General features: G+C 44.8%; 3 long non-coding RNA genes across 3 annotated transcripts; 1 reads left to right on the top strand and 2 right to left on the bottom strand.

Annotated features, from left to right (window-relative positions):
* Positions 1 to 32,775: 32,775 nt before the first annotated feature.
* Positions 32,776 to 33,762, bottom strand: LOC115409622 (uncharacterized). Its single transcript, XR_003934003.1, has 3 exons — positions 33,714 to 33,762; positions 33,297 to 33,382; positions 32,776 to 32,888 (listed from the first exon to the last, which is right to left on the bottom strand). It is a non-coding gene; the product is annotated as an uncharacterized LOC115409622 (long non-coding RNA).
* Positions 33,763 to 34,019: 257 nt separating this feature from the next.
* On the bottom strand, positions 34,020 to 35,895 carry LOC115409568 (uncharacterized). Its single transcript, XR_003933988.1, has 3 exons — positions 34,810 to 35,895; positions 34,144 to 34,383; positions 34,020 to 34,078 (listed from the first exon to the last, which is right to left on the bottom strand). It is a non-coding gene; the product is annotated as an uncharacterized LOC115409568 (long non-coding RNA).
* A 6,524-nt stretch (positions 35,896 to 42,419) lies between these two features.
* Positions 42,420 to 43,590, top strand: LOC115409627 (uncharacterized). The gene is made up of 3 exons (XR_003934004.1): positions 42,420 to 42,601; positions 42,680 to 42,718; positions 43,471 to 43,590. It is a non-coding gene; the product is annotated as an uncharacterized LOC115409627 (long non-coding RNA).
* The last annotated feature ends 23,890 nt before the right edge of the window (positions 43,591 to 67,480 follow it).

Genomic DNA, 67,480 nt, shown 5'->3' with positions numbered 1-67,480 from the left:
CGCTGCACAGGCCCTCAGGGTGTTGTGGGCCCCTCGTGGTTCACACCAACTGTTGCTTTGTGTTTCTCTCTGGGGACTCGGACCACTGATGTGGTTGATCTGGTCTCCATGGCAACATCAGCTCGCTTCTGCTCTGGTGGAGCAGAGTGACGAGGATCCAGGTGACTGAGGAGACTCTCTCATGTTGGTCTGGGGGGACGAGACGGTCACTGCTCTGAAGCCTGAAGTCCAGGAGGGAAACTCAGACCGAACTTTGTTCTTGGACTGAAGGGGTTAAACCTGGAAACGGTCTTGGAAGTGGTCCAGGTGCCGGACCGGATCATGTTAGACCTCCTTGGTCCAGTCTCCAGACTGTGACTGAAGGAACAGGATGCTCATTCTGAAAGCGACTTCCTGTCCCAGCCAGGCCTCCACCTCCGGTGGAGACCAAGGAAGCCAACGCTGAAGTGCAGAAAAGCTGTAATTATGGGACAATTCCAGCAGGGGGCGATGATGATGGTTTAAAAAAGAGCTCGAGTTGCATTAGAACCCATTAGAATCCATTGAAAAATGCTGAATTTCACAGTGAAATCATTGATTTCAGGAGTTAAAGTTCAGCATAAATCAGCCAATCACAGCTCCTCCTCTGTCCACGTGATGCAGTCATGTGACAGGCTGGACCAATCACATTACATCTGGTTTACAGTGTTCAATATGGAGATTTCCTGCTGGAGGCTTCAGAAGCTTCACGACCACAGAGGCCCTTATAAATAAAGATTGATTTGGTTATTTTTTTCCACATTTTTCAATCTTTTGATCTTTATTTAATTCTGAATAATTCTTAAACTTTTAATCTCTTAAAGGTAACTTTACGTGTGTAATAGACTTACTTTCTGTCCAGACTTGAGCAGCGTTCAGCAGTTACGAGCCGTGACATGTTTAGAATCCATGGAGGAGAAAAGTAATCCATCAGGGAAACACTGTGATGTTTGAACACTTCAGGAACATTACAAAGTGATAGTTGTACGTTTTATCCATTTATTTCTCAATCTAAATACCTATTAACTGTTTTGGAAGTGGCGCTTGTCAGACGGCGGCAGACCGTTTGATGCTCTCGTCCAATCACAAATTGTGTTATTAGATGGTGAAACGTGTTTAATCAGCTGAGCCAATGACTGTCACAAAATAGCGGAAGCGATCCTCAGAGAGTAAACAGTGACCAAGTAGGGCTGGACGATATGGCCAAAAATGTTATCACGATATAGTTCATAATTTCGGTCGATACGATATAATTCCAATAGATATGAATAATACAAAAGCATCAGAAAAACTGTTAAGAATCATGCACATAATGTAAAACTAGAAATTATTTATCCAGGAAGCTCCTCCAGTATAACATTTTAGAAATAAAAACTACAATAAATTAAATGTTTACCTTTTATTTAATAAATATGAAATCACTGTCAAATAAACGTAAATTTCACCTTTTTCAACATAAATAGCTTTAACTTTACACTTAAATACAGTTATGTTATTTTTATAGATTCAACCAGGAAGAAAAATACAAGTGCTCAGAATTACTGCAATAAACAGAAAAAAGAGTGAGCAACTACAAACATAAATATTACTGGGACAGGGGATTGAAATAACTGCCATACACTCACCTTTTCAATATTAATAGCTTTAACTTTTAAACTACAACACAGTTTTTATTATAGATTTAATGAAAGGTGCTTCAACCAGGAAGAAAAATAAAAGTGCTCAGAATTACTAAGGTTAACTACAGAATTACTTAAGGTTGTAGTGATTATGGTGACACTGCAGCGAATCCCTGTACCTTTTTTCTTTTTTTTTTGTGGCATTTGTCTTCACTGTTGCAGCGTCTTGTAAATTGCAGACGGTCCCTGAACCCCGCAGCTCCACCGGCTGCTAATCGAAATCAATATTGCTTCTGACACTTGATAGTCAGATACTTTTAATAAAAATGAGCTTGTAGCATGTCGTCCAGCTCACAGCGATGGGATGGAGGCGCCCTTTGTGTGTTACTCACATTTTGTTAAAGAGTCATTGAGACCTAAATCCGTATCTGTCAACATGCTGCTAACTTTAACAGACTGTTCAGTGAATGATATTCCGAACTCGTGGCCACGAATTGTATTTAGTGCGCACGATTTATTATTTCGCGGCCACAAATTAGCTTGTGGAAGCTTGTTCAGTGGCGTTTACATCACCAGTTCTCATTTTGGAGCTCAAAGTCACCGCGGTGGAGCTCAGCTTGTAGCTTGTAGCTTGTAGCTTGTAGCTTGTAGCTTGTAGCCTGAGCTGAGGACGGCCCGCTGTGGCTGCAGAGCTCTGATCACTCTCTCGTCTCGCGGCGCTTTCTGCTCGGCTTGAATCAGCGGCGCCGCGAACAGCAGTTAGTGACTGTGAAACGCAGACTGTAAAGCACTACATCGAAAATGTGTTTAAAATTCATATCACCGTTATTGGATAAAAATATACTGCGGTATATATTGCTATCGAAATTTTGTCCAGCCCTATAACCAAGATAGTTTTCTGTGGTTTGCTCAACTAACTGAAAAGCCCGGAAATGGATGCAGAAGAGCCGGACTGAGGTCAAGCCAGCACACAACTACAAACACTTGGTCAAGCCAGCCCACAAGTTGTTTTGCGGTGCGCGCATTGACAGTACATTACGGTAATGTCGACAAACGCCTCATTTCACAGGAAGAGCAACCTTCCACAAAACCCAAGGACTTCAGAAATGCGCATGTCAATATCACGTAGTCTTTCAAATTAAAAGCATTTTACACGGTCGTATTTCAGTTACATTAGGCCAAAAGTGAACATTAAAAAAAAAACACAAAAAACTGCCAGTTATAACTGGACCGTTCCACCTCACACTGAGAGTACTCCACCCCAGGATGACACCCTGAAAGTAACAGCTCCATCTGATGTTGAATTTCAGAATAAAAGCCTCTCAACTTTGACACTAAGTGTAATTTATGTACGCAAGGATTAGTAGTTAACGGAAAAACCAGCAGTTATAACTGGACCGTTCCACCTCAAACTGATAGTACTCCACCCCAGGAAGACACTCAGAAAAGATCAACTCCATCTGATGTGGAATTTCAGAATAAAATCCCTCTCAACTTTGACACTAACTCTACACTATGTACACAAAGATTTATGCTTTATGGGAAAAATACCTGTTATAACTGGACCGTTCCACCTCAAACTGATAGTACTCCACCCCAGGCTGACACTCAGAAAAGATCAACTCCATCTGATGTGGAATTTCAGAATAAAAGCCCTCTCAACTGTGACACTAACTTTACACTATGTACACAAAGATTTATGCTTTATGGAAAAAATACCAGTTATAACTGGACCGTTCTACCTCAAGCTGATAGTACTCCACCCCAGGATGACACTCAGAAAAGATGAACTCCATCTGATGTGGAATTTCAGAATAAAAGCCTTCTCAACTTTGACACTTACTATACTGTATGTACACAAGGATTAGTAGTTTACGGAAAAACTTTCAGTTATAACTGGACTGTTCCACCTCACACTGAGTGTACTCCACCCCAGGATGACACTCAGAAAAGATCAACTCCATCTGATGTGGAATTTCAGAATAAAAGCCCTCTCAACTTTGACACTAACTGTACTTTATGTACACAATGATTAGTAGTTTATGGAAAAACTAGCAGTTATAACTGGACCGTTCCACCTCACACTGAGTGTATTCCACCCCAGGAAGACACTCACAAAAGATCAACTCCATCTGATGTGGAATTTCAGAATAAAAGCCCTCTCAACTTTGACACTAACTCTACACTATATACACAAAGATTTATGCTTTATGGGAAAAATACCTGTTATAACTGGACCGTTCCACCTCAAACTGATAGTACTCCACCCCAGGATGACACTCAGAAAAGATCAACTCCATCTGATGTGGAATTTCAGAATAAAAGCCCTCTCAACTTTGACACTAACTTTACACTATGTACACAAAGATTTATGCTTTATGGAAAAAATACCAGTTATAACTGGACCGTTCCACCTCAAGCTGATAGTACTCCGCCCCAGGATGACACTCAGAAAAGATGAACTCCATCTGATGTGGAATTTCAGAATAAAAGCCTTCTCAACTTTGACACTTACTATACTGTATGTACACAAGGATTAGTAGTTTACGGAAAAACTTTCAGTTATAACTGGACTGGTCCACCTCACACTGAGTGTACTCCATCCCAGGATGACACTCAGAAAAGATCAACTCCATCTGATGTGGAATTTCAGAATAAAAGCCCTCTCAACTTTGACACTAACTGTACTTTATGTACACAAAGATTTATGCTTCATGGAAAAAGTACCTGTTATAACTGGACCGTTCCACCTCAAACTGATAGTACTCCACCCCAGGAAGACACTCAGAAAAGATCAACTCCATCTGATGTGGAATTTCAGAATAAAAGCCCTCTCAACTTTGACACTAACTTTACACTATGTACACAAAGATTTATGCTTTTTGGAAAAAATACCAGTTATAATTGGACCGTTCCACCTCAAGCTGATAGTACTCCGCCCCAGGATGACACTCAGAAAAGATCAACTCCATCTGATGTGGAATTTCAGAATAAAAGCCCACTCAACTTTGACACTAACTTTACACTATGTACACAAAGATATATGCTTTATGGAAAAAATACCAGTTATAAGTGGACCGTTCCACCTCAAGCTGAGTGTCCTCCACCCCAGGATGACAATCAGAAAAGATCAACTCCATCTGATGTGGAATTTCAGAATAAAAGCCTCTCAACTTTGACACTAACTCTACACTATGTACACAAAGATTTATGCTTTATGGGAAAAATACCTGTTATAACTGGACCGTTCCACCTCAAACTGATAGTACTCCACCCCAGGATGACACTCAGAAAAGATCAACTCCATCTGATGTGGAATTTCAGAATAAAAGCCCTCTTAACTTTTACACTAACTCTACACTATGCACACAAGGATTAGTAGTTTACGGAAAAACTAGCAGTTATAACTGGACTGTTCCACCTCACACTGAGTGTACTCCACCCCAGGATGACACGCAGAAAAGATCAACTCCATCTGATGTGGAATTTCAGAATAAAAGCCCTCTCAACTTTGACACTTACGGTACATTATGTACACAAGGATTAGTAGTTTACGGAAAAAATAGCAGTTATAACTGGACTGTTCCACCTCACACTGATAGTACTCCACCCCAGGATGACACTCAGAAAAGATCAACTCCATCTGATGTGGAATTTCAGAGTAACAGCCCTCCCAACTTTGACACTGACTGTACTTTATGTCCACAAGGATTAGTAGTTTACGGAAAAACAAAATTCTTTTGTGCATAATGGCCCAAATTTGGGTGAGTGCTGATTTATTTGGTCTCTTCTTGGCTGACATTTGGCGCTGCTGGTTTGGTTGTGGCTCACTTTTGGCAAACAACTGTGGACCACCTTTGTGCCATCATTCCATATCGTATATGGGCCAGAATAAAAGTGTACAGTGGCCCATATTTGGTTGAGTTCTGGTACATTTGGACTGTTTTTGGTTGACATCTGGCATTGTGAAGGCTTGGTTGTGGCCCACTTTTGGCACACGGGAGCGGACCTCCCAAGTGCCATCAGTCCATGCAGTATGTGGGCCATATGAACATGTCAGGTATGGGCTAGATATGGACCATAAGAATTTTGCTATCTGGGTTGTGCCCGGTCTCCTGTGCTATTGGTGAAGTTTTGGAGTTTCTCCAGGCCCTGCTGGACCGCAGTCGCACTGCATCCACTCTAGCGGTGTTTGCATCAGCCATTATGGCGGGTCAAGGCGACTTTGGCCATTTCTCTGCACGCAGTCACCCGCTGGTGAAGTGGTTTCTGCGAGGGGCGTGTCAGCTACGGCCACTCCCCAGGCATGTGGTCTCTCCATGGGACCTCCAAACGGTGTTGGAGAGTCTTAAGGGACCCCCTTTGAGCCTTTGGAGCAGGCGGAGGACCGCTTTCTCTCCTTTAAGGCCGCCATCTTGTTAGCGCTAGCATCCGTCAAGAGAGTTGGGGATCTCCGCGCTCTGTCGGTCCACCCCTCCTGTATGGTGTTCAGCCAGGATGGGGGACTCGTGCACCTCTGGCCTAACCCGGCCTTTCATCCCAAGGTGGTCACTTCTGACTTCCGGTCGTGAGTGATCCGGATCAGAACGCTTAGCTCCCTGCCTGGCTTGTCTGGGGATGATCCACGGCTGCGGTTGCTGTGCCCGGTCAGGTCCCTGCGTGACTATGTCCAGCGCACAGCTAGCTTTCGCACTACGGACCAGCTGTTTGTGAGGTTTGGAGCCAGTGGACGTGAAGCCCCGCCTACCTCTCAGCGTCTCGCCCACTGGGTAGGGGGCACTATTGCAGCTGCCTACGAGGCACAGAATCTCTCGCCGCCGGCAGTGATTCGTGCTCATTCCACACGGAGTGTGGCTGCCTCTGTGGCCCTGTGCAGAGGGGTCACGGTGGGTGACATCTGCCAGGCTGCCTCCTGGGCCTCTGCGTCCACTTTTGTGCATTCATATCTGTGCGGATATGTGCACAGACTCTGTGGCCATATCGGTTTTCAGCACGAACACGAGTTCTATCGCTTAACCGTGTTGGTCCCTGTGGCCCGGCAGCTGCGTCCCGAGTGGGGTCGCGGCCCAGGGATTTCTCCACCTGCCGTTCGAGCTTTGCCTTGGCTGGCGGATGTTGTGACCCTGTCGGTGTTCAGCGGAACAGGTGTTCTGCCGCTTGACCGTGTTGGTCTCTGTGGCCCAGCAGCTGCGTCCCGAGTGGGGTCACTGACCAGGGTTTTTCCCTGCCTGCCGTTTTGGCTCTGCCGTGGCTTGCGGATGTTGTGACCGTGGCGGTGCTCAGCGGGAACAGGAGTTCTGCCGCTTACCGTATTGGTTCTTCTAGCCAGGCTGCCGCGAGGGGTTTTCCTGGCCTGCCGCTGTGGCTTTGCCCCGGCCGGCGTGTGTGTGTTGCTGTGGCGATGCTTGTGCACATCGCGGGCGGCGCTTCGATGTCCGCCTCATTCCTCCGGAGTTCTGCAGCCGTTCTGGACGTATGGTTTGTTTACTTCCGCCGTCCACACCAATCCTGTCAGCATGCCAGCTGGGAGTACATTCATCCCTACGGCCTCCGCCTTGGTGAGTACCAATAGCGAAGCCTGTAGGTGGGCTAAGCACTTACGAAATAGCATTAGAAGTTACTGGACGTAACTCCAGTTCTATGAGTAAGTGCGTGCCCACCTACCTGCTGGCCCAGCTGTCTGCTTCCCTGACTTGACTGAATTCAGAAGAAGGGAGAGTAGACAGCTGCTGGCTCGTGATATACCCTTGGCGAGGGGGGTGGTAATGCGCCATCACGCAGCGGGAATTGGTGCGTCATGTTTTCTGTTGTCTCAGTGGATTGAGGGAGTACCCAATCGAGTACCCTATAGAAGTACCAATAGCGAAGCCCGTAGGTGGGCACGCACTTACCCATAGAACTGGAGTTACGTCCTGTAACTTCTAATTGTGACTGGTAGTTTTTCCATAAAGCATAAATCTTTGTGTACATACAGTACAGTCAGTGTCAAAGTTGAGAGGGCTTTTATTCTGAAATTCCACATCAGATGGAGTTGATCTTTTCTGAGTGTCATCCTGGAGTGGAGTACTATCAGTGTGAGGTGGAACAGTCCAGTTATAACAGGTACTTTTCCCATAACGCATAAATCTTTGTGTACATAGTGTAGAGTTTGTGTCAAAGTTGAGAGGGCTTTTATTCTGAAATTCCACATCAGATGGAGTTGATCTTTTCTGAGTGTCATCCTGGGGTGGAGTACTATCAGTTTGAGGTGGAACGGTCCAGTTATAACAGGTACTTTTTCCATAAAGCATAAATCATTGTGTACATAAAGTACAGTTAGTGTCAAAGTTGAGAGGGCTTTTATTCTGAAATTCCACTTCAGATGGAGTTGATCTTTTCTGAGTGTTATCCTGGGGTGGAGTACTATCAGTGTGAGGTGGAACGGTCCAGTTATAACTGCTAGTTTTTCCGTAAACTACTAATCCTTGTGTACATAGTGTAGAGTTAGCGTCAAAGTTCAGAGAACTTTTATTCTGAAATTCCACATCAGATGGAGTTGATCTTTTGTGAGTGTCATCCTGGGGCGGAGTACTATCAGTTTGAGGTGGAACGGTCCAGTTATAACTGGTACTTTTCCCATAAAGCATACATCTTTGTGTACATAGTGTAGAGTTAGTGTCAAAGTTGAGAGGGCTTTTATTCTGAAATTCCACATCAGATGGAGTTGATCTTTTCTGCGTGTCATCCTGGGGCGGAGTACTGTTAGTGTGAGGTGAAACGGTTCAGTTATAACAGGTACATTTTCCATAAAGCATACATCTTTGTGTACATAGTGTAGAGTTAGTGTCAAAGTTGAGAGGGCTTTTATTCTGAAATTCCACATCAGATGGAGTTGATCTTTTCTGCGTGTCATCCTGGGGTGGAGTACTATCAGTTTGAGGTGGAACCGTCCAGTTATAACAGGTACTTTTTCCATAAAGCATAAATCATTGTGTACATACAGTACAGTTAGTGTCAAAGTTGAGAGGGCTTTTATTCCAAAATTCCACTTCAGATTGAGTTGATCTTTTGTGAGTGTCATCCTGGGGCCGAGTACTATTAGTTTGAGGTGGAACGGTCCAGTTATAACAGGTACTTTTTCCATAAAGCATAAATCTTTGTGTACATAGTGTAGAGTTAGTGTCAAAGTTGAGAGGGCTTTTATTCTGAAATTCCACATCAGATGGAGTTGATCTTTTGTGAGTGTCATCCTGGGGTGGAGTCCACTCAGTTTGAGGTGGAACGGTCCAGTTATAACTGCTAGTTTTTCCGTTAACTACTAATCCTTGCGTACATAAAGTACAGTTAGTGTCAAAGTTGAGAGGCTTTTATTCTGAAATTCAACATCAGATGGAACTGTTACTTTCTGGGTGTCATCCTGGGGTGGAGTACTCTCAGTGTGAGGTGGAACGGTCCAGTTATAACTGGTAGGTTTTTTTTTTTTTAATATTCACTTTTGGCCTCATGTAACTGAAATACGACCGTGTAAAATGCTTTTACTTTGAAAGACTACGTGATATTGACTTGCGCATTTCTGAAGTCCTTTGGTTTTGTGGAAGGTTGCTCTTTCTGTGAAATGAGGCGTTTGTCGCCATTACCGTAATGTACTATCAATGCGCGCACCGCAAAACATCTTGTGGGCTGGCTTGACCAAGTGTTTGTAGTTGTGTGCTGGCTTGACCTCAGTAGAGCCGGTGCAGCTGCAGACAGTCGCAGCAGATGGATCACGTCACAACGTTTTTATATTATTATTTTATATTGTTTCTCATGAGTCAATCTACAACCCGCAAGCTATTTTTCCCACCCAGATCCGAACCCGAGCAAAAAAAAGCTTTTAAAAACCACCAGCAAATCAGCTGTTTTTGCGGGTACCAGTCCCAGTGCAGGACTCTGGTCAAGGAACCATGTCAGAAGCTTTTCATTGTATCAGTCATCACATGATCAACAGTCTGATCAGCTGTCAGAATGAGTCAAGAACAAACTGAAACTCCAGGAATACCCAGTGTTAGCAGCTCCCTGGTGAGGACGGCAGCGATTGGCTGTCCTCAAAGTCTCTACAAGTCGCTCAGAGACGTTATTGCCTAATTTGAATAATCAGTAGTTTGTGTGAGATTGTAATGGACACAGCAGGAGAGAAGAACAAGGTTGGTGGAGAGACAGAAAGTTTGTGAAAGAACATCCTGAATATGTTCAGAACTGCAAATGAGCTTTTAGTTCAACTGTTTTTTTTTTAATTTGGCCTTGCAATAAGCCATCATTTCTCAAAAAGACTTCAAGACTTAGGGCCATTCCAATTCTCCCCTTCCCCTCCCCCTCAGCCCTTGGCCCTACCCCTATCACTCTCCTACCCCTTTTAGAATAGGGCTGAGGGCGAGGGCTGTCTTTGCAGCACCACAAATTGGGAAACCCCTTTCAAAATAAGGCCATTTTGCAGCAGTGGTTTCCCCCTCCTCTGTGCCAGAGCCAGATTTTACAAGTTTCAGGTCCTATAGCAACACAAAATTATGGATATTAGAAATGATAGAAATTACATTGGAAATTACTTTTTTTTTTTTGTAATAACGGTATTATTATTGACCTTGTATTTCTTTTTGAGTTTTCCCCACTTTTTTGAAGCTTGCTGGGCTGTAACTTCCCCTTCCAAGCCATTGTCTTTTATGAATTTCCTAAAGTAATACATATATGTTTATATAAACACGTTTTATTACTGACATATTGTAGCTTAGATGAATAATATAATTTACTCCCAATGTGTTTTGGCGCTATATTTTCATTTCAAAATCTTTTCTTCATTTTCACCTCTAAACTGAATCAGCAGTCGGGTTTCATCGGGGTCCCTGTGTCAAACATATGACGTTTAAAACATGATAAAAGATGACATTAATACAGTGATTAGTGCTCTTCAGAAGTTACATATTAACGATTGGAAACGGTGCTACGCGGCGCTAAAACGTTAATCCATGACTGGGACACTGTCACATTAGTATATCTATAAATTTCAGTGAAGCAAATACACTTTTATAGCTTTGTAAATAGTATACAGAAAGCAAGCTTACATTTGTGCGACTCCGTGGTGGGCGCCATGTTGTTTTTTTCTGGCCAATGCAAAACTCCACCTACCCCTATAGAGAACAGGGAGCATCGATGCAGACTTCGCTGATAAGGGTGAAATAGCCCTCCCCATTACCCCTACCCCTATTCAAAAAGTAGAATTGGCATAGCCCTGAAGCCTCGTGAACGCGCATATCATAGGGGCAGGGCTGAGGGGTAGGGGTAAGGGGTAGAATTAAGTAGTTTGTCGAGAGCCAAATTAGACAAAACAATCTTGTTATGTTGATATCAGATGTTAGAAAATCAAATTCAATCAAAAGAATTAACTGTACCTGCAACCCTCCATCTGATCTGGGCTTAGAACCAGCAAAGTGACCCAAAGCAGACACTTTGGAAGATTTGCTTATTTATTCAATTGTTTAAATTCCAAAAGTTTGATTTAGTTTCTAAACTCTTCTGTCTCCACTATGGAGCCTTCAACAAATGCGGCGCTACAGTCCCACTTTTAAGTGTCCAGAGGGAGGGTCTCAGGTTTGGGAGGGGAATGTATTGATTGATAAGTGAGCTGTTCATGAGTTGCTGGGGCAGAAACAGAGGAGCAGCTGCAGCATAAGCGTCCGACCAGCCCGACCAGAGCAGAGCAGGTTCTACGCCTGGGTCAGCTTCCCAGGCACATCTTCATGCTGTTGTGCCTGGACGAGGCCTTCAGGCTCGCCGTTAACCTGGCCTGCATTAAAACAGATCCAGCAGGCGTCTTGTGTGCACACAGTGTCAATATTCAAACTCCAGCTAAATAACATGCTTTTCTGTGATCAGAGCAGAGTCTTTCCAGATGTTCCTGTCAGAGTGAATCAGCAGTAGAGTCCAGTAGAAGCAGCTCCTGTGCTTTAGTGTGTATCAGCTGCTCTCAGAGTGTTTTCACAGATGGAGCCGCCTCCTGCTGCTTCTTCCTGTTTCACAGGAAACATTCTGGTTTGAATCAAGTCTGGATTCTGGTTCTACTTTTTCTCTTCAGGATCAAACTTTGAATCAAATGTCTCAATGTTTCACTTGGTTTATTTCCTGTTGGTGTTTTCAGAGATTCCTCCAGAGCCTGACGTGGTCTACTCCTCCCTGAGGTGACCCCCCAGTCCAGACCCATCCGGATCCAGACCTCCACACTGCTGAGTTCTACTGAGTTCTACTGAGTTCTACTTAGTTCAGACTGGATTCTGTTGGGTTTTTAGTGATTTACAACAGATTTTTATTGAGATTCACTGAATTAAGATGGCACTGTGATTTTTTTTTCTTGGACTGTTGATATTGAGTTTTATTGAGTTTGAACAGGTGTTTATTTTGGTTTATTTAGTTTCATCAAGTCTTCATTGAATTTTATTCACTTTTCTTCTCTATCTGTCGTCTCTCTGATAAAACAGTCGCTGCTCATCTTCAACAACTAAAAGTAGCTTTTGGTTCAGATTAATCTTCTGTTTTCTGTTTTCTGTAGGTTTTTCACTCTTGCTGCCTCAAACTGCTGTGCTTTTAATTTCTAATGTTTTCTGACTTTATTTTCAACGAGTTTCTGTGTTCCACTGGTTTTAGGCTGATTACCTATTTTCTTCACTGGTTTTGTAGGAAATCCAGATAAAAGCTGAGAAACATGTTCAGAGATCAGGAGGATTTGAACTGAAGCTTCTGTTGCTGAAGAATAAACGTTGGTCTCAGAGTCTCTGTGTGGTTTCAGACAAACAGCAGATGGAAAGTTTGGCTCATTTCGGTTCGGATGTGGTTAACACACACACACACACACACACACACACACACACACACACGCCCACACACACTGCCACAACCACACGCTATGAACAGAGCTCAAAGTTCGATTTGAAGGTGCAATAAGCAGTAGAGTGTGAAAATACTTGGTGGGGCAAAGTGCAGTCAAGTGTGTGTGCATGCAGTGCTAAGACTTACAACAGCAAAATAATCATCTAAACAATCATCATTAATCTCTGACTGCTGAGACTCTGAGCAGTTCTGGAGCTTTGAGCAGAAAGAAAAGAGTGAAAGGACTGAGTCTGGAAGACTTTGTGGCTTTTCGCTCCCTGTCACTGTAACAGGCTGACGGCCTGCTGTAAGTCACTGATCACAATATTCAGTGAAGCAGAGTGCAGTACTTTAGTAGACGTACATTTTAAAAACATATATTACATAACTATATGTTCAAGTGCTGCCAGTTCCAGATAATCCTGAACTCTGTGTCTTCCTACCACATGAGACACTTGTTCAAAGCTGATGTTCAGTTTTGCATCGTTTATATTCAAACCACCAAGAGCAGGCAGACATCCTGTGCTTACTGTTCTGTCTTTTATCTATTTTTAACGACACAAAAGACCAGGAGTCTGCAGATAACGTTCAGTCACTTTTACTTGAGTTTTTCACAAGAAGCGCGACTCATACAACACACGGCGCATGAGAGTGACGTCACCAACCGTGCCCAACATCACAATGAAATTATATATTCTCTTCAATACACTACACTTTCAATCTACAAACTCAGAATTTATTTTATACTTCTGTCCTTTATCTTTCACTCATGTGTGAAAACCCGAGGAGGAACCGAGTGGTCACCCCTGAACCCGGGATGTGGTCAGACCTGGAAGGCTGGGAAGGAAAAATCAAGGTGGAGATTCAGAGTTTCTCACATCCTGGTGGATTGACTCTACGAAGTCCTTTCTGCTGCCCCTAGGGGGCGCCGCAACGTCCAGTTCAGACAATCAATTCAGCAGCATCATCTGGTCAAATCTGCTCCAAATAAGTTGAGACTTCTTGAGGGATGTGTTCACACCTCTGACTCAAACTCACACTGAACTTGGAAGCCCCGCCTCCTTCCTGAAGCTACTTCCTGGTTGGGAGGAGCTTATGGAATAATTCCGCCAGATTCTGATTCTATAGTTTCCAGAGGCCTCACAGTTCAAGGTTCAGGTCAGTGTCTGCTGTAGAGGTCAAATGAGAGCAACAGAGCTGCAGAGGTCAGAGGTCACAGCAGGCTTCGTGTCTCAGAGAGGCATGAAGCCTCTGATCAGGACTTCTGATGAGAAACAGGTTTCTCAGTCTGTGGACTCTTCCGCCCCCTGCTGGTGATTCAGGAGAACTGCTGCACATAAAGCTTGTTTTTTACTTCTGTTTTACTTCCTTTTTGTTCCTGGAAACACCGATTTTAAATTGATGAGAAAATATTTCAAATGTAACAGTTGTTTCTTTGATTTTCATATTTTTTCTTTTCATGGAAGCTAAAAAGTTGTTTTGAAAGACAGATAGTGGTGAGAGTAAAGTTACCTCTACTCGTTTCGGTCACATCCGGATGTGCCTCCTCGGAGCCTCCTGAGGAAGGTCACCGGATGTGACCGAAACCAGTGGAGGTAACTTTACTCTCACCACGATCTGTCTTTCAAAACAACTTTTTAGCTTCCAAGTTGAATCGAAGACAGTATGAACCTTTAACAAACGTTGTTTCTTTTCATTACACATTTTTACATTTTCTAAATAAAGAATAAGTGGACCAGTGCGTGCCCGTGCACATTCACAGCCTGCAGCTTCTTGTAGATCACGTGACTCAGCAGCCTGGTGTCGTTCAGGGTGTCTTCAGTGAGAATCTAGTGTTTGAATATTCAAGGAGAGACAGAAGGCAGTGCTGTAAGAGGCTCAGAAAGGTGCCGTACTCTCTGCTGCATGAGTCAATCTTTAAAAGACAAACTAAAACGTCATGTTCCAAGAGCACGTAGAGCTGATGGAAGATGATTTAAAGTTAAAGGTTGAAACACACACAGTCAGTTCCAGTTGAAGCAGACTGCTTTGGATGTGAGATCTCGCTGATCAGAGCTGATGAGGAAATGAAGGTTGTTATCTCAGGGTCTGTTGTTGAGATCTGTCTCTGATGTTACTGTGAAGAGGACCATGTGGAAACAACCACCTGGAGGGCAGAGGAGCCCGGGACACGACTGATGAGGAGAGGACTGACTGATCTGAGGACAGCGGCCTCTTGAAGGGGACCTGAGAGAAGCTGGACCTGGAACCAAGAAAGACTGAGGACAGACTGGCTGAAGGACGGACTGCAGGAGGCTGAGGTGGAGTGTGTGTGTGTGTGTGTGTGTGTGTGTGTGTGTGTGTGTTAACCACATCCTCACCAGAGCATTTCAAACTTTCCATCTGATGTTTGTCTGAAACCACACAGAGACTCTGAGACCAACGTTTATTCTTCACCAACAGAAGCTTCAGTTCAAATCCTCCTGATCTCTGAACATGTTTCTCAGCTTTTATCTGGATTTCCTACAAAACCAGTGAAGAAACAGGTAATCAGCCAAAAAACCAGTCAAACAGAGAAACAGGTTGAAAATAAAGTCAGAAAACATTAGAAATAAAAAGCACAGCAGTTGAGCAGCAAGAGTGAAAAACTTCAGAAAACAGAAGAAAGCAAATTATACTGAATAAAATAAAATTTTTGGTTATTTAATATGAGGAGTGACTGTTTAACCACCAGAGAGACGACAGAGAAGAAAACTGAATAAAACTCAATGAAAACCTGTTAAAACTGAATAAAATGAATAAAAAAACATGATCAAAGTGAAATAAAACTTTATAAAAACCAGTTCAAACTCAATTAAAACTCAAGAGAATCCAGTCTGAACTCAGTAGAACTCAGTAGAACTCAGTAGAACTCAGCAGTGTGGAGGTCTGGATCCGGATGGGTCTGGACTGGGGGGTCACCTCAGGGAGGAGTAGACCACGTCAGGCTCTGGAGGAATCTCTGAAAACACCAACAGGAAATAAACCAAGTGAAACATTGAGACATTTGAATCAGAGTTTGATCCTGAAGAGAAAAAGTAGAACCAGAATCCAGACTTGATTCAAACCAGAATGTTTCCTGTGAAACAGGAAGAAGCAGCAGGAGGCGGCTCCATCTGTGAAAACACTCTGAGAGCAGCTGATACACACTAAAGCACAGGAGCTGCTTCTACTGGACTCTACTGCTGATTCACTCTGACAGGAACATCTGGAAAGACTCTGCTCTGATCCACTGGTCCACACTTTATCTGAGCTCTGGAGCAACAGAACCACAAGCAGGAGAACCAGGGTCAGACTGACAGGAGAACCAGGGTCAGACTGACAGGAGAACCAGGGTCAGACTGACAGCAGAACCAGGGTCAGACTGACAGGAGAAACCAGGGTCAGACTGACAGGAGAACCAGGGTCAGACTGACAGGAGAACCAGGGTCAGACTGACAGGAGAACCAGGGTCAGACTGACAGGAGAACAAGGGTCAGACTGACAGGAGAACCAGGGTCAGACTGACAGGAGAACCAGGGTCAGACTGACAGGAGAACTAGGGTCAGTTCTTACCTGACTTCTCCGCTCAGCTTCGTTTCTCTTTGATGATTTTCTTGAGAAACGTCTGAAAGTGACTTCTGAAAACACTGGATCCACATCTGGAACACAGAACACACAGTCTAATACACACACAGTGTGTTTGTGTTGTGTGTGGTGTGTGTGTGTGTGTGTGTGTGTGTGTGTGTGTGTGTGTGTGTGTGTGTGTGTGTGTTCTCGTATTTCTATCCTTGTCGGGGCCAAATGTCTCCACAAGGATAGCAAAACCGTGGAACGACGTGCCTTGTGGGACCTTTTTCCGGTCCTAAGTAGGAGAAACAGTGTTTTCTTGACCATGTTGTGTTACTGAAAAAGTAAAAGTGCAAAAACATTTCTTTAGGGTCAGGTTTTGTTGTGGTGTGGGTTAGGGTTAGGGTAAGGGTCATGGTTAGGGGCTAGACATGAATGGGAGTCAATGGACGGTCCCCACAAGGATAGAAATACAAGACTGAGCGTGTGTGTGTGTGTGTGTGTGAGAGAGAGTGTGTGTTGAAGATAAGCCACCACATCCTGAAACACCTCTTGAACTAAAAAACCTTGTTGCCATGGAAACATGCTCAAAACATGGTCGAGGCAGAGAGTGGTCACTGTGATGGCTTTAGTGAGGAACAGGAAGTCAGGCTAACATGGGCCTTTTTAACCACACACACACACACACACACACACACACACACACCCACACACACACACACACACACACACACACACCACACATACACACACAAACCACATGGAAGATTGAAGAGGGTCTGGGTGGGGGTCTGGGTGGAGGTCTGGGTGGAGGTCTGGGTGGAGGTCTGGGTGGGGGTCTGGGTGGGGTCTGGGTGGGGGTCTGGGTGGGGGTCTGGAGCTCCTACCTCTGCTCCGTCTGACCGGCTGCTGCTGACGCTGCAGGATGTTGACGTCGCTGTAGGTGACTTCAGGTTCTGCTGCCGAGCCTGAACACAGAACGTCCAGAACGTCAACCAGTCGTCCGTCTGAAGAGACAAACCTTCAGGAGTCTGCTGCTCACCTTCAGGGTTCCTGCTGCAGAACCGGACCAGCAGGAGAACCAGCAGGAGAACCACAACGAGAGAGGAGAGGGAGATCCACCCAGGGAGGAGACGGGATGAGGAACCAGGAGGAGGATCAGAGGAGGAACCAGGAGGAGGATCAGAGGAGGAACCAGGAGGAGGATCTGTCTTGTGGTTCCCTGAAATCAGTCTCAGTTGAAGGAGGTTCTCAGCAGCAGAACCTGCAGCAGGTTCGTCCTCCTCACCTGAGACAGAGATCCAGCTGGGTGGAGACTCTCCAACACCTCTGAAGCTACACCTGTAGAGGCCTTCAGCAGAGCGGGAAACATGGCGGAGGGTCATGTGACCTGTGGACTCGGTCCCGATGGAGACGCCGTCTTTAAAGAACTCAGCTGAGAGGGTGGAGGGAGCGCTGGTTCTACAACCCAGAGTGACGTCCTGTCCCTCCATCACAGGGAGGACTGGACTCTGGAGGACCACTGTATCTGGACACAGAGAGCAGAGTCCAGCATCTGAGAGAGACAGAGAGACAGACAGAGACAGAGACAGACTCTCTTCCCAGCTACAGTGATGTTGATGCTGCTTCCAGCTGCTCCCTCTCTGGACTCACACCAGTAAACTAAACTGTCTCTGGTCAACATGTAGCTCATGTTACAGGAAGAACCAGCAGGTTCTCCCCACCCGTCTCCACATGAACTCCTCTGTTCTCTGCTGGTCTTCCTCCAGACTGTCCATCCGTCCTCCTCACAGCTCAGAGACACTGAGTCTCCTTGAAGGAACTGAGATCTGCTGGGACTCACAGTCAGTCCTGCTGAGAACGCTGAACAGGGACCAGAGCTGCTGAGAGAGGAACATCTTCATCTGTCTGGAACGTCTGTGAACCTTCATATCATCAATAACGTCACTGTGTTCTGTTCACTTCATGCAGTCAATACATTTCAAGGCTTTCCCCCCAAAGCGCTTTAATCATTGATCACATTCACAATGTTAATTATTAACATCAGTATCACACGTCTCTTGAGCAAGGCCGGAAGTTTTTTGACACCTGGACCTTATTTCTAGGTGTGTCATGCTCATATACTCACTCAGACAAACATGGTGCAGCTCGGAGTCCTTCAGAAGTTATTTAGATCCAACCGATTCAGCGGGGGCCATGGCAGGGGAGCTTCAGCGCGGGACATAAAATCTGCAAAATCGCTCATTTCGGCTACATTTTTTCATCCATCACCAGTGTGATCATAAAGTCAGCTTGTCTACTGTCTTCAGGTGGGGTCAGCTGACAGTTTTCGCTAAACTAGCCCACAATTAGCTCGGATGGAAACGTTGCGGAGCTGCTCTCCCCAGCAGAGAGGCACTTCTGGAGGACTCCGAGCTGCACGATTGTTTGTCTGAGTGAGTATATGAGCATGCACACCTATAAATAAGGTCCAGGTGTCAAAAAAAAACGGAGTTGCCCTTTAAGTCCTGGAGACTCAGTGTGTCCATCCTGTCACAGGAAAAGTTTCCTCAAGAATTAAAGGAGAATTTAAGGAAAACTTTCAAATAAATGACAATGGAAGGTCTCACCATCAACTCTGTGGGAGGGAGGAAAAACACTCATAAGAGGGAAAATAATCAAAATAACATCCAGATTGAAAAAAAGATGGACTGAAACAGCAAGGGAAGCTGGAAAACAAACTCAGAGAGTTGGAGTTAGAACATAGATGGACATCCACTACATCTGCTTTCTCCTCGAATTCAACATTTGGGCCACTGCAGACATTTCAACTGTGAAAAGCTCAAACAGAGAATAACAACAAAAATCAGACATCCAGGTCCAATTCAGTCACGGCTAAGCCAACAGAGAAAGCAGAGGCCTCTGCAGAAATATTCTAAAAATGTATACTGTGACTCATTTCTGCTCAAATTATTATTTTTGGGGGTGAAATGGCTCTTTCAAAATAAGGCCTCCGAATCAGCCGGGGAATCGTCTCCCATTGGATTCCATGATAAATTGAGGGTATTTGAACCTCCTGTTCTCACCGCGCAGTGCCAAGGGTGAAGATTTTACAAAGCATTTTAGTATATTTAACTCAGAGAAGAGACTTGGCATAGTGCCAGAGCATTCGTTACCCACAAAACATAGATCTGGACAATCGGACACTTGTGGCTCAAACATACAAAGAAAAGTACGTTTGGCATTCATCTTGGATCCGACAGTCAAAGTCAACAAGTGTCCATCAGAACACGGCAGAGCCTCACTTCAGCTGATATGCAAAGATTTCTCTCCAACTTGATCCTTGGGGGTAATTTTCAGTTGTGTCACTGTTTGATATGTTAGTAATTAAAGATTAAAATAAAAAGGTGTAACGACCACGGGAGGTCCCTACATGTTTCACCCAGCAGGGGTGATAAAATGTGTGTCCTGTGCTGTATGATCCTAATATGCTAGACTTGGGTCACCTGTGGCTATTTAATCTGGGGCACGGTTTGTGTTTGGAAACTGTGACGAAGGACGTAATTACCTGGACCATGGTATGGGGGGCGGGGTTGTTTATTTAAGGAAGGTAGCGCAGCTGCTGCAGGAGGGGAGTGACGTCACACGCCGTCCTGGAGCTCACCTGCCGGAGGAGCGAGGCCGTGGGACGTTTGCCAGGGTGGATCTGCTCCGGGATGAACTTGGTGTTTCTTGGTGGGATCACTGGATTAAACCGTCATTTTTCACACGGAGCTACCGGGCTGGAGAAGAGGAGCCTGGGCGACCTGCGGACTTAGAAGTGTACCGGGTGTGAGTAACCCACAACACCGCTCTCAGTCGGTCGCCTACAGGGACTGCGCCTCGAACTTTGGGGGGGATCGTAGGGCTATAAAGACAGGAACTTTCTTGAGCCTTTCTGTTTATTCTGGACTTCCCGCGCTGTGCGGCGTTTTCTGTTTGACTTATTAGGAGGAGCGCCCGAGCGGCGGGTTGCTGGTGTTCTGTTGGCAGGGGTTTTTGCCAGAATAAATGCTGCTTTACGTTACCAATCTTAAGTTTGTCATCTCCCTGTTAATCACCCTGCTGGTTGGTGTCTTCCGCCCGTGACCTCTTTATGCGTGTGGCAAGATCGCTCTGGAATCGACGGGCGAATTGTTACAAAGGTGCAAGTTACCGTATTTTAAACTTTGCAGATCACTCATGATAAAAAAATAGTAATAAAACTCGTCACATGGAGCTATTATATGATCAGTCAGTGAGGAACTGGAGTCAAATTATGGCAAAAAAAACCCACATTTGGTGACCATTTTGGACGCCATCTTGAATGTACTGACTACCATACAGAGGTTATGAAGTAGGATTATGAAACCTCTAATCAATGACTTATCTGTTCTGGAATAAAATTTGTTCTTCATCAGGTTTCACATTCAAATACATCCCAGAATATCCATCTCCGTCAGCAGAAGTTTATCCCCACCACAAACCCGGGTCGCGAAATATTTCATATATGCAGATATATGTTCGGTAAGAATTGCACGCGTGTCTGGATATCTATGTCTAGGTAAGCCGGAGCGACGGAAGCTGCATTGTTGTTGTGTGTGTTTGACTGCCGATGCTCACAGCTATGTCTGATACCGCTCTCGGAAATAAATATCCTCACGCTGCCAAACGCCTCTGGACTTCATTCCAACATGTTACAAGATGCATGTTGTGGTTTTGCTGACCTGAACTGAAAGCTTTGTTTACGGCTGCCATACGCATGCGCAGTACCGAGGATACACAACAACTTTCTTCTTCCAGTTTAGTGCAAAATGGGACGAATATCTGTCATGGAGGAGTGGCGTAGAGCGGACCATGATGAAATATTGGTGAAACTAATGAGTTTTTGGACGATTAAAGCTGTTTTAGGAGCAGCGTTACCGATGCCCCGTCTGCTAGACCTATACGGATGTATACGGATGCCGCTGGATTTGGACTAAATTTCTCCCGAAGCACTGTTCGGATCAGAAAAGCATTCGGGTGAGTATATGTTGTACTTCTTTCGATAAACAACGTGGAAAGCTGTTCAAACCCGAACTTCTCCTTTAAGATCGTGCTAAACATGGCATTACATTCCAGTCGTAAGAAACAAATAGAGGGAAGTGTTGTCACCGACAGCATCTTAATTTAGAAAGTTGACGAGTCATTACAAGAATGCTTTGTGAAATCTTCACCCTTGATGCTGTGCTGTAAGAAAGTTCAAAAAACCTGTTTAACATGGAATCCAAGAGAGACGTTTCTCAGCCCTTATTTTGAAAGAGCCATTTCACTCCCAAAAATAATTTCTTTACCAAATATGGCTTTACCCCCATTCCTTCAGTGTATTTAAAGAGTCATAAACCCAGTATCATGAAAGTCTGAGACCGGCGGTGTTTCACCCCCGCCTCATTTCCTCAGACGGCTCATTAAGAAGCACAAAGAATTCAGCAGTAAAGGAATGAAACTGTTCATCTCCTGGAGACCAGCGGCTCACAACATCAGCAGAACATGAAATCTACGCACCTAAAATAACCGTCAGCCTACCAGGCTGCTTCGCCTCGATGCTCAAAAGCATGAAGTGGAACTTCTTCTAACACGGAGGGTTTTTGGGTTTCCCATGCCCATGCAGGAAAATCATGTTTTCCTCAACACATAATTTTTCTGTCTCAACAGAGAGGAAATTATGGTCTATCATGGACTCAGGATTACCAGATGGACAAAGGACTAATATATGTTAGTCACACCTTCAAAGAGAATGTAACTCCCAGCACATGACGTATATACATTCTTACACTAAGACAGTTTCTACAGAGACCCAGGAGAGGGACAACATTATGAAAACACCATCTAAATTAGAGAAGAACTCTGGTCATTTCAGAGAACAAGTCAGCAAACAGGTTTTAAACCAAAAACCTTGAAAGGATCGGTCCCAGGGTTTTAACCACGTCTTTGGGACCTCAGGACTGAATGGTTCTCTGGTGAGGACTCTAATGGACTGGAGGTTCTCACCATGGAACACTCAGAACATGAGAACTGAAATTTTAGTGATTCAACAGGAAGCCAGTGACGACCAGAGAGAGAACGAGGTAATGAGGGACGGTCTCGGTGAACCTGTCAGACTTCTGGCTCCAGAGTTTTTGTGTCATTTGAAGGTTGTTAAGAAGCAGCCACTATGAGAAAGTGAAAAAGCAGAATCACAGTAATCAGTTCATGATGAAATCAAAGCCTGAACGATCCGTTCCAGGTCGGACTGGACGAGAGTTTTCTGACCTGAGAGACGCTGAGAGCTGCAGAGTGAGGAGGAGGAAGCAGACTGACCTGGAAGCGTTGCTGTGTAGATGATCAGAGAGGTCAGAGCTGAGGAGGAACAGGCAGGTTAGTCAGACCTCCACCGGCCTGACGGAGCAGACGTGGAGCAGAGAGGAGGGTGTCTCACCCAGCAGACGTCTGTCCTCATGGTGTCCGCTCTCACAGTCAGCCTGCTGGCCTGCTGTTCAACCACGTCATTGAAGCCCGCCCTCTTCCTCTGCTCTGTGGTTCTCTCCTGAGCTGCTGAGTCCGTCTCGCAGTCTCTGTCTTCATGTGAGGACAGAGGACAGACGGGCCGTGCTGCAGGGTCCCCGGTTTGATCCCCACAGCCTCTGCGTGGTTTTCAACCTGTTTTTCACACCCAGAATAGAGAATCAGAAAAGCACCAGGGTCCAGGACCCCACCGAGGCCGGCGTGAGGGGGGAGGGCGGCGCTTCACGCTGCACAGGCCCCTCAGGGTGTTGTGGGCCCCCTCGTGGTTCACACCAACTGTTGCTTTGTGTTTCTCTCTGGGGACTTCGGACCACTGATGTGGTTGATCTGGTCTCCATGGCAACATAAGCTCGCTTCTGCTCTGGTGGAGCAGAGTGACGAGGATCCAGGTGGCTGAAGGCGACTCTCTCATGTTGGTCTGGGGGGACGAGACGGGTCACTGCTCTGAAGCCTGAAGTCCAGGAGGGAAACTCAGACCGAACTTTGTTTCTTGGACTGAAGGGGGTTCAACCCGGAAACGGTCTTGGAAGTGGTCCAGGTGCCAGAACCGGATCATGTTAGACCTCCTTGGTCCAGTCTCCAGACTGTGACTGAAGGACAGGATGCTCATTCTGAAAGCGACTTCCTGTCCCAGTCAGGCCTCCACCTCCGGTGGAGACAAAGGAAGCCAACGCTGAAGTGCAGAAAAGCTGTAATTATGGGACAATTCCAGCAGGGGCGATGGTGATGGTGTTTAAAAAAGAGCTCGAGATGCATTAGAACCCTTTAGAATCCATTGAAAATTGCTGAATTTCACAGTGAAATCATTGCTTTCAGGAGTTAAAGTTCAGCCTGAATCAGCCAATCACAGCTCCTCCTCTGTCCACGTGATGCAGTCAGTGTGACAGCTGGACCAATCACATTACATCAGGTTCCAGTGCTCAGTATGGAGATTTCCTGCTGGAGGCTTCAGAAGCTTCAGGACCACAGAGGCCCTTATAAATAAAGATTGAATTTGTTTTGTTTTTCCACATTTTTCAATCTTTTGATCTTTATTTAATTCTGAAATAAAAAGATGCAATACAAGCAGGATAAAAAACAAACAAATATCAAAATAATTAAACAACAGTTACATCGAAACATTTTATGATCAATTTAAAATCTGCATTCCCAGGAATAAAGAAGTAAAACAGGAAAACAGAAGTAAAAACAAACAAACCCGCAACCGAACCGCAAACCCGCGCATCAGCCCGATGAGTACCGCGACCCGATCCGACCTGTTGAAGCACGACCCGCAGCCCGACCCGTAACCCGTATTAAAGTCAACATTTTGGGTCATATTGTCTGCATGCATACAGCACATCACCACAGTTCAGCTGCCAGTGACTAAATAACACCTGAATGAAGCACGCTTCCAATAACAGCCTGACTTCAGTCCTGAATCCATCAGCCCTGCTGTTCTTCTCCCATACAACTGAAAAACACTTGTTTTGTTATGTTTAATGCTTTTAAACTTTTCTCTTAAAGGTAACTTAGTGTGTAATAGACTTATTTTCTGTCCAGACATTCAGCAGCTATGAGCCGTGACATGTTTAGAATCCATGGAGGAGAAAAGTAATCCATCAGGGCAACACTGTAATGTTTGAACACTTCAGGAACATTACGAAGTGATAGTTGTACGTTTTATCCATTTATTTCTCAAATATCTAAATAGCTATTAACTGTTTTGGAAGTGGCGCTTGTCTAGACGGCGGCAGACCGTTTGATGCTCTCGTCCAATCACAAATTGTGTTATTCGATGGTGAAACGTGTTTAATCAGCTGAGCCAATGACTGTCACAAAATAGCGGAAGCGATCCTCAGAGAGTAAATAATGACCAAGTAGGGCTGGACGATATGGCCAAAATGTTGTCACTATATAGTTCATAATTTCGGTCGATACGATATAATTCCAATAGATATGAATAATACAAAAGCATCAGAAAAACTGTTAAGAATCATGTACATAATGTACTTCCTGTAAAACTAGAAATTATTTATCCAGGATGCTCCTCCAGTATACATTTTAGAATAAAAACTACAATAAATTAAATGTTTACCTTTTATTTAATAAATATGAAATCACTGTCAAATAAACGTAAGTTTCACCTTTTCAACATAAATAGCTTGAAGCTTTACACTTAAATACAGTTATGTTATTGTTTATAGATTCAAACAAAGCTGCTTCAACCAGGAAGAAAAAATAAAAGTGCTCAGAATTACTGCAATAAACAGAAAAAAGAGTGAGCAACTACAAACATAAATATTACTGGGACAGGGAATTGAAATAACTGCCATACACTCACCTTTTCAATATTAATAGCTTTAACTTTAAACTACAACACAGTTTTATTATAGATTTATGAAAGGTGCTATCAACCAGGGAAGAAAAATAAAAGTGCTCAGAATTACTAAGGTTAACTACAGAATTACTTAAGGTTGTAGTGATTATGGTGACACTGCAGCGAATCCCTGTACCTTTTTTTCTTTTTTTTTTTTTTGTGTGGTTATTTGTCTTCACTGTCGCAGCGTCTTGTAAATTGCCAGACGGTCCCTGAACCCCGCAGCTCCACCGGCTGCTAATCGAAAATCGTATTGCTTCTGACGCTTGATAGACAGATACTTTTAATAAAAATGAGCTGTAGCATGTCGTCCAGCTCACAGCGTGGGATGGAGGCGCCCTGTGTGTGTTACTCACATTTTGTTAAAGAGTCATTGAGACCTAAATCCGCATCTGTCAACATGCTGCTAACTTTAACAGACTGTTCAGTGAATGATATTCCGAATCGTGGCCACGAATTATATTTAGTGCGGCACGATTTATTATTTCGCGGCCCACAATTAGCTTGTGGAAGCTTGTTCAGTGGCGTTTACCATCACCAGTTCTCATTTTGAGCTCAAAGTCACCGCGGTGGAGCTCAGCTTGTAGCTTGTAGCTTGTAGCCTGAGCTGAGGACAGCAGCTGTGGCTGCAGAGCTCTGATCACTCTCTCGTCTCGTGGCGCTTTCTGCTCGGCTTGAATCAGCGGCGCCGCGAACATCAGAGTGACTGTGAAAACGCAGACTGTAAAGCACTACATCCAAAATGTGTTTAAAATTCATATCACCGTTATTGGATAAAATATACCGCGGTATATATTGCTATCGAAATTTTGGTCCCAGCCTTTGACCCAAGATAGGTTTCTGTGGTTGCTCACTACTGAAAAGCCCGGAAATGGATGCAGAAGAGCCGGTGCAGCTGCAGACAGTCGCAGCAAGAAATGGATCAGTCACAACGTTTTTATATTATTATGTTATATTGTTTCTCATGAGTCAATCGACAACCCGCAAGCGATTTTTCCCACCCAGTCCGAACCCGAGAAAAAAAAGCTTTTAAAAACCACCAGCAACAATCAGCTGTTTTTGCGGGTACCTGTCCCGTGCAGGACTCTGGTCAAGGACCATGTCAGAAAGCAGTTTCATTGTATCAGTCATCACATGATCAACAGTCTGATCAGCTGTCAGAATGAGTCAAGAACAAACTGAAATCCAGGAATACCCATGTTAGCATCTCCCTGGTGAGGACGGCAGCGATTGGCTGTCCTCAAAGTCTACAAGTCGCTCAGAGACGTTATTGCCTAATTGTGAAAAATCGGTAGTTTGCGTGAGATTGTAATGGACACAGCAGGAGAGAAGAACAAGGTTGTTGGAGAGACAAAGTTTGTGGAAAGAACATCCTGAATATGTTCAGAACTGGCCAAATGAGCTTTTTAGTTCAACTGTTTTTTTTTAATTTGGCCCTTGCAATAAGCCATCATTTCTCAAAAAAGACTTCAAGACTTAGGGCCATTCCCAATTCTCCCCCTTCCCCTCCCCCTCAGCCCTTGGCCCTACCCCTATCACTCTCCTACCCCTTTTAGAATAGGGCTGAGGGGCTCAGGCTGTCTTTGCAGCACACGAATTGTGGAAACCCCTTTCAAAATAAGGCGATTTTGCAGCAGTGGGTTTCCCCCTCCTCTGTGCCAGAGCCAGATTTCACAAGTTTCAGGTCCTATAGCAACACAAAATTATGGATATTAGAAATGATAGAAATTACATTGGAAATTACTTTTATTTTTGTTATAACGGTATTATTATTGACCTTGTATTTCTTTTTGAGTTTTCCCCCACTTTTTGAAGCTTGCTGGGCTGTAGCTTCCCCTTCCAAGCCATTGTCTTTTATGAATTTCCTAAAGTAATACATAGATATTTATATAAACACGTTTATTACTGACATATTGTAGCTTAGATGATAATATAATTTACTCCAATGTGTTTTGGCGCTATATTTTCATTTCAAAATCTTTTCTTCTTTTCACCTCTAAACTGAATCAGCAGTCGGGTTTCCATCGGGTCCCTGTGTCAACACATATGACGTTAAAACATGATAAAAGATGACATTAATACAGTGATTAGTGCTCTTCAGAAGTTACATATTAACGATTGGAATGGCGCTACGCAGCGCTAAAACGTAATCCATGACTGGGACACTGTCACATTAGTATATCTATAAATTTCAGTGAAGCAAATACACTTTATAGCTTTGTAAATAGTATACAGAAAGCAAGCTTACTTTGTGCGACTCCGTGGTGGCGCCATGTTGTTTTTTTCTGGCCAATGCAAAACTCCACCTACCCCTATAGAGAACAGGGAGCATCGATGCAGACTTCGCTGATAAGGGTGAAATAGCCCTCCCCCTTACCCTACCCCTATTCAAAAAAGTAGAATTGGCATAGCCCTGAAGCCTCGTGAACGCGCATATCATAGGGGGCAGGGCTGAGGGGTAGGGGTAAGGGGTAGAATTAAGTAGTTTGTCGAGAGCCAATAGACAAAACAATCTTGTTATGTTGATATCAGATGTTATAAAATCAAATTCAATCAAAAGAATTAACTGTACCTGCAAACCTCCATCTGATCTGGCTTAGAACCAGCAAGTGACCCAAGGCAGACACTTTGGAAGATTTGCTTATTTATGCAATTGTTTAAATTCCAAAGTTGATTTTAGTTTCTAAACTCTTCTGGCGCTACTATGGAGCCTTCAACAATGCGGCGCTACGTCCCACTTTTAGTGTCCAGAGGGAGGGTCTCAGGTTTGGGAGGGGAATGTATTGATTGATAAGTGAGCTGTTCATGAGTTTGCTGGGGCAGAAAATCAGAGGAGCAGCTGCAGCATAAGCGTCCTACCAGCCCGACCAGAGCAGAGCAGGTTCTACGCCTGGGTCAGCTTCCCAGGCACATCTTCAGGCTGTTGTGCCTGGACGAGGCCTTCAGGCTCGCCGTTAACCTGGCCTGCATTAAAACAGATCCAGCAGGCGTCTTGTGTGCCACAGTGTCAATATTCAAACTCCAGCTAATAACATGCTTTTCTGTGATCAGAGCAGAGTCTTTCCAGATGTTCCTGGCAGGTGAAATCAGCAGTAGAGTCCAGTAGAAGCAGCTCCTGTGCTTTAGTGTGGTATCAGCTGCTCTCAGAGTGTTTTCACAGATGGAGCCGCCTCCTGCTGCTTCTTCCTGTTTCACAGGAAACATTCTGGTTTGAATCAAGTCTGGATTCTGGTTCTACTTTTTCTCTTCAGGATCAAACTCTCAATCAAATGTCTCAATGTTTCACTTGGTTTATTTCCTGTTGGTGTTTTCAGAGATTCCTCCAGAGCCTGACGTGGTCTACTCCTCCCTGAGGTGACCCCCCAGTCCAGACCCATCCAGACCCAGACCTCCACACTGCTGAGTTCTACTGAGTTCTACTGAGTTCTCCTGAGTTCAGACTGGATTCTGTTGGGTTTTTAGTGATTTTCAACAGATTTTATTGAGATTCACTGAATTAAGATGGTACTGTGATTTTTTTCTTGGACTGTTGATATTGAGTTTATTGAGTTTGAACAGGTGTTTTTTGGTTTATTTAGTTTCATCAAGTCTTCATTGAATTTTATTCACTTTTCTTCTCTATCTGTCGTCTCTCTGATAAAACAGTCGCTGCTCATCTTCAACAACTAAAAAGTATTTTTGGTTCAGATTAGTCTTTTTTCTTCTGTTTTCTGGAGGTTTTTCACTCTTGCTGCTCAAACTGCTGTGCTTTTAATTTCTAATGTTTTCTGACTTTATTTTCAACCTGTTTCTCTGTTTGACTGGTTTTTGACTGATTTTCTGTTGTTTCACTGGTTTTGTAGGAAATCCAGATAAAAGCTGAGAAACATGTTCAGAGATCAGGAGGATTTGAACTGAAGCTTCTGTTGGTGAAGAATAAACGTTGGTCTCAGAGTCTCTGTGTGGTTTCAGACAAACAGCAGATGGAAAGTTTGGCTCATTTCGGTTCGGATGTGGTAGACACACACACAACGCCACACACACACACACACACACTGCCACAACCACACGCTATGAACAGAGCTCAAAGTTCGATTTGAAGGTGCAATAAGCAGTGGGGTGTGAAAATACTTGGTGGGGCAAAGTGCAGTGAAGTGTGTGTGTGTGTGTGTGTGTGTGTGTGTGTGTGCGTTCTCATATTTCTATCCTTGTCGGGGCCAAATGTCCCCACAAGGATAGCAAAACGTGGAGCGCCGTGCCTTGTGGGACCTTTTTCCGGTCCTAAGTAGGAGAAACAGTGTTTTCTTGACCATGTTGTTGTTACTGAAAAAAGTAAAAGTGCAAAAACATTTCTTTAGGGTTAGGCTTTGTTGTGGTGTGGGTTAGGGGTAGGGTAAGGGTCAGGGTTAGGGGCTAGACATGAATGGGAGTCAATGGACGGTCCCCACAAGGATAGAAATACAAGACTGAGCGTGTGTGTGTGTGTGTGTGTGTGTATGCAGTGCTAAGACTTACAACAGCAAACAATCATCATTAAACTCTGACTGCTGAGACTCTGAGCAGTTCTGGAGCTTTGAGCAGAAAGAAAAGAGTGAAAGGACTGAGTCTGGAAGACTTTGTGACTTTTCGCTCCCTGTCACTGTAACAGGCTGACGGCCTGCTGTAAGTCACTGATCACAATATTCAGTGAAGCAGAGTGCAGTACTTTAGTAGACGTACATTTTAAAAACATATATTACATAACTATATGTTCAAGTGCTGCCAGTTCCAGATAATCCTGAACTCTGTGTCTTCCTACCACATGAGACACTTGTTCAAAGCTAATGTTCAGTTTTGCAGTTTATATTCAAACCACCAAGAGCAGGCAGACATCCTGTGCTTACAATCTACAAACTCAGAATTTATTTATACTTCTGTCCTTTATCTTTCACTCATGTGTGAAAACCCGAGGAGGAACCGAGTGGTCACCCCTGAACCCAGGATGTGGTCAGACCTGGAAGGCTGGGAAGGAAAAATCAAGGTGGAGATTCAGAGTTTCTCACATCCTGGTGGATTGACTCTACGAAGTCCTTTCTGCTGCCCCTAGGGGGCGCCGCAACGTCCAGTTCAGACAATCAATTCAGCAGTCATCTGGTCAAATCTGCTCCAAATAAGTTGAGACTTCTTGAGGGATGTGTTCACACCTCTGGTTCAGAGTCACACAGAACTTGGAAGCCCCGCCTCCTTCCTGAAGCTACTTCCTGGTTGGGAGGAGCTTATGGAATAATTCCACCAGATTCTGATTCTATAGTTTCCAGAGGCCTCACAGTTCAAGGTTCAGGTCAGTGTCTGCTGTAGAGGTCAAATGAGAGCAACAGAGCTCCAGAGGTCAGAGGTCACAGCAGGCTTCGTGTCTCAGAGAGGCATGAAGCCTCTGATCAGGACTTCTGATGAGAAACAGGTTTCTCAGTCTGTGGACTCTTCCGCCCCCTGCTGTGATTCAGGAGAACTGCTGCACATAAAGCTTGTGTTTTTACTTCTGTTTTACTTCCTTTTTGTTCCTGGAAACACAGATTTTAAATTGATGAGAAAATATTTCAAATGTAACAGTTGTTTCTTTGATTTTCATATTTTTTCTTTTCATGGAAGCTAAAAAGTTCTTTTGAAAGACAGATAGTGGTGAGAGTAAAGTTACCTCTACTAGTTTCGGTCACATCCGGATGTGCCTCCTCGGAGCCTCCTGAGGAAGGTCACCGGATGTGACCGAAACTAGTGGAGGTAACTTTACTCTCACCACGATCTGTCTTTCAAAACAACTTTTTAGCTTCCAAGTTGACTCGAAGACAGTATGAACCTTTAACAAACGTTTTTTTCTTTTCATTATACATTTTTACATTTTCTAAATAAAGATCTAAAAATTGAAAAAAATGTTAAAAATAAGTGGACCAGTGCGTGCCCGTGCACATTCACAGCCTGCAGCTTCTTGTAGATCACGTGACTCAGCAGCCTGGTGTCGTTCAGGGTGTCTTCAGTGAGAATCTAGTGTTTGAATATTCAAGGAGAGACAGAAGGCAGTGCTGCCCGCAGTGTGTGGGGTGCACCCTCTGTTCTTTTGTTTTTTTTTTTTTTTTTTCTGTTTTTTTGTTTTTTTTTTTTGTTTTTTCTGTTTTTTTGGGGGGGTTTTTTGTTTTGTTTTGGGGGGGGGGGGGGCAGGATTTTATCTGGGCGTGTCCCTGGTCCCCGGCGCTGGAGAGACCCCGACTGGGTCCTGGTGGCGTTCCCTCCTGGCCCTCTTGGGGGCGCTGGGCCCCAGAGACATGTCCAGCATTAGGGTGGTTTTCCCCCGGGCTGGTGTCGCTGCTGCTCATTGGGTGTCGCCTGTGCCCCCGGCTGCCCCAGTGGGTCCTGGTTGGCCTCTGGCGCCCCGGGGGCGGGACGGGTGGGGGGGTTTTGGGGGGGTGCGCGGCAGGCTCGCCCTGTGTCCTTGCCTCCCTCGGGGGCGGCCCCGCGGCCTTTCCCGGTTCCCCCCTGAGTCGCGAGGCGTGGCATTACGGGGGCTCCGGTGGCGTGGATTGGTGTCGACTGGGTAACATCACATGCACGTCTATATGATCATTCCAGCCTCTGCTTAGACTCACTGTGCAGTATAGAACTTACCTGAACACACCGGTTGTTCCCCTTCAGCGCCCAGACACTGGTTGGTGTCCTCTATCATCGGTACCCTCAGCTCTATCATCTCCATCTAGTCAGTCCCCCCTCACCCTTTTCCCTCACCCTCACAACGTTTCACAACCCCCACGTGGTGTTACACTGCCCTCTATCATAGGTATGAGGGCTGGTGATGGTCACTAAATTGCAAAAAGAATAAAATTGCAAAGTGATCTTAGAAGTTGACAGCAGGTGTTGTTTGACTTCGAGATGAATGCAGACAAAAAAACATTAGAAAAAAAAAAAGAAAAAAAAAAGGTTGAAACACACAGTCAGTTCCAGTTGAAGCAGACTGCTTTGGATGTGAGATCTCGCTGATCAGAGCTGATGAGGAAATGAAGGTTGTTTTCTCAGGGTCTGTTGTTGAGATCTGTCTCTGATGTTACTGTGAAGAGGACCATGTGGAAACAACCACCTGGAGGGCAGAGGAGCCCGGGACACGACTGATGAGGAGAGGACTGACTGATGAGGACAGCGGCCTCTTGAAGGGGACCTGAGAGAAGCTGGACCTGGAACCAAGAAAGACTGAGGACAGACTGGCTGAAGGACGGACTGCAGGAGGCTGAGGTGGAGAGTGTGTGTGTGTGTGTGTGTGTGTGTGTGTGTGTGTGTGTGTGTGTGTAACCACATCCTCACCAGAGCATTTCAAAGTTTCCATCTGCTGTTTGTCTGAAACCACACAGAGACTCTGAGACCAACGTTTATTCTTCAGCAACAGAAGCTTCAGTTCAAATCCTCCTGATCTCTGAACATGTTTCTCAGCTTTTATCTGGATTTCCTACAAAACCAGTGAAGAAACAGAAAATCAGCCTAAAACCAGTGGAACACAGAAACTGGTTGAAAATAAAATCAGAAAACATTAGAAATAAAAAGCACAGCAGTTTGAGCAGCAAGAGTGAAAAACTTCCAGAAAACAGAAGAAAGCAAATTATACTGAATAAAAAAGCCATTTTTGGTTATTTAATATGAGGAGTGACTGTTTAACCACCAGAGAGACGACAGAGAAGAAAACTGAATAAAACTCAATGAAAACCTGTTAAAACTGAATAAAATGAATAAAAAAACATGATCAAAGTCAAATAAAACTTAATAAAAACCAGTTCAAACTCAATTAAAACTCAAGAGAATCCAGTATGAACTCAGTAGAACTCAGTAGAACTCAGCAGTGTGGAGGTCTGGATCCGGATGGGTCTGGACTGGGGGGTCACCTCAGGGAGAGTAGACCACGTCAGGCTCTGGAGGAATCTCTGAAAACACCAACAGGAAATAAATCAAGTGAAACATTGAGACATTTGATTCAGAGTTTGATCCTGAAGAGAAAAAGTAGAACCAGAATCCAGACTTGATTCAAACCAGAATGTTTCCTGTGAAACAGGAAGAAGCAGCAGGAGGCGGCTCCATCTGTGAAAACACTCTGAGAGCAGCTGATACACACTAAAGCACAGGAGCTGCTTCTACTGGACTCTACTGCTGATTCACTCTGACAGGAACATCTGGAAAGACTCTGCTCTGATCCACTGGTCCACACTTTATCTGAGCTCTGGAGCAACAGAACCACAAGCAGGAGAACCAGGGTCAGACTGACAGGAGAACCAGGGTCAGACTGACAGGAGAACCAGGGTCAGACTGACAGGAGAACCAGGGTCAGTTCTTACCTGACTTCTCCGCTCGGCTTCGTTTCTCTTTGACGATTTTCTTGAGAAACGTCTGAAAGTGACTTCTGAAAACACTGAATCCACATCTGGAACACAGAACACACAGTCTGATACACACAGTCTGTGTGTGTGTGTGTGGTGTGTGTGGTGTGTGGTGTTGTTGAACATAAGCCACCACATCCTGAAACACCTCTTGTACTAAAAAACCTTGTTGCCATGGAAACATGCTCGAGGCAGAGAGTGGTCACTGTGATGGTTTTAGTGAGAAACAGGAAGTCAGACTGACATGGGCCTTTTTAACCACACACACACACACACACACACACACACATACACACACACTGTGTGTGTATTAGACTGTGTGTTCTGTGGGTGGAGGTCTGGGTGGAGGTCTGGGTGGGGGTCTGGAGCTCCTACCTCTGCTCCGTCTGACCGGCTGCTGACGCTGCAGGATGTTGACGTCGCTGTAGGTGATTCAGGTTCTGCTGCGAGCCTGAACACAGAACGTCCAGAACGTCAACAGTCGTCCGTCTGAAGAGACAAACCTTCAGGAGTCTGCTGCTCACCTTCAGGGTTCCTGCTGCAGAACCGGACCAGCAGGAGAACCAGCGGGAGAACCAGCAGGAGAACCACAACGAAAGAGGAGAGGGAGATCCACACAGGGAGGAGACGGGAGGAGGAACCAGGAGGAGGATCAGAGGAGGAACCAGGAGGAGGATCAGAGGAGGAACCAGGAGGAGGATCAGAGGAGGAACCAGGAGGAGGATCTGTCTTGTGGTTCCCTGAAATCAGTCTCAGTTGAAGGAGGTTCTCAGCAGCAGACCTGCAGCAGGTTCGTCCTCCTCACCTGAGACAGAGATCCAGCTGGGTGGAGACTCTCCAACACCTCTGAAGCTACACCTGTAGAGGCCTTCAGCAGAGCGGGAAACATGGCGGAGGGTCATGTGACCTGTGGACTCGGTCCCGATGGAGACGCCGTCTTTAAAGAACTCAGCTGAGAGGGTGGAGGGAGCGCTGGTTCTACAACCCAGAGTGACGTCCTGTCCCTCCATCACAGGGAGGACTGGACTCTGGAGGACCACTGTATCTGGACACAGAGAGCAGAGTCCAGCATCTGAGACACACACACACACACACGCGCAGTCTTGTATTTCTATCCTTGTGGGGACCGTCCATTGACTCCCATTCATGTCTAGCCCCTAACCCTGACCCTTACCCTAACCCTAACCCACACCACAACAAAGCCTAACCCTAAAGAAATGTTTTTGCACTTTTACTTTTTTCAGTAACAACAACATGGTCAAGAAAACACTGTTTCTCCTACTTAGGACCGGAAAAAGGTCCCACAAGGCACGTCGTTCCACGTTTTGCTATCCTTGTGGGGACATTTGGCCCCGACAAGGATAGAAATACAAGAACGCAACCACACACCACACACACACACACACACACACCCACAACACAACACCACACACACACACACACCACACACCACACACACACACACTCTTACCAGCTACAGTGATGTTGACGCTGCTTCCAGCTGCTCCCTCTCTGGACTCACACCAGTAAACTCCACTGTCCCAGCTGAACATGTGACTGATTCTACAGGAGGAACCAGCAGCTTCTTCCCCCCAGTCTCCACATGAACTCCTCTGTTCTCTGCTGGTCTTCCTCCAAACTGTCCATCCGTCCTCCTCACAGCTCAGAGACACTGAGTCTCCTTGAAGGAACTGAGATCTGCTGGGACTCACAGTCAGTCCTGCTGAGAACGCTGAAACAGGGACCAGAGCTGCTGAGAGAGGAACATCTTCATCTGTCTGGAACGTCTGTGAACCTTCATATCATCAATAACGTCACTGTGTTCTGTTCACTTCAAGCAGTCAATGCATTTCAAGTCTTTTCCCCCAAACAGCTTCCTCTGCAGAATATTCTAACAATCTATACAGTGACTCATTTTTGGTCAACAAATTATTTCCGGGGGTGAAATGGCTCTTTCAAAATAAGACCTTCAAAGTTAAATGGAGGTATTCTGAACCTCCTGTTCTCACAGCGCAGCGCAGAGGGTGAAGATTTTACAAAGCATTCTGGTAATATTGGTATTAACTCAAACAAGAGACTTGGAATAGTTCCAGAGCATTCTGTGACCCACAAAACAGAAATCTGGACAGTCGGGACACTTGTGGTCAAAAATACAAGGAAAAGTACGTTTGGCGTTCATCTTGGTTTCTGTCCTGAATCACCACTTTATCTTGAAAGTGACTTCAAAACCCAACTATATTTGAATCCAGCACCTCTTAAAAAAGCAAATCTGTCGGGAACATAACAGCAGCCAGACTCCCATTCTGCTGCCTCCATGCTGGACAGGACAGGTAAAAAACAAACTCATGATAAAAAGTAATGAACCTGGTCACATAGAGCTATTATATGATCCATCACTGAGGAACTGGAGTCAGATTGTAGCAAAAAATACATTTGGCGGCCATTTTGGACGCCATCTTGAATTTACTGACGAACATACAGAGATTATGAAGTAGAATTATCAAACTTCTAATCAATGAATTCTCTGTTCTGGAATAAAATTTGTTCTTCATCAGGTTTACATTAAAATACATCCCAGAATTTCCATCTCGGCCAGGAGCAGTTTGTCCATTAAGATGGTGCCAAACATGGCGTTACATTTCCAATTGTAGAAAAAATAGAGGAAGTGTTTCACTGAACGGCGTCTTAATTTAGAAAGTTGAGGTATGACAATATGACATATGACAAGAATGTTTTGTAAAATCTTCACCTTTGATGCTGCGCTGTGAGAACAGGAAGTTCAGAATATCTCAGTTTACCATGGAATCCAACGGGAGACGTTTCTCAGCCCTTACTTTGAAAGAGCCATTTCAATCTGTAAAATTATTTTTTTAACAAATATGACTTTACTCCATTCCTTCAATGTATTTAAAGTCAGTGAACCCAGTGTCATGAAAGTCTGAGACCTGCCATGTTCCACCCCTCATTTTCTCAGACGGCTCATTAAGAAGCAAAGGAATCAAACTGTTCATCTGTTTGAGACCAGCGGCTCACGACACCAGGAGAACATTAAATCTTATATCACCTAAAGTAACCATCAGCCTCCCAGGCTGCTTCGCCTCGATGCTCAAAAGGCATGAAGTGGAACTTCTTCTAACATTGGAGGTTTTTGGGTTTCATTCAACGTCTAAAAACTGTGAGAAAACTGTTCATAAAATCCTAAATCATGGATCAGAATCGATGGATGTTGCTCATGTGGAGGAAAATAATGTTGAGGGAAATATGATAAAAGTAGAAATTAAGTATTAAGTATCTCTCTCTCTCTCTCTCTCTCTCTCTCTCTCTCTCTCTCTCTCTCTCTCTCTCTCTCTCCAGCAGACACACCCTCTTTATCCTGCAGCTACAATCAGCTGTGGCTGCTCTCACCTGGAGTCCATGCAGGAAAATCATGTTTGCCTCAACACTCATAATTTTTCTGTCTCAACAGAGAGGAAAATATGGTCTATCATGGACTCAGGATTTACCAGATAGACAAAGGACTAATATATATCAAAGGTTTCAGGGACAAACAATGATTCACTCAACTTCAAAGAGAATGTAACCTCTCAGCACATGACTTTTATAAATTCTTACAACTAAGACATTTTCTGCAGAAACAACAGGAGAGGGACAACATTTGAAAAACACCATAAATTAGAGGAAGTGCTGTGGTCATTCTCAGAGGACAAGTCAACAAACGGGTTTTAAACCAACTACCTGAAAGGATCAGACTCCAGGGTTTTAAACCACGTCTTTGGGACCTTCAGGACCGAAGGGTTCTCTGTGAGGACTCTAATGGACTGGAGGTTCTCACCATGGAACACTCAGAACACGACGGAACGGAAATTTAAAATCAATCCGAGGCTCAACAGGAAGCCAGTGACGACCAGAGAGAGAACGAGGTAATGAGGGACGTTCTCGGTGAACCTGTCAGACTTCTGGCTCCAGAGTTTTGTATCATTTTAAGGTTGTTAAGAGCAGCCATGATGAAAAAAGTGAAAAGCAGAATCACAGTAATCAGTTCATGATGAAATCCAAGCCTGAACGATCCGTTCCAGGTCGGACTGGGACGAGAGTTTTCTGACCTGAGAGACGCTGAGAGCTGCAGAGTGAGGAGGAGGAAGCAGACTGACCTGGAAGCGTTGCTGTGTAGATGATCAGAGAGGTCAGAGCTGAGGAGGACAGGCAGGTTAGTCAGACCTCCACCCGGCCTGACGGAGCAGACGTGGAGCAGAGGGAGTGTGTCTCACAGCACGTCTGTCCTCCATGGTGTCCGCTCTCACAGTCAGCCTGCTGGCCGCTGTTCAACACAGTCATTGAAGCCCGCCCTCTTCCTCTGCTCTGTGGTTTCTCTCCTGAGCTGCTGAGGCCGTCTCTCAGTCTCTGTCTTCATGTGAGGACAGAGGACAGACGGGCCGTGCTGCAGGACCCCCGGTTTGATCCCCAGCAGTCTGCTGGTTTTCAACCTGTTTTCAAACCCAGAAATAGAGAATCAGAAAAGCCACCAGGGTCCAGGACCCACCGAGGCCGGCGTGAGGGGGGAGGGCGGCGCTTCACGCTGCACAGGCCCTCAGGGTGTTGTGGGCCCCTCGTGGTTCACACCAACTGTTGCTTTGTGTTTCTCTCTGGGGACTCGGACCACTGATGTGGTTGATCTGGTCTCCATGGCAACATCAGCTCGCTTCTGCTCTGGTGGAGCAGAGTGACGAGGATCCAGGTGACTGAGGAGACTCTCTCATGTTGGTCTGGGGGGACGAGACGGTCACTGCTCTGAAGCCTGAAGTCCAGGAGGGAAACTCAGACCGAACTTTGTTCTTGGACTGAAGGGGTTCAACCTGGAAACGGTCTTGGAAGTGGTCCAGGTGCCGGACCGGATCATGTTAGACCTCCTTGGTCCAGTCTCCAGACTGTGACTGAAGGAACAGGATGCTCATTCTGAAAGCGACTTCCTGTCCCAGCCAGGCCTCCACTTCCGGAGGAGACAAAGGAAGCCAACGCTGAAGTGCAGAAAAGCTGTAATTATGGGACAATTCCAGCAGGGGGCGATGGTGATGGTTTAAAAAAGAGCTCGAGATGCATTAGAACCCATTAGAATCCATTGAAAAATGCTGAATTTCACAGTGAAATCATTGATTTCAGGAGTTAAAGTTCAGCATAAATCAGCCAATTACAGCTCCTCCTCTGTCCACGTGATGCAGTCATGTGACAGGCTGGACCAATCACATTACATCTGGTTTACAGTGTTCAGTATGGAGATTTCCTGTTGGAAGCTTCACGACCACAGAGGCCCTTATAAATAAAGATTGATTTAGTTTTTTCCCCATATTTTTCAATCTTTTGATCTTTATTTAATTCTGAAATAAAAAAAAAACAAAACAAACAGGATAAAAAACAGAAACAGTATCAAAATAAATTAAACAACAGTTAAATTGAAACATTTTATGGTCAATTTAAAATCTGTATTTCCAGGAATAAAGAAGTAAAACAGAAGTGAAAACAAGTTTTATGTGCAGCAGTTCTCCTAAATCACCAGCAGGAGGCAGAAGAGTCCACAGAGTGAGAAACCCGTTTCTCATCACAGTCAACAGCAGGTCCATTTTTTAAAGATCCAACATGAGAATATTTTCTAAAGTGGAGGAGAGGAGAGTCAGGAGAGACTCCAGGCTGATTCTCAGAGTGAATCTGACTCAACTTTATATCTGGTTCTGGATCAAAGTGTCCGTCTCTGAATGATGGACAGAGTGATTCTCCTCCAGGTGAAGTCGATCGTCTCATCACTGTTTGCAGCTTTACATGGCAGAGAGACAGTTTGTCCTTCACCTGAGATGAATTTCTGGACTGGAGCTGAGAAGAAACAGACAAAAAAAGAGATATTTTAGCATCTCGTATGTATCACATTAAATCTAATAATATTTGCCATTTCTGATTGTGCTATGACAAAATGAGGAAAAGTTGAATGGAATCAATCATTATCACAGCTTTTCTCATTTCTTGAAAGAGAAACTAAATTCAAAGCAACATGGACAAACCTCCAAACTACTTGGCATCTGCTCACAACAGAACGGTGTTTCTCATTCATTTCATCAAACTGAAAATGTCTCAGTTCATGTCTCAGTGTCTCAGAACGTCTGTGAAAATGATCAAGAACAGTTAGCCTTCAGCTATCAGAGTTAGCATACATTTAGCACAGTTGGTAAAAGAGCAGATCGAGTTGATCGAACCTGCTTGATTCTCAGTTGACGAACCATGTCAGCATCTTTTCATTGTATCAGTAACCACATGACCAACAATCTGATCAGCTGTCACAATGAGTCAAGAACAAACTGAAACACCAGGAATACCCAGTGTTAGCAGCTCCTTGGTGAGGACAGCAGCTATTGACTGTCCTCAAAGTCTACAAGTCGCTCAGAGACGTTATTGCCTAATTTGCATAATCAGTAGTTTGCATGAGATTGTAATGGACACAGCAGGAGAGAAGAACAAGGTTGTGGGAGAGACAGAAAGTGTGTGGAAAAAAACCATCCTGAATATGTTCAGAACTACAAATGAACTTTTTGTTTCATTTTTTAAAACTGTTGTTTTAAGTGTCTTTGTATAACTCTCAGTCTGCTGTGTCTGTCGCCATGCATGCTTTCAAACTTCACGTGCACGACTGTGAGAGCACATGACCACGTGTGTTTTACCAGAATTAAACGGCGGATCGATGCCAAAGAGATCAAGTGTCCTGGCCTGATTCATAACACGAAAGAGAGAGAGCACTGAGCTGCTACATTTGCAATAGGCCATCACCTCTCCAAATAAATTCATGACTTAAAGATGCATTAAGGAGTTTTTCAACTTTAAAAATATTTATTTTCCACATAAATATGTTACAAATATTCAATGAATGTAGAATGTCCCTGACATGTTCATTACAAGTACCGATACCAGCGCTGAATTGTCACTTGAAAGTTGCAGTGCCTGTCCGGCAATTTGTATTTCTTGGGGACAATTTGAGACGATGTGACGTAATGCGCCTCCCGCTGGCCTGACCTGCTTAGCTTTCATTTTATCCACCATTACTCCGCCAGATGCTTAACTGAGCAGTATTGAGGATGGATGTTCCAGAAAGTAAGAAAAGACCGGCTTCTAGCACTGCCACAGCTCCACACAGACCCACCAGGTAGAAGAAACTTCAATTTTACTCGAGCGCTACTAAAAGAGTGATGAAGGAGTTCCCCTGTTCCGTGCACGTACATGGACACAAGCCACAGACGAGTGTTTCACTAATCTGCAGTTATGCCCAAGGCCTGCAGGGGCCGCTGTTTCACATGAAACGTGCAAACTCCTTAATGCACCTTTAAATACATTGTGTTGACGCAAATTACACAAAACAATCTTATCCAGACATGTCAGAAAATTAAATTTCATTTAAAAGAATGAACTCTACACATGCAACCCTCCTCCTTTATCTGATCTGGGCTTGGAACCAGTAAAGTGACTCAAAAGAGACACTTTGGAAGATTCATTGATTTATTCAATTGTTTAAATTCCTAAAGTTAGATTTAGTTTCTAAACTCTTCTGTCTCCACTAAGGAGCCTTCAACAAGTCCCAGTAAAGCATTTAAGTGTCTCTTTTTTATATACCTGCCTCGTTTTGGAAATGTCTTTGGGCTCAGCTTCTCGCCTGTTGGCCAGTCCTGTTCAACATTCAGGCATTACCGGCAGCAGGGAGCTGCGTTCCTGTCATGATTGGTGAAGTCCATGGTGCTGTCAATGGTGCTGAATTAGCCTATAGGGAGTTGCAGTGCTGGATTATCAGCAGGTCACTGTTTAATGATAAATCCATGTTGCTGTCCATGGTGCTCAAATAGCCAATTGGTAGTTTTATTGTGGTATTATCAGTGGATTGTTGTTTGATTATAAATCGATGTTACTGTCCATGGTGCTGAAATAGCTGACTTACTTGATGATCAGCACCATGGACAGCTATATGGATTCATCATTAAACAGCGACCTGCTGATAATCAAGCAATACAACTGCCATCCGGCTGTTTCAGCACCATGGTTGCTGATTAATGATAAATCCAAGTCGCTGACACAAATTCAAAGTGCATAACAGCTCCAGCGATCAGCTGGGCTGCAGGGACAAAACACCAGCATCATGAAGGAAAGTGGCTTTAAAGTGAAGTGATTACATTCATAATCACCAGCAGGCAATCAATAATCATATCAGTAAATGAAAGACTTTACGTTTCATTTGACATATTCAGAACGCAGGCATGAATGAATGAATGAATGAATGAATGAATGAATGAAGGCTAAGCTAACGCAGTGAATTCGAGGCTAGCTTCGCATCAGCGTGACTCACGAACTCCACAGTTTATTCGTCACGCAGCTCGGTTTCAGAGCTCGGCAGCTCCCGTGTTCAGCTCCGACAGTCCGACATTCACGGCATTTAGTTTCTGGATGTATTGCATTTAGTTTCCGACACACCTGCAGCTTCCGGTCCCGAACGAGCCGTGTTCATGACCTGTGATGGGGGCGCGCTTCATCAGGTGACCACGTGACGTAAAGACGCACTTTAAACCAGAGAAGTAACTTTAATTACTTTATATTATCCGTAAAAACAAAAGAAAATACGTTTTTCCCACCTGGGTCAGAGCGAGCTGATATTTAATGAAACCACCAGACAAAGTTTGATCTTCTGAGACACTTTTCAATGGAAGCAGATGCAGAAAGTATTGTGTAGTGCAGACCCAGTGTGTGTGTGTGTGTGTGGTGTGTGTGTGTGTGTGTGTGTGTGTGTGTGTGTGTGTGTGTGGGCGTGCGTGCGTGTGTGTTCATGTGAAGGAAACAGCGCCCTCTGCTGGCCACATGAAACACCTCAACAAACAGACCTGCAGGCTCCTCATCACTGGAGTCTACTGAGAGGTCAGAGGTCACAGGGGTCATGGAAGGCTCACAGCAGCTCTTCTTGTCATAAAGGCTGCAGACCCTGTCCTGGACCACCAGAGGGGATCCTCAGTGCAGCAGGTCCACCTCTCCTGGTCCAGCAGAGGCTGCTGGGGATCAAACCGGGGACCCTGCAGCACGGCCCGTCTGTCCTCTGTCCTCACATGAAGACAGAGACTGAGAGACGGCCTCAGCAGCTCAGGAGAGAAACCACAGAGCAGAGGAAGAGGGCGGGCTTCAATGACTGTGTTGAACAGCGGCCAGCAGGCTGACTGTGAGAGCGGACACCATGGAGGACAGACGTCTGCTGGGTGAGACACACTCCTCTCTGCTCCACGTCTGCTCCGTCAGGCCGGTGGAGGTCTGACTAACCTGCCTGTCCTCCTCAGCTCTGACCTCTCTGATCATCTACACAGCAACGCTTCCAGGTCAGTCTGCTTCCTTCACTTCATCATGGAATCCAGCGGGAGACGCTTCCCGGCTGATTCAGAGGTCTGATTTTAAAAGAACCATTTCAGCCCCAAAATAATTTGTTGAGCAACGATGAGTCAGTTTTTACATTTTCAAAATATTCTGCAGAGGCCTCTGCTTTCTCTGTCAGCTTAGCCGTGACTGACTTGGACCTGATGTCTTATTTTTGCTGTCATTCTCTTTGTTTGAGCTTTTCACAGTTGAAATGTCTGTAGTGGCCAAAATGTTGAATTCAAGGAGAATCCAGATGTTGTTGGACGTCCATTTATGTTCTAACTCCAACTCTCTGAGTTTGTTTTCCAGCTTCCCTTGCTGTTTCAGTCCATCTTTTTCAATCCAGATGTTATTTTGATTATTTTCTCTCTTATGACTGGTTTTCCTCCCTCCAACAGAGTTGATGGTGAGACCTTCCATTGTCATTTATTTGAAAGAATTACTTCAATTTTGCTTTAATTCTTGAGGAACCTTCTCCTGAGACAGGATGGACACTCTGAGTCTCCAGGTCTTAAAGAAGGATTCCTGCCTTGCTCAAGAGACGTGTGATACTGATGTTAATGATTAACACTGTGAATGTGATTATTGATTCAAGCACTTTGGGGAAAAAGACTTGAAATGCATTGACTGCATGAAGTGAACAGAGCACAGTGATGTTATTGATGATATGAAGGTTCACAGACGTTCCAGACAGATGAAGATGTTCCTCTCTCAGCAGCTCTGGTCCCTGTTTCAGCGTTCTCAGCAGGACTGACTGTGAGTCCCAGCAGGTCTCAGTTCCTTCAAGGAGACTCAGTGTCTCTGAGCTGTGAGGAGGACGGATGGACAGTGTGGAGGAAGACCAGCAGGAGACAGAGGAGTTCATGTGGAGATGGGTGGGGAAAACCTGCTGGTTCCTCCTGTAGCATCATCTACATCATGAGCTGGGACAGTGGAGTTTACTGGTGTGAGTCCAGAGAGGGAGCAGCTGGAAGCAGCATCAACATCACTGTAGCTGGTAAGAGAGTCTGTCTCTGTCTCTGTCTCTGTCTCTGTCTCTGTCTCTGTCTCTGTCTCTGTCTCTGTCTCTCTGTCTCTGTCAGATGCTGGACTCTGCTCTCTGTGTCCAGATACAGTGGTCCTCCAGAGTCCAGTCCTCCCTGTGATGGAGGGACAGGACGTCACTCTGGGTTGTAGAACCAGCGCTCCCTCCACCCTCTCAGCTGAGTTCTTTAAAGACGGCGTCTCCATCGGGACCGAGTCCACAGGTCACATGACCCTCCGCCATGTTTCCCGCTCTGCTGAAGGCCTCTACAGGTGTAGCTTCAGAGGTGTTGGAGAGTCTCCACCCAGCTGGATCTCTGTCTCAGGTGAGGAGGACGAACCTGCTGCAGGTCTGCTGCTGAGAACCTCCTTCAACTGAGACTGATTTCAGGGAACCACAAGACAGATCCTCCTCCTGGTTCCTCCTCTGATCCTCCTCCTGGTTCCTCCTCCCGTCTCCTCCCTGTGTGGATCTCCCTCTCCTCTCTCGTTGTGGTTCTCCTGCTGGTTCTCCTGCTGGTCCGGTTCTGCAGCAGGAACCCTGAAGGTGAGCAGCAGACTCCTGAAGGTTTGTCTCTTCAGACGGACGACTGTTGACGTTCTGGACGTTCTGTGTTCAGGCTCGGCAGCAGAACCTGAAGTCACCGACAGCGACGTCAACATCCTGCAGCGTCAGCAGCAGCCGGTCAGACGGAGCAGAGGTAGGAGCTCCAGACCCCCACCCAGACCCTCACCCAGACCTCCACCCACAGAACACACAGTCTAGTACACACACAGTGTGTGTGTATGTGTGTGTGGTTAAAAAGGCCCATGTCAGTCTGACTTCCATGGCAACAAGGTTTTTTAGTACAAGAGGTGTTTCAGGATGTGGTGGCTTATCTTCAACACACACACACACACACACACACACACACTGTGTGTGTATTAGACTGTGTGTTCTGTGTTCCAGATGTGGATCCAGTGTTTTCAGAAGTCACTTTCAGACGTTTCTCAAGAAAATCGTCAAAGAGAAACGAAGCTGAGCGGAGAAGTCAGGTAAGAACTGACCCTGGTTCTCCTGTCAGTCTGACCCTGGTTCTCCTGTCAGTCTGACCCTGGTTCTCCTGTCAGTCTGACCCTGGTTCTCCTGTCAGTTGACCCTGGTTCTCCTGTCAGTCTGACCCTGGTTCTCCTGTCAGTCTGACCCTGGTTCTCCTGCTTGTGGTTCTGTTGCTCCAGAGCTCAGATAAAGTGTGGACCAGTGGATCAGAGCAGAGTCTTTCCAGATGTTCCTGTCAGAGTGAATCAGCAGTAGAGTCCAGTAGAAGCAGCTCCTGTGCTTTAGTGTGTATCAGCTGCTCTCAGAGTGTTTTCACAGATGGAGCCGCCTCCTGCTGCTTCTTCCTGTTTCACAGGAAACATTCTGGTTTGAATCAAGTCTGGATTCTGGTTCTACTTTTTCTTTTCAGGATCAAACTCTGAATCAAATGTCTGAATGTTTCACTTGGTTTATTTCCTGTTGGTGTTTTCAGAGATTCCTCCAGAGCCTGACGTGGTCTACTCCTCCCTGAGGTGACCCCCCAGTCCAGACCCATCCAGACCCAGACCTCCACACTGCTGAGTTCTGCTGAGTTCAGATTTCTGGTTTTTTGATTGATTTTTTTGTTTTAGTTCAGACTGCTTTCTTTTGGGTTTTATTTGAGTTCTACTGAGTTTTATTCACTGTTCTTCTCTATCTGTCGTCTCTGATAAAACAGTCGCTGCTCATATTCAAAAACCAAAAGTAGCTTTTTGTTCAGATTAATCTTCTCTCTGTTCTGGAGGTTTTTCAATCTTGCTGCTCAAACTGCTGTGCCTTTATTTCTAATGTTTTCTGACTTTATTTTCAACGAGTTTCTGTGTTCGACTGGTTTTTGGCTGATTTTCTGTTTTCTTCACTGGTTTTGTAGGAAATCCAGATAAAAGCTGAGAAACATGTTCAGAGATCAGGAGGATTTGAACTGAAGCTTCTGTTGGTGAAGAATAAACGTTGGTCTCAGAGTCTCTGTGTGGTTTCAGACAAACATCAGATGGAAAGTTTGGCTCATTTCGGTTCGGATGTGGTTAACACACACACACACACACACACGCACACACACACTGCCACAACCACACGCTATGAACAGAGCTCAAAGTTCAATTTGAAGGTGCAATAAGCAGTGGGGTGTGAAAATACTTGGTGGGGCAAAGTGCAGTGAAGTGTGTGTGTGTGTGTGTGTGTGTGTGTGTGTGTGTGTGTGTGTGTGTGTGTGCAGTGCTGAGACTTACAACAACAAAATAATCATCTAAACAATCGTCATTAAACTCTGACTGCTGAGACTCTGAGCAGTTCTGGAGCTTTGAGCAGAAAGAAAAGAGTGAAAGGACTGAGTCTGGAAGACTTTGTGGCTTTTCGCTCCCTGTCACTGTAACAGGCTGACGGCCTGCTGTAAGTCACTGATCACAATATTCAGTGAAGCAGAGTGCAGTACTTTAGTAGACGTACATTTTAAAAACATATTACATAACTATATGTTCAAGTGCTGCCAGTTCCAGATAATCCTGAACTCTGTGTCTTCCTACCACATGAGACACTTGTTCAAAGCTAATGTTCAGTTTTGCATCATTCATATTCAAACCACCAAGAGCAGGCAGACATCCTGTGCTTTCAATCTAAAACTCAGAATTTATTTTATCTCTGTCCTTTATCTTTCACTCATGTGTGAAAACCCGAGGAGGAACCGAGTGGTCACCCCTGAACCCGGGATGTGGTCAGACCTGGAAGGCTGGGAAGGAAAAATCAAGGTGGAGATTCAGAGTTTCTCACATCCTGGTGGATTGACTCTACGAAGTCCTTTCTGCTGCCCCTAGGGGGCGCCGCAACGTCCAGTTCAGACAATCAATTCAGCAGCATCATCTGGTCAAATCTGCTCCAAATAAGTTGAGACTTCTTGAGGGATGTGTTCACACCTCTGACTCAAACTCACAGAACTTGGAAGCCCCGCCTCCTTCCTGAAGCTACTTCCTGGTTGGGAGGAGCTTATGGAATAATTCCACCAGATTCTGATTCTATAGTTTCCAGAGGCCTCACAGTTCAAGGTTCAGGTCAGTGTCTGCTGTAGAGGTCAAATGAGAGCAACAGAGCTCCAGAGGTCAGAGGTCACAGCAGGCTTCGTGTCTCAGAGAGGCATGAAGCCTCTGATCAGGACTTCTGATGAGAAACAGGTTTCTCAGTCTGTGGACTCTTCCGCCCCCTGCTGGTGATTCAGGAGAACTGCTGCACATAAAGCTTGTTTTTTACTTCTGTTTTACTTCCTTTTTGTTCCTGGAAACACAGATTTTAAATTGATGAGAAAATATTTCCAAATGTAACAGTTGTTTCTTTGATTTTCATATTTTTTCTTTCATGGAAGCTAAAAAGTTGTTTTGAAAGACAGATAGTGGTGAGAGTAAAGTTACCTCTACGAGTTTGGTCACATCCGGATGTGCCTCCTCGAGCCTCCTGAGGAAGGTCACCGGATGTGACGAAACTAGTGGAGGTAACTTTACTCTCACCACTATCTGTCTTTCAAAACAACTTTTTAGCTTCCAAGTTGAATCGAAGACAGTATGAACCTTTAACAAACGTTTTTTCTTTTCATTATACATTTTTACATTTTCTAAATAAAGATCTAAAGATTGAAAAATGTTAAAAATGGACCAGTGCGTGCCCGTGCACATTCACAGCCTGCAGCTTCTTGTAGATCACGTGACTCAGCAGCCTGGTGTCGTTCAGGGTGTCTTCAGTGAGAATCTAGTGTTTGAATATTCAAGGAAGACAGAAGGCAGTGCTGTAAGAGGCTCAGAAAGGTGCCGTACTCTCTGCTGCATGAGTCAATCTTTAAAAGACAAACAAAAACGTCATGTTCCAAGAGCACGTAGAGCTGATGAGAGATGATTTAAAGTTAAAGGTTGAAACACACACAGTCAGTTCCAGTTGAAGCAGACTGCTTTGGATGTGAGATCTCGCTGATCAGAGCTGATGAGGAAATGAAGGTTGTTTTCTCAGGGTCTGTTGTTGAGATCTGTCTCTGATGTTACTGTGAAGAGGACCATGTGGAAACAACCACCTGGAGGGCAGAGGAGCCCGGGACACGACTGATGAGGAGAGGACTGACTGATCTGAGGACAGCGGCCTCTTGAAGGGGACCTGAGAGAAGCTGGACCTGGAACCAAGAACTGAGGACAGACTGGCTGAAGGACGGACTGCAGGAGGCTGAGGTGGAGTGTGTGTGTGTGTGTGTGTGTGTGTGTGTGTGTGTGTGTGGGTGTGTGTGTGTGTGTGTGTGTGTGTGTGTGTGTGTGTGTGTGTAACCACATCCTCACCAGAGCATTTCAAACTTTCCATCTGATGTTTGTCTGAAACCACACAGAGACTCTGAGACCAACGTTTATTCTTCAGCAACAGAAGCTTCAGTTCAAATCCTCCTGATCTCTGAACATGTTTCTCAGCTTTTATCTGGATTTCCTACAAAACCAGTGAAGAAACAGGTAATCAGCCTAAAACCAGTCGAACACAGAAACTGGTTGAAAATAAATCAGAAAACATTAGAAAAAAAGCACAGCAGTTTGAGCAGCAAGAGTGAAAAACTTCCAGAAAACAGAAGAAAGCAAATTATTCTGAATAAAAAGCCATTTTCGGTTATTTAATATGAGGAGTGACTGTTTAACCACCGAGAGACGACAGAGAAGAAAACTGAATAAAACTCAATGAAAACCTGTTAAAACTGAATAAAATGAATAAAAAACATGATCAAAGTGAAATAAAACTTAATAAAACCAGTTCAACTCAATTAAACTCAAGAGAATCCAGTCTGAACTCAGTAGAACTCAGTAGAACTCAGTAGAACTCAGTAGAACTCAGCAGTGTGGAGGTCTGGATCCGGATGGGTCTGGACTGGGGGGTCACCTCAGGGAGGAGTAGACCACGTCAGGCTCTGGAGGAATCTCTGAAAACACCAACAGGGAATAAACCAAGTGAAACATTGAGACATTTGATTCAGAGTTTGATCCTGAAGAGAAAAAGTAGAACCAGAATCCAGACTTGATTCAAACCAGAATGTTTCCTGTGAAACAGGAAGAAGCAGCAGGAGGCGGCTCCATCTGTGAAACACTCTGAGAGCAGCTGATACACACTAAAGCACAGGAGCTGCTTCTACTGGACTCTACTGCTGATTCACTCTGACAGGAACATCTGGAAAGACTCTGCTCTGATCCACTGGTCCACACTTTATCTGAGCTCTGGAGCAACAGAACCACAAGCAGGAGAACCAGGGTCAGACTGACAGGAGAACCTAGGGTCAGACTGACAGGAGAACCAGGGTCAGACTGACATGAGAACAGGGTCAGACTGACAGGAGAACCAGGGTCAGACGACAGGAGAACCAGGGTCAGACTGACAGGAGAACCAGGGTCAGGACTGACAGCAGAACCAGGGTCAGACTGACAGGAGAACCAGGGTCAGTTCTTACCTGACTTCTCCGCTCAGCTTCGTTTCTCTTTGACGATTTTCTTGAGAAACGTCTGAAAGTGACTTCTGAAACACTGGATCCACATCTGGAACACAGAAACCACATAGTCTGATACACCAGTGTGTGTGTGAGTGTGTGTTGTGTGTGGGTGTGTTGAAGATAAGCCACCACATCCTGAAACACCTCTTTACTAAAAAACCTTGTTGCCATGGAAACATGTGCCAGTCAGAGAGTGGTCACTGTGATGGTTTTAGTGAGGAACAGGAAGTCAGACTAACATGGGCCTGTTAACCACACACACACGGAAGGTTGAAGAGGGTCTGGCTGGGGTCTGGATGGGGGTCTGGGTGAGGTCTGGTTGGGGGTCTGGCTGGGGTCTGTGGGGGTCTGGGTGGAGGTCTGGGTGGGGGTCTGGCGCTCCTACCTCTGCTCCGTCTGACCGGCTGCTGCTGACGCTGCAGGATGTTGACGTCGCTGTCGGTGACTTCAGGTTCTGCTGCCGAGCCTGAACACAGAACGTCCAGAACGTCAACAGTCGTCCGTCTGAAGAGACAAACCTTCAGGAGTCTGCTGCTCACCTTCAGGGTTCCTGCCTGCAGAACCGGACCAGCAGGAGAACCACAACGAGAGAGGAGAGGGAGATCCACACAGGGAGGAGACGGGAGGAGGAACCAGGAGGAGGATCAGAGGAGGAACCAGGAGGAGGATCAGAGGAGGAACCAGGAGGAGGATCAGAGGAGGAACCAGGAGGAGGATCTGTCTTGAGGTCCCTGAACTCAGTCTCAGTTGAAGGAGGTTCTCAGCAGCAGACCTGCAGCAGGTTCGTCCTCCTCACCCTGAGACAGAGCTCCAGCTGGGTGGAGACTCTCCAACACCTCTGAAGCTACCACCTGTAGAGGCCTTCAGCAGAGCGGGAAACATGGCGGGAGGGTCATGTGACCTGTGGACTCGGTCCCGATGGAGACGCCGTCTTTAAAGAACTCAGCTGAGAGGGTGGAGGGAGCGCTGGTTCTACAACCCAGAGTGACGTCCTGTCCCTCCATCACAGGGAGGACTGACTCTGGAGGACCACTGTATCTGGACACAGAGAGCAGAGTCCAGCCTCTGAGACACACACCACACACACACACACACACACACACACACACACACACACCACACACACACACACACACACACACACCACACACACACACCACACACACACTCTCTCTCTCACCAGCTACAGTGATGGTGATGCTGCTTCCAGCTGCTCCCTCTCTGGACTCACACCAGTAAACTCCACTGTCTCTGGTCACCATATGACTGATTCTACAGGAGGACCAGCAGGTTTTCCCCACCAGTCTCCAATGACCTCCTCTGTCTCCTGCTGTTCTTCCTCCAAACTGTCCATCCGTCCTCCTCACAGCTCAGAGACACTGAGTCCTCCTTCCAAGGACTGAGACCTGCTGGACTCACAGTCAGTCCTGCTGAGAACGCTGATAACAGGGACCAGAGCTGCTGAGGAGAGGAACATCTTCATCTTCTGGAACGTCTGTGAACCTTCATATCATCAATAACGTCCATGTGTTCTGTTCACTTCATGCAGTTCAATTGCATTTCAAGTATTTCCCCCCAAACAGCTTCCTCTGCAGACTATTCTAACAATCTATACAGTGACTCATTTAGGTCAACAAATTATTTATTGAGGGTGAAATGGCCTTTCAAAGTAAGACCTTCGAAACAGCCTGGAAACATCTCCCATGGATTCCATGATAAATGGAGGTATCTGAACCTCCTGGTCTCACAGCACAGTGCAGAGGGTGAAGATTTACAAAGCATTCTGGTAATATTGGTTTTACATTAAACACGAGACGTGAATAGTTCTACAAACATTCGTTGACCCACAAAACATAAATCTGGACAATCGGAACTTGTGGTCCAAATACAAGGAAAAGTACGGTTGGCGTTCATCTTGGATTTTGTCCTGAATCACCACACTTTATCTTGAAAGTGACTTAAAGCTCGTGTCTGAGTAGTTTTCCATCGTTTCCAATGTATGTATCATTTTAACAGAGCTTAAATGTGTCAGTCTGGTTCGATACTACAATATAATATCAGCATAAAGCAATATAAAAAAAGTATCTATGAGCCCCGCTTCGTCTCATAGACCCCCATGTTATCCGAAAAAGCTTCAGCCAATAGGTTTTTCGAGCTTCCGCATTCTCGTGTTGTCAATCAAGCATGTGGAGCAGCCAGAGAGCACGGCCGCTAGCCCAGCAGAGGAGAGTTAGCTACAGCAGATATATCCACCGTCTGCGAACATCCACCGTAAACAGCTCAACATGGAGGATGCTGTAGGACTCAGAGGCTCTCATTTTCACCCGACGGATAATAGCGGTGCACAATTAAAGGGGCGTGGCTTGGTTGCTCATGAAAGCAGAGGGAGGGCGGAGCCTGAGGACTTTGGATTAAAAAAAAACCTCTCTCTTTCAAAACTCCGGAACGAGCTTTAAAAACCCAAATATATTGAATCCAGCACCTCTTGAAAAAGCAAATCTGTCGGGAACATAACAGCAGCCAGACTCCATTCTGCTGCTTCCATGCTGGACAGGACAGGTAAAAAAAAAACTCATGATAAAAGTAATGAACCTGGTCACATAGAGCTATTATATGATCAATCACTGAGGACTGAGTCAGATTGTAGCAAAAAGCACATTTGGCAGCCATTTTGGACGCCATCTTGAATTTACTGACGAACATACAGAGATTATGAAGTAGAATTATCAAACTTCTAATCAATGAATTCTCTGTTCTGGAATAAAAGTTGTTCTTCATCAGGTTTACATTTAAATACATCCCAGAATTTCCATCTCGGCCAGGAGCAGTTTATCCATTAAGATGGTGCCAAACATGGCGTTACATTTCCAATTGTAGAAAAAAACAGAGGAAGTGTTTCACTGAACGGCGTCTTAATTTAGAAAGTTGAGGTATGACAATATGACAAATATGACAAGAATGTTTTGTAAAATCTTCACCTTTGATGCTGCGCTGTGAGAACAGGAAGTTCAGAATACCTCAGTTTACCATGGAATCCAACGGGAGACGTTTTCTCAGCCCTTATTTGAAAGAGCCATTTCAATCTGTAAAATATTTTTTGGACCACAAATGACTTTACCCCATTCTTCAATGTATTTAAAGTAGTGAACCCGGTATCATGAAAGTCTGAGGACCTGCCATGTTCCAACCCTCATTTCCTCAGACGGCTCATTAAGAAGCAAAGGAATCAAACTGTTCATCTGTTTGAGACCAGCGGCTCACGACACCAGGAGAACATTAAATCTATATCACCTAAATAACCATCAGCCTACCAGGCTGCGTCACCTCGATGCTCAAAAGGCGTTTGACTGCATGAAGTGGAACTTCTTCTGACATTGGAGGTTTTTGGGTTTCATTCAAGTCCTAAAACTGTGAGAAAACTGTTCATAAAATCCCAAATCATGGATCAGAATCGATGGATGTGCTCATGTGGAGGAAAATATGTTGAGGGAAATATGATAAAAGTAGAATGAAGGTATTAGAATAAAATGCAATGTTGTTTCTCTCTCTCTCCTCTCTCTCTCTCTCTCTCTCTCTCTCTCTCTCTCCTCTCTCCTCTCTCTCTCTCTCTCTCTCTCACTGCAGTAGACACACCCTCTTTATCCTGCAGCTACAATCAGCTGTGGCTGCTCTCACCTGGAGTCCATGCAGGAAAATCATGTTTCAGTCAAAACACTCAGAATTTTTCTGTCTCAACAGAGAGGAAATTATGGTCTATCATGGACTCAGGATTTACCAGGACGGACAAAGGACTAATATATGTTCGTCACAACTTTCAAAAAGAATGTAACCTCCCAGCACAGGACATTTATAAATTCTTACAACTAAGACATTTTCTACAGAAACAACAGGAGAGGGACAACAATTGAAAAACACCATAAATTAGAGGAAGCGCTGTGGTCATTCTCACAGGACAAGACAACAAACGGGTTTTAAACCAGCAACCTGAAAGGATCGGACTCCAGGGTTTTAAAACCAGTCTTTAGGACCTTCAGGACTGAATGGTTCTCTGGGAGGACTCTAATGGACTGGAGGTTCTCACCATGGAACACTCAGAACATGAGAACTGAATTTAAAATCAATCCGAGGCTCAACAGGAAGCCAGTGACGACCAGAGAGAGAACGAGGTAATGAGGGACGTTCTCGGTGAACCTGTCAGACTTCTGGCTCCAGAGTTTTGTGTCATTTGAAGGTCGTTAAGAGCAGCCATGATGAAAAAAGTGAAAAGCAGAATCACAGTAATCAGTTCATGATGAAATCAAAGCTGAACGTCCGTTCCAGGTCGGACTGGGACGAGAGTTTTCTGACCTGAGAGACGCTGAGAGCTGCAGAGTGAGGAGGAGGAAGCAGACTGACCTGGAAGCGTTGCTGTGTAGACGATCAGAGAGGTCAGAGCTGAGGAGGACAGGTAGGTTAGTCAGACCTCCACCCGGCCTGACGGAGCAGACGTGGAGCAGAGAGGAGTGTGTCTCACCCAGCAGACGTCTGTCCTCCATGGTGTCCGCTCTCACAGTCAGCCTGCTGGCCGCTGTTCAACACAGGTCATTGAAGCCCGCCCTCTTCCTCTGCTCTGTGGTTTCTCTCCTGAGCTGCTGAGGCCGTCTCTCAGTCTCTGTCTTCATGTGAGGACAGAGGACAGACGGGCCGTTGCTGCAGGGTCCCCGGTGTTTGATCCCCAACAGCCTCTGCTGGTTTTCAACCTGTTTTCACACCCAGAAATAGAGAATCAGAAAAGCCACCAGGGTCCAGGACCACCGAGGCCGGCGTGAGGGGGGAGGGCGGCGCTTCACGCTGCACAGGCCCTCAGGGTGTTGTGGGCCCCTCGTGGTTCACACTAACTGTTGCTTTGTGTTTCTCTCTGGGGACTTCGGACCACTGATGTGGTTTGATCTGGTCTCCATGGCAACATCAGCTCGCTTCTGCTCTGGTGGAGCAGAGTGACGAGCGATCCAGGTGACTGAGGAGACTCTCTCATGTTGGTCTGGGGGGACGAGACGGTCACTGCTCTGAAGCCTGAAGCCAGGAGGGAAACCTCAGACCGAACTTTGTTCTTGGACTGAAGGGGTTCAACTGGAAACGGTCTTGGAAGTGGTCCAGGTGCCGGACCGGACCATGTTAGACCTCCTTGGTCCAGTCTCCAGACTGTGACTGAAGGAACAGGATGCTCATTCTGAAAGCGACTTCCTGTCCCAGCCAGGCCTCCACCCTCCGGTGGAGACAAAGGAAGCAACGCTGAAGTGCAGAAAAGCTGTAATTATGGGACAATTCAGCAGGGGGCGATGGTGATGGTTTAAAAAGAGCTTGAGATGCATTAGAACCCTTTAGAATCCACTGAAAAATGCTGAATTTCACAGTTGAAATCATTGATTTCAGGAGTTAAAGTTCAGCATAAATCAGCCAATCACAGCTCCTCCTCTGTCCACCTGATGCAGTCATGTGACAGGCTGGACCAATCAACATTACATCAGGTTTACAGTGTTCAATATGGAGATTTCCTGTGGAAGCTTCATGACCACAGAGGCCCCTTATAAATACACATTGATTTGTTTTGGGTTTTTTTTTGTTTTTGCTTTTTTTTTTCCCCATTTTTTCAATCTTTGATCTTTATTTAATTCTGAAATTTAAAAAAACACAAACCAAAAGGATAAAAACAGAAACAATATCAAAATAAATTAAACAACAGTTACGTCGAAACATTTTATGGTCAATTTAAATCTGTATTTCCAGGAATAAGAAGTAAAACAGAAGTAAAAACAAGCTTTATGTGCAGCAGTTCTCCTGAATCACCAGCAGGGGGCGGAAGAGTCCACAGACTGAGAAACATGTTTCTCATCAGAGTCAACAGCAGGTCCAGTTTTTAAAGATCCAACATGAGAATATTTTCTAAAGTGGAGGAGAGGAGAGTCAGGAGAGACTCCAGGCTGATTCTCAGAGTGAACCTGACTCAACTTTAGATCTGGTTCTGGATCAAGTGTCCGTCTCTGAATTAAAGAACATAGTGGTTCTCCTCCAGGTGAAGTCTACTGTCTCACACTGTTTATGGCAGAGAGGACAGTTGTCCTTCAGCTGAGATGATTTTCTGGACTGGAGCTAGAAGAAACAGACAAAAAAGACGTTTTCGCGTCTCGTATCACATTAAATCTGATTAATATTCACCATTTGTGATTGGAATTTGACCAAAATGTGGAAAAGTTGAATGGAATCAGTCATATCACCAGTTGTTCCCATTTATTGAAACAAACTAAATTCAAAGCAACATGGACAAACCTCTGAACTGCTGGCATCTGCTCACAACAGAACGGTGTTTCTCATTCATTTCATCAAACTGAAAATGTCTCAGTTCGTGTCTCAGTGTCTCAGAACATCTGTGAAAATGATCAAGAACAGTTAGCCTTCAGCTATCAGAGTTAGCATATATTTGGCACAGTTTGTAAAAGAATAGATTAGAGCTGGATTTATGGCTCATTGAAGGGAGCCGGCTCGGAGCGTTTCATTTGAAGAGCCGTTCAAAAGACTGGCTCCCTGACGAACGTCACGTGGCTCTATTAGACACATCAGCCTCATTAGTGTGGAGTCAATCCGTTACTTTCTGACAACTGACACGGTTACTGTAGTCAGTATGAGTTGTTATCTGGTGCTTAATTTGTTCACTGACAGATTTAAGATATTTTTTTTCTGATACACATTACCATGTGGCTTACCTTGCACTTTGTCCCCAGAAAAGAGCTTCAAAATGCTGTACGACGTGTCCTTGAACTGAGCATTGTGTGTGTGGTGTGGGTGTGTGTGTGGTGTGTGGGGTGTGTGTGTGTGTTTTCCATTGCTATAACCTCTGATTAAAGCGATAAATACTGTGTTGCAAATTAACTGGTTCCTTTTTAACTGGTGACTGACTTCCTTTAGCACTTCCTGCTGCTGTGCTGGTAGCAGCAGATGTTGAAATCAGACTCATAAAGGTTCGGATACGGCTTTTTGTCTGGTTTTAAACATCTATCCGCAACAAGGGACGAGGAAAGAAACCCATTTGCCAATTAATAAGGACACCAGTTCTTCCAAACACCGGCTCCTCTCCGGGTTTCGAGACACTCTTCCTCGCTACTTAGCTGCTGCGTTCAGGGGACTGGAGCGAGCTGCGGAAAACTGAAACTCGGTCGTTCACATGAAGGCAGCGGTGACAGCTGGACTCAGGAGACACTCAGGAGACACTCAGGAGACACGTGAAGGACGCGTGGACAATTTGCAAAAAAGGAACGGCTCTCAGACAGCTGTGAACGGCTCTCGTCTTTCACTAAAGGAGCCGTTCAAACAAACGGCTCGTTCATTGAACGTCGCAGCACTGAGTAGATCAAGTTGAGCTCGCCTGGTGATTCTCAGTCTGATGGTTCTCTACGAACCATGTCAGCAGCCTTTTCATTGTGTCAGTCAATCACATGATCAACAACTGAAACTCCAGAACTACCCAGTGTTAGCAACTCCCTGGTGAGGACGGCAGCTACTGGCTTGTCCTCAAAGACTCTACAATGAGTCTTTGAGGACAGAGACATTATTAATGCTCAGAGACATTATTGCATAATATCAGTAGTTTGCATGTGATAGTAATGGACAGAGCAGGAGAGAAGAACAAGGTGTGGGAGAGACAGGAAAGCGTGTGAAAAAAAAATCCTGAATATGTTCAGAACTACAAATGAACTTTTGTTTCTTTTTATTTTATTTTTTTTATTTTGCCTTTGCCAATAGGCCATCATGACTAAAGGGTGCCTTAAGGAGTTTTTCAACTTTAAAATACTATTTTCCACCATGAATATGTGACAAATATTCAGTGATGTGCAGAATGTCCCTGACATATTCATTACAAGTACAGCTAACAGCGCTAAATTGTCACTTGAAAGTTGCAGTGCCGGTCAGGAAATTTATATTTCTTGGGAAGAATTTGAGAGGATGTGACGTAATGCACCTCCCGCTGGCCCCTGACCTGCTTAGCTGTCATTTTGTCCGCCATTACACGGCCAGATGCTTAAAGGCGCTATCCGCGATTTTAATTTAACCACGACAAGAAAAATTGCTTTTGACATCCTGTACTAGCAAGTCCATGCTACATTTCTGTGAAAAAAAAAATCACACATTGATCAGCTGTTGTTTTGGATATCTGGCCCCGCAAAGCGCTGCCTGAGGATTTAGCGTGACGACTTCTCTCCTCCCACTCACAGCGCAGCAGGCAGCAGTGGGGGCGGGGCGAGGCCGTCTTCAGCGCGTGCACAACACCGGTAAACAGACCAGCATGGAGGCCAAGGAGCAACAAGCTACTTCCTGCATTGAACATGTAGTGACAAGTAAAATATGGTTTACCTGAGACGACTGTGGCCATTTATTTTGAACAAAAAGAGTCGAAGTGGTTCTGCTGTGTTTCCTCCGGAGGATTGTGCACGCGTACGGGATGTGCATGTAGCATTGTGCACGCTGAGAGGAGCAGAGCGGAGGGGGCGTGGGAGGGTTTTCTCAATGTGAGGAACCAGTCAGAGAGCTCGGGGGCGGAGCCAACATTTCAAACTGAAGTCAGGGCTCAAATTGTGCAGAATCACGGAGAGCTCCTTTAACTGAGCGGGACTGAGGATGGATCTTCCAGAAAGTAAGAAGCAGACCGGCTTGGCACTGCACAGCTCCAGCACAGACCCACAGGCAAAAGAAACTTCAATTTTACTTGAGCGCTACTAAAGAGTGAGGAAGGAGTTCCCCTCTTCCGTGCACGTACATGGACACAAGCCACAGACGAGCGTTTTCCCTAATCTGCAGTAACGCCCAAGGCCTGCAGGGGCCGTTGTTTCACATGAACGTGCAAACTCCTTAATGCCCCTTTAACATACATTGTGTTGAACCAAATACACAAAACCAATCTTATCCAGAGCTGTCAGAAAATCAAATTCAATCAAAAGAATGAATAACTCTACCTGCAACCCTCCTCCTTCATTGATCTGGGCTTGGAACCAGTAAGTGACTCAAAAGAGACGCTTTGGAAGATTCACTGATTATTCAATTGTTTAAATTCGTCACGTTTGATTTAGTTTTGGACTAAAACGACGAAAAGGTTTGAACTCCTCCTCTGGACTGTTTTTGTGGACTTTTTCGATTTTCAGTTTTTGGACTTTGTTTTTATTACAGACAATAGAATTGTCTGCTCCTCCGGTAGTGTCAAACTCCCCACTGCTGGATGAAAACCTCTTCAGTAAGTTGTTCCACATTCAACGATTTGTGAACACAGAGGGTAAGCTTGTCATAGATGCTGACTTTAGTTTCTTATTGCTGTCTGTTGTGGACTGCTGCGTCTGCTGGTTACTGCATCAACAACAGGCAACACATGTTGCTTTACACTGTTTGATTTCCCGTCTGGGTGTGTGACTGATTATGAGAGCTATAAGACTGCATGGCCCGAATGTCCCTGACCTCTGTCAATCGTTTCCCACCACGCTGTTTATTCTGCGTTCCGTGCATTGTTGGTAAAGTCCAAGGTGCTGTCAGTGGTGCTTGAATTAGCCTATCGGGAGTTGCAGTGCTGGGTTATCAGCAGTTCACTGTTTATTGAGAAATCCATGTCACTGTCCGTGGTGCTGATATCGCCTATTGGCAGTGAGAGGTGTTAGATTATCAGCAGGGCGCTGTTTAATGATAAATCTGTGTCGTTGTCCATGGTGCTGAAGTAGCAATTGGTGTTGTATTGCTGGATTACTCATAGAGCCATATGAAATCCATGTAAACGGAATTGCGGACGGAATCGCGGAATGGCCAATAAAAACAGAATTGGAATAAAACGCGGAATATTGCGGAATTAGGCCTAATCTGGCCTGAAATTCAGTTTTCGGGAGAAATGGAACCTTATAGTGCAAAGCAAAATCCCGGTGGGACCGCCCGAGAGTTGCAGTGTGTACGTCACTTCCACAATGCTGCTAACATGCTAAAGCTGTGTTCACACGCCAAATGCTTTCCTGCGATTTTTGCATCAAATACCAATTGAAAACAAATGGGAGTGCGTGTTCAAGTCGCGAAGAGACGCGACGCAACAACATGATGTCCAAGCGAGCTGCTCCCTCCCCTCTCACACGTTCAAAAAAAGTTGCGAAACTCCATGCTAAGCGCTAAATACAGAGCGAACAGTACACAGGACTTTTTATGCCTCAGGGGATAAGCTTTTTTGTAAATGCTGTCAGCGTACTGTGGACTGGATTCGCAAAGACACATGCAACTAATTGAAAGTATGTCTTTGTTGCAGCACTTTAAACATTAAATGGACTGTTTTATAGCCTATTAAATTGTGGACATTTATTCATTTCCACTTACCAGACACTTTTTTTTATGGTAAAATGCGCATATAAAGCAAAAATACCAAATTCAGAACTATTAAAACGGAAAAAAACGGAATTTGGGAAACAAATAAACGGAATTCATATACCTCTAGATTATCAGGAGGTCTGCAAATTAATGATAAATCCATGTCGCTGACCATGGTGCTGAAATAGCTGACTGGTAGTTGTATTACTTGATTATCAGCACCATGGACAGTTACATGAATTATTCATTAAACAGCAAGCTGCTGTTTTTGACTGCTGCAGGATTGCTATTGCAGCAAAAAATCATCAGTCGGGTCAAACTAACCTGGCTCACGACGGTCTAATCCCAACTCACGTTCCCTATTAGTGGGTGAACAAACCAACACTTGGTGAATTCTGCCTTCTTGTCAGACAAAGGTTTTTTCTGTCTTTTGATTCTGCCACCTGTGAGCACCTAAGGGTGGTGTGCTAACGCAAGCGAGGGTTTCATGTTTGTTTTACGCGCTTTTATACTTGTACTTCTGTATGAGTGCCGTAAAGCAGGTTTGTTCTCATGAGATTTACACAGGTCCGATCCTCACAAATCACCAAATACAACTGCCGACATTCTGTTTCAGCACCATGGACAGCGACATGGGATTTACCATTAAACAGTGGCCTGCTGATAATCAAGCAGCACAGCTGCTGATTGGCTATTCAGCACCCATGGACATCAACATGCATTTATAATCAAACAGCAGTCCACTGATAACACAGCAATCCAACTACCAATTGGCTATTTCAGCACCATGGTCGCTGTTTAATGATAAGTCCACGTCACTGACCATGGTGCTGAAATCAGCAGCTCCCCAATTAATGATAAATCTATGTCGCTGTCCAAGGTGCTGAAAACAGAATATCGGCAGTTGTATTACTTGATTATCAGCAGGTCTCTGTTTAATGATAAGTCCATGGCGCTGTCCGCTGGCTGTGGGAGTGGAGAAGGAGAGGCTGAACCACTGGTTGATTCAAGTGGTTCCCTTTTTTTTAAATATATACAAATGTGTAAATAGACAAATGAAAATAACAATAGATAAAAAAACAAAAATGAGTAAATTGATAGTGAAAAGAGAATGAATGGTCATTCATATGAAAAAACAACCTTTATAGAGATACATTAGAGTTTTGCTGTGAGACACTGCAGCACATCGTCACTGTCAGTAATCACACTGTAGGCATCAGGGAGTTTTCCACTTTGGGTGTGTGAACAAAGTTTGACAGGTCCCACTTTTAAGTGTCCAGAGGAGGGTCTCAGGTTTGGGAGGGGAATGTATTGATTGGTCAGTGAGCTGTTCATGAATCCTTGGGCAGAACAGAAGCAGCAGTTCCAGCATAAATGTCCTACCAGCCCGACAAGAGCAGAGCAGGTTCCACGCCTGGGTCAGCTTCCCAGGCACATCTTCAGGCTGTTGTGCCTTGGACGAGGCCTTCAGGCTCGCCGGTAACCTGGCCTGCATTAAAACATTTACATTTTGCCTAAGTTATGAGTGATGTTTACTTTTTTACAGAAAATGTTAGAATTTCTTCTTGTGTACCACTTCATGATTGCCAGTTACGGCCCATTGCACATTTTGCGATGGTTACAACTATTTAAATTTCATTAAGAAATGTTCAAAACATTTATAAAATAAACAGCATTTTCTTGAACAGACTCGTATGCATCAATTTACACATTATACAACACTAACCAAACGGAACAAAAGAAACTGCCCTTAATGAAATTCACAGTGCAGAGAAGTATACACAGTGCACCTCTGATTATGTGCTGTTGCTGAGGTCCCTGCTGCCGTCCCTCTGCCTTTGAGTCGGCCATATGCTCGTTCCACTGCCATGCGACATGATGACAGTTTGCTGTTGAAGTTCAGTTCAGTTGGTGGGGGGTTACTCCAGGTCCTTCTTGGTATGGTTTCATGAGCCATGTTGATGGCGAGTCCCCCAGGAGTAAAACTGGCACATCAGTCCCTTCAAATCTTTCAGTCCAGTTGGGGAAAAGTGTGCCAGCATTTCCGCGTTCACACAGTGAGGAGAAAGCAAAAACATGGACATCATGCACCTTTCCTGGACGTCCTACATTTATGTCCCAAAACCTTAGCCTATGATCCACCACACCCTGTAAGATAATTGAATAATCTCCCATTCGATTATAATAATCAGCTGAGTTATTACTCGGAGCCCTTATCTTGATGTGAGTCCATCAATACACCCCCCGACCGGGGGAGCCTCCACCTGTCTCGAAAACCTTCACGATCTCCCTGAACTCAGCTGCAGAGATAGCTGTTATAACCTCCTGGGTGATCCGGCAGCATGTTGATAACCCCACACCAAACAGCTGTGCAGTGGATCTGTACTCAAGGTCAGTTACTATCCACCAAAGACAAACAGCCACACGAGCCTCAACAGGCACTGCTGCTCTGTGTTTTGTGTTCTTCCTTGTAAGCCAGGGTCGGAGAGTTTCACACAGCAGACTGAAGGAGTGTCATTTCTTTCTGAAGTGTTTCTGCCATTCTCCATCATTCCAAGTAGTGCTGACGTGCTGCCACCAGTCCTGAGTGCGTGGTGAGATCCATATTCTCCTGTCAACAGAAAAGGTAGAATGGGTCACCTTTGGTTAATATTTACAGTTTTTATGGTAACATTTGTGGTAATACATCTTTCAATACACCACTTCAAATAACGTAGAATTTACAAATGCAGGTGACAGATGCTGAATAAATGACAAAATTGTTGTATATTTGAAATATTCATGAGTAAACATGAGACGTCATGAGTGTGTTTCACACCGGTCTTGAATAATAAACAGTCCCCTGTATCCTATGAGACAAACCTCCACAATGCCAGCATGCCGATGCTCTCATCCCTTCTAAAGTCTGTCATTACTGTCTCATCAGGTCTGTCTCTCTACAAGCCCACCAGCCCAGAAAGGCTCCCAGGGCTCGTTTGGCATGTATTTACTGTGTCCTGTAATGTAAAGCTGCATTTCTGTGGGGTGTCAAAATGCCTTGACACATTATAAAATGGGCATAATAACTTAGCGTTCCAAATGCTCACATCTTCACCTTCACTGGGTCTGTTTCCTGGCTGTTCGCCGATGTCTGCATAAGATGAGGACTTCACGGTTCACCAGAGTCAGTCTTGGCCTCGCTCTGGTTTGTCTGGAAGCATCCGCCGCCTCCAGCGCATCAAAACATTGTTCTCAACTCTCAGCGACTCGTTTTGAAGCCTTGAGATTCGCTGCCATTGACAGAGAAAAACAATATATAACAGTAACGCAAACGGCACTGCTGCCCTCTCCATCGATCATGTGTTTACCATTAGCAAGGCTGCTGTTTGGTTTACACCAACTTCCGCCTGGTTGTCATGGATACCCACACTTCCATTGTTTGGAGCGGCCGCTCTCTACGGTCATGAAAAGCGAATGTCAAAACAGAGCGTATTAGTTGAAAATCGAAACACTGTATCTTTTTGGCTGCCTTTGGCTCAAATATGTGAAAACAGCCTTAAAGTGAAATAATTACATTTATAATCAGCAGACAGGCAATCAACAGTCACATGACTAAATAGCAAACCTTACGTTTCATTTGACTTCAGAACACAGGCATGAATGAATGAGTGAATGAATGAAGGCTAAGCTAATGCAGTGTAACTGGATGGAGGCTAAGCTAGAGTGACCATACCTCCTCTTTTCCCCAGACATGTCCTCTTTTTACGTCCTGTCAGGGGCGTCGGGGCTGGGTTTTTTAAATTCAAGCCAATGTCGGGGTTCACTGTTTCTCACAGCACTGTGAACGTAACTGACCAGCGCTTTGCACACAATAAGGCTTGGGATCACGCTTTGCATTGTGGGGAGTGGCGGACATGTTGGCAGCTCACGAGTGTAAACAAACACATAACAAAGCCAGACAGGAGCAGGGAGAAGACGTACGATTAGAGCTGCAGAAAGCAAGAAAAAAATGCTGAATGCCGAAAAAGGTTCAATATGCATCAACTTACGCTTAATAAGGAAGCCAGGAGCCGTTTGACACGGCTATCAACTTCATGTATTTTCTTCGTTTGTGTTGTTTGCTGTGTTTATAGGATATATTAGAATGTTATCCTTTTATATTTGTATTTCCTCCTTTTTATTCGGTTTTTCTGTTTGCACTACTGTTATTTGTGTTCATTTTGAGAGTATTTTACAAATAACATTGTCTTTAGTATGCACATTTTTTTCATGTCAAACATTTTGCAAGTTTTACACACACCCTTTTTATGTAGTTTTGAAAAACTACTATTTATTCTGTATTATTAACTTATTTTCTCCTCTTAACATTATGTTTTAATGTTTTGTTTGCACTACCGGCCATTTTGTTCATTTTGACAGAATATATTTATGACTGCAGGACTGCATTTGTTACGAGACACTTCATATCAATAAACACACACAAAAAAAAACAAACAACTGAAATACATTTCAGTGTGTTTATTTAAAAAAATAGTGGGTAAGGATACCACAGACATTTATAGCTCCACTTAACAGGCATTCGTTTCAGCAGCTTGGGCTCATGCTTGTCAGCACGCAACATACAGTATTATCTTATCATGGAAAGACAGATCCTCATCCTTGCAGGGCAAAACCAGGTGAATTGTTGCTTTCACAGATAACATAGTGTATTTGTTGCGGGAAGATTCCGATTACCCTTTCAACATGAATGAGGGCAATTTTTCTGGTGCTCTCCACATCTCTTGCATCCAGCTGACAGCGGAATTTTGTGAAGAGAGGAATGTTTACCTCCGCGCATATAAGTCCCACATTAGAATGCAATGAAAGGTTAAAGGTGCTGTAGGCAGGATTCGGCATCTCCGCCATCGATGGCGATTTGACCCATCTAAAACGGAAATTTGAAACCCAGCACAGCCAATCCTGTCCTGTTTTCTCTGAATCACCCCCTTCCGCAAGTTAAGCCCTCCCACAAGAACGTGCGACGAACGCCCCTCGACCAATCACGGTTAGAGCCTCAGGGGCTCTTCTGATTGGTCAAAGATACCTGGAGCTTTAGAGATTCCTTTTCAGCTCAGAACAGAGACAGATGGAAACATTGCGCCCTCGCGGTAGTGCAATTATGCTCCACTCCTAAAGGAACATCAGTGGATACGCTAACATTAATCCAAATAAAACACAGAAAAATTAGCATTGACTAGCAAAATCCTGCCTACAGCACCTTTAAGTTTGGTCGTCTTACATCCGCAATCCAAGCGAGACGGCGAGATTATTCACTGCAGAAACTCGTTCTCCTTGATGGCGCTTCCAAGCAGGAAAATGATAAAAAAAAAAAAAAAGTCCGTTTGGATCTTTATAACCTGGCGATCGTGTGTTCTGCTATCACAACCGACAAACCAACGTCTGGGCAGGGTTGGAATTGTAGATTGAAAAAAAAATAGTGAACGAGCGAGGACAGCAGTCTGTACACAGTGCGTTCGCGGTCCAAGTAAACCAGGAGAGAGCGGCCAATATGGCCGCGACTCCAAGTGATGACGTCACGATCCCAGGCCCTATTGTATAGGGCCTGTACTATGATACTTTGGGCCAATCCCAATTCTCCCCTTTTCCCCTACCCCTCAGCCCTTGGCCCTACCCCTAACACTCTTCTATCCCTTTTAGAATAGGGCTGAGGGCGAGGGCTATCTTTGCAGCACTATGAATTGGGATACCCGTTGGCCCCTTTAAGCCCCGCCGCGCGCCTGTACAACAAAAATTATGGATATTAGAAATGATAGAAATTACGTTAGAAATTACTTTTACTTTTTAATAATGGTATATTAGTATACCTTATATTAGGGACTTGCACTACGGGCCTGGTCTCTACTGTTCTTCTGTGTTTTCTTCTTAGATATTATTATCGTCACCAATCATTTCACCCCAAATTTGACCCCCTAAACATGCACGAAACTCACCAAATTTGGCACGCACATCTATGACCGGCGAAAATTTTATAAAATGGAAAATTTAACCCCATCTGTTCTCTAGCGCCACCTAGAAACAGTAAATAGGCACCACGACCCGTAAAAATGTCGTAGCGAGATCAAACCACCGTTGACGCGTTCGTCTCATCATGATCTACATTTCACGCGCTGACACCCCTGACCTAAATCCAACAGGAAGTCCGCAATTTCCCTTTCAAAGTAAAATTTTGCTCAAAATCACTCCTCACGAAAAAAATATCTCCTCCAAGACAGTTTGTCGTACAGACATCAGACTAACATCACATGGTAGAGGACAAATTTTTTCTACAAAAGTTGTTCAAATCTTTGTCAAAAGTCTAACGGTGTGGATTTTATTAGCGTTCAAAGTTGGAAGTCTGAAATCCTGCCTTGCTCCGGCCCTCACCTGTATTTTATCTTATTCTTTTGTCTGTAGCACTCTGAGACTTGTAATCAAGTGTAAAGTGCGTTATAAATAAATTTATTATTATTATTATTATTATCATCCATTATAATGGGAAAAAAAGAAAAAAAGTCGCCTTTTAAGCACCTCGAACAAGTGGCGACTGTGGCTAAACCGTGACTCCTACTTACAAACCGAGCACACGTAAAGGCTCACCAGGTTCTCCCGAACAAGAGGTGTACATAAGTGTTAAAAATTCCATGATATATGTGCATTTTCACAGGTATGAAAAGGTGTGTGCTCTGCATTTTTTTGCTCTCAATTATAACGGAGCCGGATGGGGAAAAATCTTGCGCTTCTCACAAACTGAGGCCTCTCCAGTCCAAACTAAAAGTCTGACTGCTCTGAAAGCCTCACCAACTGAAAGACAACTAAATTTCCTATCAAACGTGATATTTTTTGTTCAGTTTTGCCAAACAGGAAAGGAACAAGGAGCAGTTGTTTCCCAAACAGAAGCTTTTATTTTCTCCTCTCTCCACTCTAACTGAAATGACCATATATGGGCATACAGTGCAGTGACACAGCTGACAGCAGCTGTCAATCAAACTCTGCCACTGATTGCCTTCATTCAGTGGCTGTGTTCGAAACCGCATACTGTCTACTACATCCTTACATACTCATACTATCCATCCTGCATCCTGCTTACTCCAGTCCATCAAACAGTATGCGAAGCGTTTACACTACAGCATACTACATAATAACCACCAATGCATTGCACTTCTTCCATGAGCAGAAATCGACCTGCTGAAGCTGATTTCACTTTTAGCTCTAAACTCGTCAAATGTATAACTTCATCGAGATTTTTTTTAAAATTAGGCGGACAGAGTGGTGGTTTAGAGCCCGAGTGTGTCGTTTATTTGTCCAAATACCAACCGTTTATGATTTTGTTCGGACGAATTCGAGCGAAATTCAAGTCAGCCGCAGTGAGCACCGCACTTCTGGTTATTTTCACCAAAATAACCCCCCCCTTTCCCTTTCTCATGCAAAAAAACCTCAGTGATAAATCTGTGCTTTTACTTTGAAAACAAGAAGCCGATCTTTTTTAGTCATTGTCAATCCAATCAGAAATCTCGTAATATGACATACCTACGAGCACAAACAATGGAGAGAAGATTAAATCTAGAACCATACTCAGCTTGCTAAATGTACATCATGAAGAAACAGTCATTGTGAAATGAATAAAGTTTATTCAAAGGTCCGTCGCGTTGCATCTTGGGCAATTTCAGTATGAGTAGTGAACACACGATGTATACTCAACATTTCTGGCGAATGCAGTATGCATCCGGGAACTTCTCGCATACTCAAAATCGTATACTGCCAGTGTAAACACACTGCATA

The sequence above is a fragment of the Salarias fasciatus genome, chromosome 3, assembly GCF_902148845.1.
Source record: "Salarias fasciatus chromosome 3, fSalaFa1.1, whole genome shotgun sequence".
Lineage (NCBI taxonomy): Eukaryota > Metazoa > Chordata > Actinopteri > Blenniiformes > Blenniidae > Salarias > Salarias fasciatus.
The sequence above is the reverse complement of the archived record's forward strand: the minus strand, read 5'-3'. Positions and strand labels throughout refer to the sequence as shown.